Source organism: Plecotus auritus (assembly GCF_963455305.1).
Source record: "Plecotus auritus genome assembly, chromosome: 6".
Classification (NCBI taxonomy): Eukaryota; Metazoa; Chordata; class Mammalia; order Chiroptera; family Vespertilionidae; genus Plecotus; species Plecotus auritus.
The window spans coordinates 22,957,318-23,029,406 of record NC_137773.1 but is presented as its reverse complement, the minus strand read 5'-3'; the positions used below and the strand labels follow the sequence as shown (position 1 = coordinate 23,029,406).

Genomic DNA, 72,089 nt, shown 5'->3' with positions numbered 1-72,089 from the left:
ACCCTTAGCTGAGATGACAGAGCCCAACGCTCTGAAACAAGACATCTGGGGGGAACAGGTGGGCCTGGGGGTTGGCCCACCACCCTGCAGTGGGCAGCTCCAAGGCTTGCCTAGCTCCTGTCCTCTTGTCTGTACAGGGCCAGATAGTTGTAATTATTTCATCAACCTCCCAGGATAATTTGCTCCAGGTCTAAGTCCTTGTTTATCTCTAAGCTCCGTAAGAGAAGGAACCACATCGGTCAGCCTTATGTTGGCCCTGTTCCCAGAGCTAAGGGCAGAGAGACTGGCTCCAAAACATCTCCTCAGCAAGACTTGTTCGTCTGTTCACCACTATTGATCAGGTTCCTACAATGTGTGGGCCTTGCCCTATACACCGAGGACACAGGAGTGACACCGGCAGTGAAGGCCTGTACCCTCTCAAGGGTAGAAGTCACATTCTATTTGGGGGCAACACATTCTGAAGACTGCATTCTGCCAGTCTCACGGAGTGACCTTAGCAAGCCACTTCATCTTCCGGCTGCACAGAAAGTAGAGGGGGGACTGAATCACAGAGTCCTGAAAATGTTAGTTGGAAGCCACTTCCCTCATCCAGCCTTTCTCTGGCCATGGCCTGGGCCCGAGTGGAAGATGGTTGGGAGCAGCTGAGGGTGGTGGAAGGACAGTTAAGGAAGCGCAGTGGTGGATGCTCCCAGAAAAAGAGCAACCTGATAAAACGTCCAGCGCGATGAGGTGGAGACAGCGCTGCCCGGGCCTCCGGGACAGAGAACAGCACACCTAGTGGCTGACAATGACCAGAGCAGGTAACAGCACCAGGGCCTCGCAGAGAGAGAGGTGGGAGCTAAGTGAGGTCCCCATTTGGGAGACACTGGGACCTTAATACAAAAAGACAATACATTTTGGAACTGAAGTGCAAGGTGGGGATCTGTTGGCTTCTGAAGGGGAAACCATGGCTAAAGGCCAAGGTCAGAGTCAGAACAGCAGCAAGTTGACTCAATGCTGTGAATCAAGCTACCGGCCCAGAGCCGTTAGGTCTCCCACCAAGGCTAGTCCAAAGTCACGGACACAGGGGTCAGGAACAGGGAAACACAGCCCCCTTGGACCAGTCCTCTGAGCATCTGGTCCTCTGGGTACCACCTAACTGGGCTAGATCCCAAGTCCAAACAAGATTTTCTAGACTAACAGCAGACATTGAGCTGTTTATTGAGTTTGGTGAAAGGAGAAGATGATTTTTCCCTTAACTGAGTCCCAGCTTGTGTCCTTGGGAATTGGACTGACATTTGGATTTTGAGCACTGCCCCATAGAGGAACTCGAGTGGCTTTTTTGTCTCTAGTTCAAGCACCTCTGGGGCAGTTTTAATGGTGATATTAAAGTTCTGCTACATAATACCAAAGCAACAGGCCGACTCAGGCCAAAACTAATAAATAACAAATTGCTACTATTAATAGTGATTGAGTACTGTCTGCTCACAACATTCTTGTGGGGGGGAAGGGGAGCAGGCCGTTCTGTTCCCACCTGAGGCCCCTCTACCACGTCACCCTGTGTTACCCTTCAGGGCACTTACATTCTTTTCAATGATAGTTCACCCATTTCTAAATGTCTTCCCCATCAGAATACATAAGCCCCAGGAGACAGGGAATGTGTCCGTCTTATTTAGAGCTTTCTCTCCGGAGCCTAAAACCTGATAAATACTCAGGAAATACCTGCTGTATGAATGAATGAGGCAGAGCTCTGTGTTTTCAACGTCAATAGTGTATTTTGAGTGAAGAAAAGGTATGAGTATATCTAATGAGGTCTCTATCATCAGAGGGATGATGGAAATTAGCCTGGAAATGGGATTCAGGAGACATGAAGAAGGAGGAGCCCGTTATTACTGTTTATATTTCTATAGTTTGAACTGAGAAACACTGAGCCGCCATCCCATTAGTATCAAATACGCAAAGACATAACACTTGGAAGCAGGCTGAGTGGCGAGGACCTTAGGGAAGAGGCCTCCCAGGTACGGTGAGAGTCTCCTTGAAGTCAGCGGCATCTATTGAACCAACGAAGGTGCATTCCCTCGGGATTCTGCTGTTGCATTTTTGTGGAATTTATCTTACACATATAATCGCAAGCACGTGAAATGACGTATGTATAAAGGCAGTTGTTGCAGTGTTGTTTTTAAAAGCAAAGTATTGGAAACCATCGAAACTGCTGTAAAGAGAGTGAAGATGCTTATTAGATACTCATATGGGGAGCTTTCCAAGGTAAGGACTCCAGTGAAAACCACAAAATGCAAAACAGTGCATTGAATGCTTCAATTGTCTCAGTGGGGAGTGGGCATGCCACTGAGCTGGTTGTATATGCACAAAATATTCCTTGGAGAATGAACAAGAAACCAATAAAAGGCATGCCTAGAATAGGAGGAAGGGGGCAGGGAGAGAGGAAGGCTTGTTATGTCACTCCCTGTTTAATTTTTCATTTGGGAACTGTGAGAAGAGATTATCTGGTCATATACATTGCTAAAAAAATATTTTAAATAGAAATGAGCTGTTTTAACATGTAGGTCATGCAAGAGATCACTTTAGAAGGTTGGAGCCTCAAAAGCCTTGTGTCTATCTGAAAACAGGACTGGACGTCGGGCTGGACCAGCTGTGAAGTTCACACTAAGGGTGAGCTGAGGTTAATGTGGGGAAGTTGTTCCTGCCCCTCCGTGCCCCATCAATAGCATAATGAGGGCAAAGTAGGGGACTTTTTAAAGGTCCCTTACTCCTCTGACATTTGGAATCCAGGCTGCACTTAATTTGAATGAAACTACATGCTCTACACAGTATGCCTTGTTAGGGCATTGTGAGTTCTGTATTTTGCTTTAATTTTTTCATTAGTTTCCTTTTTTAAAAATTGCCACTTACCCTTTTGAGAAGCTCCCACCTTGTCTCTGCTAAAGGTCACCTGGGCCCTGAAGATGAACATGACCTGGGATACGGTGGTGAAGGGGCAGGCCAGGTCCTGAGTGGAGAGGCAGAGAGCAAGGAGCACCAGGAAACACACTCACTGGGATGGGAACAGCCTCTCAGATGCGGGGGCTAACTCCCTGGACTCAGTTTACCCAGCTAGATGTCACAAGAAACCAAATGTAGCTCCCTTCCCCCTGCTTACACACACCTGGGAGCTAAATTGCTCTGAGTAACCCGACTTTAGATGAGGTCAGGAACACCGGTTTCATCTCACCGATGTGAACACTCCCCTTCCAGTAACAGCACTACTTTCCTCGCTGGGAGTTCCCTGCAGCCCTGGGTCCAGTGATCCGGGCTGGCTCAGCCGTGGAGTCCACCCTGTGGCGACGTCATCAGGCCCAGCGCTTTTGGGCAAAGCACTGGGAAACGAGCTGTTCCCGGGGGCAGAGGACTATGAGAGCTGAGCTGCCAGTCACCACGCTGAAACTACGCGAAGCTCGGGGAGGAGGGAAGCAGAGGCAGGAGGTGGCGACAGCTTCGAGGGACAGGCAGCCTGCTCTTGGAACCGGCTGGGTTTCCAAGTCACATGAACCGACACATTCTTTTTTGTTGTTGTTAAATTTGAAACACAGATAAATCTTTTCCCCCCATTTTATTATTCAGACTGTTTATGTGCTTTATTTTATTTGACTGTTGGCAGATGTCTCCCAACTCTCCCCGCTTCACCCATTTCCTTCCAGCCCCTGCCCCACCCCAGGCCTTCACCACACTAGTGTCTGTGCCCACTGCTTATGCATATATGCGTATGAGGTCTTTGGTTAATCTCTATGATCTCACTTATAAGTGGAATCTAATGAACATAATAATCTGACAAACAAAATAGGTCCAGAGGCTTGGAGGCATGGAACAGACTGACAGATCTCAGAGTGGTGGGAGGGAGAGAGGGAAGAGGGGAAGAGGTTAACACATTCTTCTTTTTTTTTTTTAATAGTTATTATTAAGCCAGTTTAGATTTTGCCTTCTCATTTTCGCAGTCCCAAGGACCTGCACACACATGCCAATGCCAGTGGGCAGGTAGTGACTGCCTGAAGCACTTTAATGGGAAGAATCCTGGGCCCTTACCTGGGGTCATGACGCACGAGGAAGGTATGCGGGGAAGAGAAAAGATGCGTAATTGGTGCATCCCTTTGACTAAGAAGAAATGCCTGACTCAGTCCTCTGCCTCATCTGGACGGGGCAGTGCTTCGGATTTTGCTTGGTCTTTCAGGCTGGGGTTTGGGGAGGAATTTGTCAACCTGTGACCCCAAAAGGTAAATACTCACATTTACTTAGAGGTTTACTGGGTCTCCCTGCCCTCAAAGAACCAGGCTAGGTGCCGTCAGTAACCGTATTCCTGGTACCTGCCCTCAAACGACTTATACTTCTAGGGAAGTGTCTATTTCCTGTGGGATCCTGCACACTCCGCTCCGTGTTCCACTCACCTCTCTGACCTCAGTTTGCAGTCCTTATATGGTCAAGAGGAGTGCTGATGCTGAAAGCATGAGGGGTTATGGAGGCAGCATTTTAAAAGTTTACAAAACAGAGAAGAAGAAGTGAGTCCTAAGGACTAAGCCATGAAAGGTTACTCGTTGATTATTTCTGAACTATTTTTCATGGTTCCTAGACTTGGACAAGCTGATCTGGTTAATGACAATTCTTGATGGAACCATTAATTTTGACCTCATTTGCATCTTCAGAAAGTAGACGGTGCATAAGAAGGAGGAATGTGCTTTGCCCTGAGCAGGTGACTCAGTTGGTTGGAGCATCATCCCGTATCCAAAAGGTTTCAGGTTCAATTCCTGGTCAGGGCACATACCTAGGTTGCAGGTTTGATCCCAAGTTGGGGCGTATACTGGAGGCAACCGATCAATGTTTCTCTCTCACATCAATGTTTCTCTCTCTATCTCTCTTCCTCTCTCTCTAAAATCAATTAAAAAACAACAACATATCCTCAGGTGAGGATAGAGGGGGAAAAAAAGAATGGGGTGTTTTTCTGACAGAAAGTTATTCACTAAAAAATTTTAAAATCAAAAGACATAAATATTACTTTTTTGAGGCAGTCAGGTTATGAAGGTATGATTTACATACAGTAAAAAAAATAAGATTTATTCTCTTAGCAAATTTCAAGTATGCAATACAGTATTGTTAATCATAGTCACCATGCTGTGCACTGGGTTTCCAAAACTTATACATCCTTCATATCTGAAACCCTTTGATCAACATTTCCTCATTCCCCATTTCCCCAGCCCCTGGCAACCACTGTTCTCTCTGCTTTTAAAAGGTCAACGTTTCTTAGGTTCCACATATAAGTGACATCATGCAATATTTGTCTTTCTGTGTCTGGTTTATTTCATTTAGCATAATGTTCTCCCATGTTGCTGGAAATGGTAGAATATTCTTTGTGGCATTATTCACAATAGCCAAGATCTAGAAGCAACCTAAGTGTCTGCTGACAAATGAATGGACAACGATGTGAGGCTATATATGTATAAACGCACAATAGAATAGTATTCAGCCTTAAAAAGGAAGGAACTCTTGCCCTAGCCGGTTTTGCTCAGTGAGCATCAGCCTAGAGACTGAAGGGTCCCGGGTTCGATTCTGGTCAAGGACACGTACTTCAGTTGCAGGCTCCTCCCTGGTCAGGGCTCATGCAGGAGGCAACCAATTGATGTGTTTCTCTCACATTGATATTTCTCTCTGTCTTTCCCGCTCTATTTCACTCTCTCTAAATCAATAAAAAAATATCCTTGGGTGAGGATTAAAAAAAAGGAAGGAATTCTTTTTATTTGAGTAGCGGTGTTTTGATCCAACCCTCATCAATCAACCCATGTGACACTGGGTATGCTGCTTAGCTGCTTTAACCCTCCGTTTCTTCATCTCTACAAGGTTTTGTGAGGATGAGGAGAACAATGTATCAGAAAGAGCTCTGGGATCATAAAGCAATGAAACATTAGGTATTGATAAGAACACAGACATGACTATGAGATTAAACAGGCAACCTTATCAAGACCAGGTGTTCTTTAAACCTAACAGCATGGGCCATGGATTCTTAAATGTTAGAACTAAAAGAAACTCCGTGACCTTCCACCAAGTCCTAGCTCTTGATGATAGGAACGAGGCCCTGAATGGCCAAGGCCACACAAAGTTACTAGTTGCACAGGCAGTTCGAGAATTCAGAACTGCTGACCCTGTGCCCAGTGCACTCATTAGCCTATACAACCTCCTTCTAATGGTTGATTTGGACAGTGATCAGACACAACCAAACTTTAGGCCAGTCCCCACCATAATGGAATAATCAGACAACTGAAAGTAGCCCCCAATCACTCCCCACCACATGTCCATCCTACTTTCTTACTTTCCTCACTCTCACTTCACGCTTTGTGTGTGTGTGTGTGTGTGTGTGTGTGTGTGTGTGTGTGTGCACGCCCCACTGGAAGCTAAGCTCTGCCAGGGTATGAGCCTCTATTAGCCATATTACCAGATAATGCCTGGTACACAGAAGTCCTCAATAAATGATTACCGAATGATGGTTAGGAAAATGGGCTTTAGTCAAATGATTTATGCTGACAACAGGTTTGACTTAATGACAGGTATCTTCTTTGACAAATGTTTAAGCCATTTGTTTGGGTGACTTGGAGGTTTCATGGGCCAAATCGGAGGGCAAGAATGGCTCAGGCAACCAGACACGAGGGGCCTGAATCCCATTCCCATGCCGTAATCGCCTGGTCCTGCTCCGTCTTGCTCCTCTAAGGCACCCGTTGTCTAAACAGTACCAAGTGTTAACTTGCTAAATCAGTTACACCCAAAGGGTTGAGATTATTTAACAATGCACTAAGATGAGGTCATATCAAGAATTCTGAGGAGAGGCAGGGTTTTCAAAGACTCCAGTTCTATGCCAAGGAGCTATTGTTTATGAAATGATTTTTGGAAAATGAAGGATTAACTCAGTAACTAATCTCTTTCATGGGAATTCGTTATGCTTAATTCTCTAATTTGAAATTCTTGGTTTTACATCCATTCCATAATCATTTTATTAGTCTCACTTTTTAGAAGAAACATGTGAAGCAAATGCTTCTGAATTTAATTGAAATTAAATCTTAATTATTTTAACTCATCTGCATGGAGGAAAACAATTCATAATTGCCAACCATCTTTTTTCTCAACCAAGATTGGTTCCACCCGCCATCATTGGGAATGGCCAGGAATATTCTCCTGGATTGTGAATTCCTGGAGGTCAGGGACTTGGGAGTTTTGTTCATTGGTGTATTCCTAGAGCATGGGGCAGTGCTAGGCTCATAGAAGGAATCTCATCATGATTTGCGAGTGCATAAATAACGTGGGTTATTTGCCTAAGTTGAAACCCTCCTATGGCTTATTCAGGGAGAGATCAGACTGGGCCTCGAGCCCTCAGCCCTGTCCCAGTACAGACAGACCTGTGACATCCATGGTCTCCAGCTACTTTATGGCACTTTTCTCAGAGCCTCCCTCCAGGGGCACTGAAGTAATTGGATGCCAGGAACCACTGCAGAAACTAAGGGGGACCTTACAGGGAAGGAGGAGGAGTGATCTGGGGAGAATTGTGAGATAAAGAAAGACTTGGATGAATGAAGGTCTGGTCACTTCCACACTGTGTGTGAAGCTCGCCAAATCACGTCCTCACTCCAGACCTCATCCCCAAACTGAGTTCTTTAGATCATGGGTTTTCTCATCTACAATCTCCACTCTGTGGTCTAGACTCAGTTTTTACACTGGGTGCACCCAAAGGTGAGCCCGTCTCCACCTCTGCCATTCCCCAGTGCCCACAGAGTCCTGAGCCTCTTGCTGCACCTGCCTCTGGCCGGGGCCCAGTCATGCATGCCCACCAGGGGACAGAGCTGACTGGTCTAGTATCCTTCCTGCAGCTTAGAGATGAGGCTGATTTCTTCCAGCCCCACCAGGTAATAAACCTGGGCATGCTAGGAGTTACATGGTGGGAGGTTCAAGAAAACCAACTGGATTTTATAAAAAACAGGTAACAAAGTATCTTTCTCCTTTTTCCATGGAAATGAAAATAACGTTCAAAAATCCTACCCTCGATGGGAGTATCTGGTCTCCCAAAGCCCATTAGGCGTCTGGTCTTCAAAGATGACCCCCAATGAATCATATATCCCAGTATCCACACCACTGAGTGGTCCTCTCTCACACCTGCAGGCTACACCTGTGTAACTAACAGAATGCAGCGAGTGACACTGTGTGACTTCTAAGGCAAGGTCATAAGAGGGCTTGCAGCTTCCACTTTAATCTCCTGGAATGCTGGTTCTTGGAATGCTCACTCCTGGATCCCTGCCACCATGCTGTAAGAGGCTCCAGCCACATAGAGAAGAAGCCACATCTTGGCACTCCAGTTGACCACGGCCCCAGCTGAGCTCCCCGCGAGCAGCCAGCATCAGCCGCCAGGCCCACGAGGGCGCCATCGTGGAGGCCTGGCCCAGACCAGTCTCTGGATTGCTCCAGCCCCAGCTACCATCTGACTGAGCCCACATGACAGACCCCAAGAGAGAACTGCCCAGATGAGCCCAGTCAACCCACCAGACCGAGAGAGAGAATACGGTGTTGTTCCGAAGTTTGGAGTGACTTATTATGCACAGTTAAAAACTACAGCCCGGCCAGCGTGGCTCAGTGGTTGAGTGTCGACACATGAACCAGGCAGTCATGGTTTGATTCCCAGTCAGGGCACATGCCCGGGCTGCAGGCTCGATCCCCAGTGTGGGGCATGCAGGAGGCAGCCAGCCAATGATTCTCTCTTAGCATTGATGTTTCTATCTCTCTCTCCCTCTCCCTTCCTCTCTGAAAAAATTAAATTAAATTAAATTAAATTAAAAATAAAAAACTACAAACTGCCCCAGATACCTTGACAGGTTTCTATGACCCCAAGCTGCTCTCACAAGCCATTTACACTCACTTATACAAGACTTGCCCTTTCTTAGCAAAGGTTTTCGAAAAGCTGGTTTTATTTTAAATGCCTTAAAATTAAATTCTGAAGTTAGGATATTTTTTCCTATTGGATTTGCAAAGGTTTTCACGGGAAGTAAAACAATGAAGTTGAGTTTTTAAAAATATATTATAAAATAGTTTTATAAACTTGGATCCAAACACATGTCAGTGACTATGGGTTTATAGCTCTTGTAAATATGTTTTTCAAAATTATTCTGATTTCAAGTACAGTCAGAGAAAGACAAGTATCATATGATTTCACTCATCTGTGGAGTCTAATGAACAAAATGAACTAAAATGCAAAATAGGGACAGACTCATAGATAGAGAGCAGACTGACAGCTATCAGTGGCAGGGAGGAGAGGTTGGGTAGCTGGATGGGGGGTGGAGGGATTGAGTAAAACAGAAAAAAAATATAAATCAAGGCTTAATTTATGGCTTTGTAATTGTACAGACTTAAGAAAGTGATGCTAATAAGCCGATTCTACTTAAAACTGTGTCAAGTCTGTAGCTGTTACATTGTGGTGAGCACATCACACAGGAAATGTTCTGTTGGATACAGAAAAAAAAATCACTCATAGCATTGACAAATGAGTAATTTCCTAACTTCTTTGTTGTTTCACTTTCAGGTACTTGCTAATGAAAATACCAGCCAATATTCGTGTCAAAACTATGCTTGCTACTCTACACACAAGAGTTCCACATAAACCAATGAGTCCACTGTCTTAGAATCAATTGCCTATATGAAATTTACAATAAAAGCATTTCTATTTTATTGTTATTTGTGAATTGTGTGCTGCACACCCATTATAAAATGAAAATTTATAAACTTGAGCATGCATATATACAAGTTGTCCAACAGGGGGCATATACATGCACATGTTTTCTTTCCCAGAGAATCTAAAGACTTAGCACTTCCCTCCAACTCCCCTCAGAAGCCCCTCATCTCTTCCCACAAGACCACCAGGCCCTGCCGCAGCCACCAGGACCTTAGGCCAAGTGAGGTCATGGTGGGTCCAGGGAAGGGCCTGGAAGCTCCAGGGCGAGGAAAGGAAGGCCCGTGTTTACAGTGAGGGCCGGCTTCAGAATGGCCTTTGTGTGCTCAGGGCCTTTATTTATTTTCACACCAGCCTAAGGCCTTTGACCCCAGTTTGAAGTCAAACAACAGGAAGAAAGGTCCTTTTTTATTTTCCATAGGGATTGGCCACATGGTTTGGAGAGAGAACTTGGGGATGCTCTGAAGGCCTGGCCAGGCCATCCCAGAGCGCTAGAACAACAGCTCGTGTTAGAACTGGAAAGAATGACCCAGTGCCTCCTGGAGGCCGTGCATCCTGCGGAATCCCACCCGCATGGGGTGCCTCTCTATTTCCGGTCATGCTGTTGTCCTGCAGGGGGCATATTTATTTATTTCTTTATTTTATCCCCGTATAAGTTATACCCTAAATCAAGCACTGATTTCTAGGTCAGAGAGAACTATTTCTTATTATGTATGTGTTTTTAAATATATTTTTATTAATTTCACAGAGGAAGTGAGAAGGAGAGAGATAGAAACATCAATGATGAGGCAGATTCATTGATTGGCTGCCTCCTGCACACCTCACACTGGGGATCGAGCCCTGACCAGGAATCAAACAGTGACCTCCTGGTTCATAGGTTGATGCTCAACCACTGAGCCACACCGGCAGGGCAAGAGCTGGTTTTGAGTCTCTGCAAGTGTGTTAACCACTTGGAGCCCTGAGTCCTTCATCTGGGAAGTGGGAGAGTAACACCTCTGTGCAGGGTCGTTTGGAGGGTCTCGCCACTGCTGCAGGTGGATTATTAGCACAGCCCCTAGTGGCGGGCAGCACTTAGGGAAATACCACGTCCTAACTGCTCAGAACTGCTCCCTCTGTGGAAATTAGAAAGACGCCAGCGCATCTACAGCAACTCAATCTGAACAAATGAAAATGAAGCTTATTATTCTTAATAGACTTTTACTGAGCAGCTGCTATGAGTGGGAGTATCACCCAATTTTCTAGTCACTCATGAGCAAAAAGCAGGTAGAGTATGGTTTTAATACTTTCTCCCTCTCATGAGTGATAAAAGGGGTCACGAGCTGACTTCAAAGTTGCATCATTTTTGTATTAACCAAATCTTTGTTGAGATTCTGCTATGTGTCAGACACTGGGCTCGACTCTGGAAATGCAGTGGTGAGTGACCCAGACAAGGTCCCTGCTCTCATGAGGCCTCCGATCTCGGTGGGGTGCAGGGGTCATCTTTTAAAAATCCACACAGATAGTACAACTATGAACTGTGATAAGTGCCCTAGAAGAAACGTATAGGGATCTCTGTGCAAACAGAAGACCCTGATCTAAGAACACAAGGAGAAAGACAGACAGACAGATTTTTATATAACTGAAAAGGGAAGGGAAGGGAAGGGAAGGGAAGGGAAGGGAAGGGAAGGGAAGGGAAGGGAAGGGAAGAAGAGAATGTCACTGGACTTGGAAGAGGGTCAGAATATCTGTCTCGATAACCCCCTAGGACTTTTAAACAACCGAAGATAAAAATCCTCCAACTCATCCCTCTGCTTGGCTGTCCTTCCTCCACCCACTAGAGTCCCAAAGCTACGTGTTCTGGGACAGACAAAAGTCTGTTTTGTTTTGCTTCATGAATAAGTAGCTGTTTGGTCACCAGGATTACCAGGCAGCTGTTATTTCAGCCTGGCCCGCACCGCGCCCCCGGGGGAAAGCCGATGCGGCTGCTGTCACCGCTGTTCGGTACCGCGCACAGAGGAGCCAGGGCGTGCCTCTGAGCATCCCTACGAAGCAGGTGTCCAATCTATCCCCAGATGAACAAACATCAAACGTTCTCAATTTACAAGCAAGTTCAAGAACAAAAACATCACTGTCTCGCACAATATTTGGCCCATGCAAGAAAGGTGACATGGCTGAGTCATGTACATCATGTTTAAATATCATACTGGAGATCTAAAAGATTAGAATCAGAAATGGAAGAGAGTACCTATCACAAAAATCCTTTGCATCAGTCGTGGTAAAAAGTTGGAATCTCGAATAAAAATAAAATGGAAGAGTGAGAGAATAGATAAGCATTCCTGAATCCTATAAGGAACAGACTGTTTCTAACACTACTTATGCGTGAGAATTTTTAAGGCACCCTGACATGAACATGGGCTTCTACAGGCTGTTTGTTTTAGACACATTTGGAGGGTGATGGTGTCCCTGCCAGCTTTCCCACTATCAAAAGTAGGTGATTCTCTCACGCCTGCGACCTCCTTCCTGTCGCTGTCATTCAAGCCACATTACCATGACGAGTGAGACCCACGGGGCTCCAACTGCTGCCTCACTGTTCAGGTGTCCACTGCCTTCTGCTATTCGCTCTGGGTCTCTTGCAAATGCCCTTCACTCACCCTACTCCTCACCTGGAATCTTCAAAATCTAATTTATAATTTGTTTTTGACCCATCACCACTATGCCACTATATAAACTTTCTACTCCTCCTTTCATTTTCCATTTGAGAAAAATGGTTTATCATCTTTTCTAGACTAAGACACCTGATAAGCTCCATGTTCTTCTTAAGACCTAGAAAAATCAGGTCTCTTCAATCCCTTCTGGAGGTTTTTGTTTGTTTGTTTGTTTGTTTGTTTGTTTGTTTGTTTTTGACCCACCGGAACCAGTGTTGATTTCAGCCCAATATTCCAGGCTGAGGAAACAAAAGTTTTAATCTTGCTTCTATTGTGATCACACTGGTGATAGCATCTGTCTCCTGACACGTATAATGTAATGGGTTAGAGCTCTAGTTCCAGCATCAGGAAAATGTAAGTTCAGCTCTTACCTCGACCACTTACTAACTGTGGACTTAAGCCACTTCCATCCTCTAAACTTCAGAGGAGATCAAAACAATGGTATTCCTCAAAATGGATTACATGCGAGAATCCTCGGAAAGATTCTGCAACGGGGCCTGGTGCATAATATTCATTCAACAGCATGAATCGTTATTTTAGTGTTGATCTGTACATGTTCTCTGGTCTCAGCAAAGTTGTCTGTCAAATGACAAGAAGGAACAAAGGCCGCAGCCTTCCTATGCTTTCTGAGAGGCCCCCTCAGGGTCAGTGCTTTGCAAACTGCAGCTTAGAAGTCTAGAAATCAATTTAGAAGGTCAGTAGCTGGACATTTTTAAATTAGAGTAGAATGTAAAAAAAATTACAGGATAGAAGACAAGTCAGAGAAAGGCAGGATAGAAGAGAACAGAATAGAATATATCAAAGTCCATTTCATGTTGCAGGGACTACGTGGTGATATGCATAGGAGGATCCAATGTAAAAGCATTTCTTGCTGTGTCACAGTAAGGAAAGAGGAAAAAAAAAGGTCTGAAAGCTGCTGCTGTAGGCTGATGCAGAGCTATTAAATACTGTACTTTCTTTAGTAATGATCTACTGTTTAGGAGAGACATTACTGCCCCCTACTGGGGCTATTCTTGATTTTGCACAGAGATGGGACACCATAGGTTAGCAAAGGTCCTGATTGTCATTGCCCGTGTGACCTCAGCCATCCTCTCCTATCCCCTATGGAGGCTCATTGGAGGGGACTCACCCCTTGAGCTACCTCAATGCCCTCAGCACTGAGTCAAGGCAGCACTAGAAGTGGGAACTGGTGTTCCGACCTTGAAAATAATTTTATAGCACAGCGTCCTTCCCTCCTACCCAACGCCCCACAGTCTCTCCTGGGAAACTAAGCTGAGCAGCCCCATGACTGACTCTCACATGTTATCTTTGGTCCCACCTCTGCCCCATCCCACATCCCAGCTGAGCAGAGCCTTCCCAGCCCTACGCAGCCACCTGTCTGCTTCTCTGGGGAGACTACACCTCTTAGAGGAATGCGAACCAACTGCATGTTCTCAGAGCCAGGATGCCAGCAGCCTCCATCCTCCAGCCCCCTGCGGTCTGAAATAACTGACTGGGGTTGCCATAGCCAGATCCTCAGGAGTTTCCCACCTTCCCTCCTGCTGCTCTGTAGCCCATTCTCATGCTCATCTTTCCAAAGCGCAAATCTGACCATTCTCTCTCCTGCTTATAACCTTTCTGTGGCTCCCCCTCACCCTCAGGGTGAAGGCTAAACCCCTCAGGGCCTGTCTCCAGTGCCCCCTCCACCTCTCCTCTTATGTCCACTCCCTACCTCCTTGACTCGGCTCCAACTTTGCTGAACTTGCGGCTCTTCTCAGAAAATGCCAGGCCCTCTCCACCCGCTGGCCTGCAGTCAGAATGATAGATCTCTTTCTCAGGATTCGACTTAGATGTCACTTTTTCCAGGAAGCCCTCCATGATGTCCTCACTCCCGTGCCTGAGTTAAATTCCCTCCCTGAGTCCCACACACTCTGTAACTGGCTCCTAACAGAGTGCTCCTTCTCCTGAATCACATTCATCTTACCTAACCTGCCCCTTCCCTCTCCCTGAGGTGGGATGCACATGCCCAGGCTTGGCACTGAGCAGCACTGACTCTCCTGGCGGGGAGGGCAACCCTTGGCACTGCTTTCTCCGTTTCTCTGGCTGTTCCAGGAGGATAAGAGTGGTCTGTCTTCCACGCTCCCTGCCACTTGCCAATCTTCTTATTTTCACATAATGCCCGACCGAGCCTAGCTGGGCACTTGTCTTGGCAACAGCTTCTAGTTTGAGTTTAGTGGCTTGTTTTGTTTTCACTGCATTCGTTTTTATTTATAAATCCTAATATGGAAAGCAATGCAAGATTTTCTTTTATAGAATTAATTTATGTGAGTAAAGGAAGTAAATCAATTTAGAAAAAGGTTGGCAAATGGCTATCCAGGTGGCGTGCATAGTGCTAAACGCATGCATACTCACACACACACGTGCATGGAAGCGTGAAGGTCACTGTGCAGGAGAGAACCCTCCGTTAGTGCAGTAAGTCCTTGGGGCATGAGAGGCAGGGTGCTAACCACCCGTGTGACTGGGAGAAAATCACTTTTCTATTTCTCAGTTTAGTCACCTATAAAAAGAAGAGAACAAAATTGGGCCATAGGAGCAAATGATTTCGTCTCCCAGATACAAATCTCTCTTCCTGCTCATATGATTTGGAAATCACTTTGCTGAAAAGGAACCCACAGGTGATTATACTTTTTATATTAGAGATTAGAGATCTGAGGGGTACAGAGGTCAAGCAACTTACACAAGGTCACACTCAATTGAATGTCAAATTCAAGACCCGAATCCAGGTTTCCCCAACCCTACTGATCTGTTTTCCTCCTCATTCTGAAACCACCTCCCTTACAAAACACACACACACACCCACACACACACACACACACACACACACACACACACATACACACACAAACACACACACATGATATAAAAGCATCTTGAAATAATGGAAAAATAAATAAGAAAAAGATAAAGGCCATATTAGATTTCAGAGCATTAACAATGTTAAATAGGGAAGTAAGATATGTGGAAGCTGAGAAAATATGTTACAGGGCTTTCCACAATGTTGTAATTCTCTTGTTGTTTATGTGGGTTAGACACAAGGAGCCAGGAGCCAGGCAGGCCACACAAGCTTAAATGAATCACCTTTGGTTACTATATATTATGTATAATAAAACCTGCTTATGAAGACCAGATCCAGTCACCACTTCCCCCTCTGTGGGCCATGAAAAACAGCTTCCACGGGATTTCAAGGGGGATAGTCACCCACATTTCTTAAATGGAATTTTTAAACACTTTCAAAACTATCTCAGCAGAGCAATTTGCAGATAGGATGTAGTCCCTGCAACAACACAACACAGTGCAGTGTTTTCCTCTACCCTTGTCTTTGCAAGTGTGCTGAACATGTTTATAGCTGAGCTGGTTAGAAGCAGACTTACCAGATTTACAGATGAACCAAAGTGCACAGAATCAAAAAATTTTAACCAAAATCCCCAATTAAATGTAAAATGGGTAGATCTAATGGCCTTCACTTAAATATACAGATATCATATATATATATATATATATATATATATATATATATATATACACACACACACACACACACACACACACACACACACACACACTGAGTGGCCCAATTATTATGATCTCTGAACGCATAATAATCTGGCCACTCAGTGTATATCCTATATAATAAAAGGCTAATATGCCAATTGTCCCCTCAACCAGGAGTTCGACCAGCAGGCAGGCTGGCCAACCGCCCATGTCCCCTCCCCCTGGCCAGGCTGACTGGACCCCAACCATGCACGAATTCATGCACCGGGCCTCTAATATAAATATATATATATATATATATATATATATATATATATATATATACACACACACACACACACACACATATATATATATATATATATATATATATATACACATATATATACACACACACACACACACACACACACACACACACACATACACACTGAGTGGCCAGATTATTATGCGTTCAGAGATCATAATAATCTGGCCACTCAGTGTGTGTGTGTGTGTGTGTGTGTGTGTGTGTGTGTGTGTATATATATTAGAGGCCCGGTGCATGAAGAGATTCGTGCAATAGGCCTTCCTTCCCTTGGCTTCCAGCACCGGTTTTCCTCTGGCACCCAGGACCCAGGCCTTCGCTCCAGCCAGACTCTGCCGTCTTTGTCTTTGCTGCAGACTCCGGCTGGAGTCTGCCATCTTCCTCTTCACTGCAGACTCCGGAGTCTACAGTCTTGTCCTCGCTGTGGCACTCCACTCCTGTAGATCCCTTCGCCCCCACCCTTCCTCTCATAGCAGGCCTCCTGCCCCGCCTGGCCACTTCACACCTGGAGCAGCTGGGAGGCTGCCATCTTTGGCCTTCTAATTTGCATACTCACTCGGATTGGTTGTGGGCGTAGTGGAGGTATGGTAAATTTACATGTTTGTCTATTATTAGGTAAGATGTGTGTGTGTGTGTGTGTGTGTGTGTGTGTGTGTGTAAATTTCATATGTAGCAATTGAGAAAGATCTGGTCAAACAGATGGTCATGTGTGATGTTTCAATTGATCATAAGTCCACTATGAGCCAAAGGTAAAATGTGGTGGCTCAGGAAAAGTAAAATCCTCACACAACATTGAAATAACATTAAGTACCATCACATCCCTCTGTATGCCCACCAGCCAATCCCAGAGGCCTGCTGCAGTTACGGGAACCACACCGTCAGAGCGACAGAAACTGGCATCTGTCCAGGAGTGACGGACGGGTCAGTGGTAAGGGGAGAGGGTCTGTAACCTGAGTCAGATGGCGAATGGTCACAGCACCTGTTCGAGGGCCAAGCACCTTCTTTACCTGTAAGATGCACAGCGGCTCTGGGACGCACACGCCCCTGGTCAGCTCCCAGGAATATTGCTGAAAGGTCTCCGCGTGGAAGGCTAGCCTCCTCCACAGCTTCCCTCCCTGCTCGGGATTTTATGGTTTGTGATGGGAACAAAACCACATCTATTTTACATGGTATTGGATGAGGCCACTTCATTTCCTTCCTGGAGAAAAACAATCTGTGGAGAGTGTTTTGACAACCAAGCACGCTCCTAAGAGAAAATGAGAGGTATGGAGTGTATGCAAGCTTGGTAACTAAAGGATGCAACGTTGATTCAATTCACCACCCGCTTCCCATCCCAACACACCACCAACCATATGGTTGGCCCAGGAAGCTAGAAATTAAGGGCAGAGGGTCTGGCAGCAAAATCGAAGCTGCTGGGCATCAGGTGGGGAGCCCCACGGCTGGGTCTTCTTGTGTGTTCCCACAGTTGAGGGCGAGGGTGAACCACCTGCGTCAGGGTCACTGGAGTTGCACATTCCTGGGCATCTCCCAGACCTACTGGATCAGCACTATGGGGGCAGGCAGCTCCTGAATGGCCCCCAGTGATGCCCACCTCCTGGGATGCACACCCTCCCTTTTCGTGTGGGCTGGACCTGGTGACTCACTTATAAGAACAGAAAAGGCAAAAATAAGTGGATGTTCCTTCTGAGGTTAGGTCGTGCAAAGCCTGTGACTTTCCTCTCTCGCTCACTCACTGATGAAGCCAGGAGCCTGGGCAGCCCTGGGCCAACAGTGAGCAAGGCTCTGCCTCCAGCCAGCATGACGTGAGTGAGTTTGAAAGTGGATTCTTCCCTCGTTGAGCCTGAGGAGACTGCAGCCATGGCCGACACCTGGACTGGAGCCTTGGGAGCCACTCTGAGCCAGGTCACACTTGGATCCCTGCCCTCCAACAGAAACTGAGATAATGATGCTCCCAGCCACTGCGCGTGTCATGCGGTGACAGATACTAATAGAGATGCTTTGTCAGGGAGCTGCCCTGAAATCATGACACCCAGCCTTCAGGTCTCCCCTCCCCACTCTCCCTATGACAAAGGAGACAAATGTCTGTGCAAATGCAAATGGGCAATATTTAATAATATACACTATTTACATGTCATCTACGTCATAGCTTTCTTAGGGCTCGATTTTTACATCCTGGCCCTTGGGAAGCTTCCTCTGGTTCCTGGGGGTTGGGATGGGGGCGCAGAGCCTCGGGGCAGAATGGAGACAGTGAACCTGCCTTCGACCACACGCCTATGCCTTCCAGGGGCCATTCTGAGGCTGTGTCTTTTGGGCTAAGAGCAGTCCCACCTGCCGCTCCCCAGGCCCCTCCACGGGCAAGGGGAGGGGTCTTTCCCTGAGCAAAGTCAGTGAGGCAGCCAAGTCCAATCGCTTGCCTCCTCCTCCCAGCCAGTTCCTGATTTCCCAGGGAAGGAGCGAGGCTTCCCAGGGGCACGGTTCCTCATTTTCTCCAGGAGAATCGTGTGTCAAGAAAGTGCATTTCCGAGGCCAGCTGTGTGGAAGGGCCACTGTCAACTGGGAAGGCGCTGGACCCACAGCCCAGACTTCTCTCCCGGCTCCATCTCCCTCCGCTGTGTGGCCAGCCCAGAATGAGCCCCTCTTCTCCCTGTAAAATGAGGGGCTGGGCCAGGTGATGACTTAGACCCTCCAATTAGTATCCAGGAGCCTAAGGCAGGGAGGCACTTCTGGCATGGTCAGAGCTGGGCCAGCGCTCCTCAGAGGGCCAGGCCCCCGCCACTCAGCCACCGTGCCCTCTCTGCGGAGCGCCCGGAAGGGCTGCTGAGCCACAGGGGGCTCTGGCAGATGCTGTCCAGCCTGCTCCTGATGGTGTCCTGCAGCTCCTCGTCACCCAGCAGGGCCGCTGCCGCCAGGGCCAGCCACAAGTACTCAGTGGCATCGTGGGCATCCTAACCCCAGGGCACAGGGCAAAGAAGAGACAGCATTAGCAGCATTTCCAGGAGAGGCTGGGAGGCAGTGCTGGCAGCCCTAGCTGTGTCTCCCCACATACCTTCATCCCTCTCCTGGTTCCTGGGGGAGCTCCTCCCCTCCTCCCCAAGCACAGGGGTGGCACCTTAACCAGGGTCAGCCAATCACGAAGCAGCATCCCCTTGGCACAGTGCTTCAGGAAGGTATAAATGACTCAAGCTGACCTATCTCAGTCCCTCCCCAAGGCCTTCCAGTGTGACCTAGCAGAGAAAATGGTCCCTTACCCTTTTAGATATGGGCTTGGGCCTGCCAATCGAGGGCCGGGGCGGGGGGAGGGGGGGGACTAAGAAACCTGGTGAAGGAGAAGCATACAAAGCCAACAGATAGAGAGAGGCAGGGAATGCATGATGGGAAACTGAATTTATTCCTGAAATTCCCCGTTGTTTAAGCCAACAAATTGTCTCTTTCGCTTAACACATTAAGCACCCAGTCAGTCACCAGTAGGTGACACTATACTTTCTGTCCGGAAGACAAAACAGGCTGGGCGCTTAACGTGTTAAGCAAGTTGGAGTTGAGTTCTTCCCCTGGCAGCTGTAGAGCCTTTAGTTGACACAATCCCATCATGCACTTTGTCTCTGAGCCACTTGCTGGGAGCTGTGGGCAGAGGCACAATGGCTGGGGGCCTCCACTGCCCAGGCCTCCCTCCCTACAGGGTGGGGATGAGGCGCAGATCTGCTTCGGGTGAGACTCAACAAGGGATGTCTGGTTCCCATCAACCCTCATAACTGAATAATTAACTCAGGCCAGAAACCGTCTGGCAAAGAAGAAAAGGACAGCAGAGTTGCCCTGAGGATCCCCTGGGACCAAAAGCAGGCGACTCGGAAGCCACCTTATTAAGAGATTAAGACTTATGCTGGAGCAGACTGGACCTCTGGCAAAGGGAAGCCAATGACTGGGGACAAGATTTGAGCCAGAAGTGTAACAGCTTCAGATCACCAGCACAGTTCTAGAAGAGGCGGGGAAAGCAAGCCCTGGGTTCAACTGCAGCAGAGCAAACAGGAGAATCAGGACTAAGACCTTCCACAAGCCTAGGCATGCTGGCATTCGAAGACCCCACTCCTCATTGTCTCAAACATATTAACCTGTACCCAGATTTCTCCTAAAATGTAGTTTACATAACTTTATAAGTGAGTTGCAATGGACTAGTTAACCTATAACATCTTGTGGACATACAGGTAAGCATTAATTTTTCTTTTTCTTTTGGAGCGTTTGTTTTGGGTCTCTTATATTTTCACAGGATCTCGAACCAGGCAATGGGTCCATTGTGCCTGATAGATAAAGTGGTCACAGGACTCAGAGCAGAGCAAGGAGAAAGAGGAGCTATATCATCTGCCCTCAGAGATGGGAGGAACCTTTGAGCTCTCCATGGGGGCGAAGGGGCATTGGTCCCCAGTGGAGTCGGTCCCCACCCTTTGAGACAGGACTCCCCCTTGGGGCCATCTCAGCTCTACCCTGAAGGCTCAGGGTCTGGGAAGAACATGGCTGAATGGCAGCTCTCACCTGATCTTAGAAGTCTGACTCTTACCTTCAGCTGGTAGAACGTGAGTCGGCCCAGGCGACAATATACCTTTGCATAGTACAAGGCCTCCTTGGGGCTCTGCAGCCACGCTGGACAGAGGGACAGAGTCTTCAGGTAGCAGTCCTCGGCCATCTCATACATGTGCAGGGAGTAGTACACCGTGGCCAGACGGTGGAAGGCCACCAGCTCCTGCTTCTGATCTCCTGGGAATCAGAAGACTGAGCAAGACGCCGGCAGCCAGCGCTTCCCATCATTCATCCCCTCATTCACTCTGCACAATTCTGTGGAGGTCTGCTAGGGGTCAGGGACTGTGCTCGGGACATGAGGAACAAAGCAGAGCAGGCCCCTGCCCTCACGAGGGCTACTGTCTCATAGGACACAAACCTTCTGTAAATAATCCCACAAACAAAAGTAAAATTACACCCAGGATAAGTGCTACAAAAGAAGACACAGAGCTGTCTGAGAGTGCACTGGTCAAGATTTTCTGGAATGATTCCTGAAGGAAACATTCTCCTTATTACAGGTGTCACCTTCACCTGAGATTCTGCGAAATAATTATTTCCAAATTCCTGCGGGGGGCGTGGTGACAAGATGAGCTTGCTGAAACAGCTACGGATTCTTTACAATGAGATTAACACTTGTCAGCTCCGCACATGGGCTATCCTGAGGGCTCTGGGCTGTCAGCACTGTCCCTCACCAGCTCGGGAAGCCACAGAGACCTGCTCTCCAGTCACCCACACTATGGAGCCTCTGCTCTAGGGAGCCTAGATCATGTTGTTTTGGTTTTGGGTGGGTTTGTTGTTTCAATAACAAAGTGGCCTTTTAAAGAGAACAAAGGCTTCCAATGGGTGGTTTGGGGAGCAGGGGGAGGGGAGGGAGTGGCATATTTGCAAGGTGGCTGTTTGATGCAATCTAAAAACATCACTTTTAAGATTTAAAGAGCCAAAAGCCCAAATTATAATAGAAAATCCAAGGGAGAGATAATTCTGATAGGGACAAATGCAGTCACAGGGAAGCATAAAAGAGTGGCAAACAGTCTCCCTTCAGCTCTGCCCAGGGGAGGATAAAGAGTGCGCCCAGAGGCACTGCCTGGCGCCCCCAAGGCCTCTCCTGAGATCAGCAGACAGCCGCTCAGGGGTTTTTTGCATAAAGAAAAAGATAGGAGGAGGAGAGAGCGAGCTCTGAAGTGCAATTAGACACAATAATGTCCAGTAGTATCAACATCCCATGCCCTTGAGCATGCCCAGAAGTCTCCTCTGGCATCCTCAGGGAAGACTGCACTTGCTTCCACATCTAATTGCCTCTAACCAAACCTGCTTTCCCTCAGGCACCAGCATTCCAAATGTGGGGGTTTTTTTAAATCTTTTTTTTAATCTCCCTTCTTTCTGTTTTAGTGACTTAGACTGTTTCCCACTAACTTTTGTGGTAAATGCAAACTATTTGTGGGTACAGGGTGAGTTAAGTTAATGGGATTCTGACCTTCATTTACATGTCAATTCTTTGGGGGAAAATATGCATTTGACTCACAATCAACCAATTAAACATTTAGGGCACAGTTTCTTTGCTGCAAGGCAACGCCCAGACATAGAATTAAATACAATTTGCCCTGTGCTGGGAAATAACACCCATGATAATCTAAGAATTAGAGCCACACAGGTCACACTTAGTGGGTGAGTTAGGTACCAAGCACTGTGCTGCAGGTTTATGTGGACAATCATTGGTCTTCATAACAACTGCACGAGGTGGCTACTACTTTTAATCCTGAGACTCCAGCCGCTCACTTAGCTAAGGTCTTCCTGCAGTTGATCTAGAACATGAACCCATGCAGTCTGACTCCAGAGCCTGTGCTGTGGCCGCCTTGTTGCACCTCCTTGGCGGAGGGCGGGGGGGTTCCCGGGGGGGGGGGGGTGGTCTGCCCCTCCCATTCAGTGCAGGACCACCTACCTGTGACTGTGCTGAGCCTGGCTGCCAGGGTAGCAAACTCCAGAGCCTTGTCGTAGCCTTCCAGGCTGATCTGCAGCTCAGTCAGCTTGTTGAAAATCCGGAGCTCGGTTCTCACGGCCTTCATCCTCCTCGCTAAAGGGACGGCCCCCGCCTGCGAAGAGAGGCATAGGAATCTCAGTCTCCCAGGAATGACCCGTGTGCACCATACTCCAGGAGGCTCACGTTGCTAGGTTGGGGGATGGTAGCGACTAAAGCTAAGGGACTTGGTCGTCCACACATGGGTTTTCTCAGCTCACATTCTAGGTCCTGGCTCTTGGTTGCTCTGACCAGATCTGAGAGGTGGAAGGACTAGAGGTCATCGGGCCTCCTAAGTTTGGGAAAACGGAGAGCAGGAAAGTTACCTCCCAGCCATGTGCTCCCTCAGCACCCACAGCGCTAATCTACAAAGTACATATGCGTGTAGGATGAGAGTGCCCAACTAATGGTCCTTTCTATTATTTTTATTATGACAGAATGTTAGGCAGGTCACGTCATCTCTCTGAGCCTTAGTGTTCTCATCTATAAAAATGCGTATGACAATGAGCCCCTCAATAGTCAGGGTCATGTTCCTTGTTCAGTGCCGGGCACATAGTGGGTGACTCACAAATGTTTGATGAGTGATTAATCAACTGAATAAGCCAATGAATTAATATCTGCATAAGTGAGATTTTAGGATCAAAGAATATAATGCTTACAACTTCAGTTGGTGACAAAAATTATGATTTTTGACATATCTGCTTAACATCTAGACATTTATTTATTAGTATTATTTATTAAATCAACTCCCTTTTATTATCTTGTCTCATTCTTTGCAGCGATGTCTGTGAAATCGTGGGCTTGATGAGCTGGTGTTATTCTTGATAAAAACATAGTAAAACAGATGTGTTCCTCCATGGGCCAGCCATCTCCCACCTGCCTCCAGGGGTGCCTGGGAGCATTCTGGTAAACAGATAAGTGTGCTACACACTGTGAAGCACCAGGCACCTGAGAGGTGCAATTTTTATGGCCTGTTCTCCAAGCCTGAGAAGGACAGAGTTCATCAGCTCCTTCTTTGAGAGCCTGCCAGATTGAAGAGAGCGAAAGTATGTAGGCACAGGATGAGCAAGGTGTGGAGAAAAAGGGGCCACATATCCTACACACTCAGGGCAGGCCTGCATGGTGGGCCCTACAAACTCAGAGACGAAAAGTAACCACATGGGATGGTCTGAACACAAAAATTCCTCACTAAAAGTGGGTCACAGCGGTAGTCACATCCTAGGCCTGTAGCTTCCTTGGCAAAGGTCAATCTTAACCTTAAGTGAATCTGTCTATTGTCTTTTTGCATCTAGGATAACATACCTTCGAAATGTCAGGGTAATCTCCTTTTTCCAGACCCCTTAGGGCACATCCACAAACTAGAAGACCACAGAACTCCTCATTGTTATCTTGTTCCCCCAATACCATCTCATGTGCTGCAAATATTAACTATCCTGTACCCACCAATGTCAAAGAAATATGTGTCTCTCTGTTTTTTTATCCAATCCCAGAGATTTTCCTGTTTTGCCTTCTCCTGTCCCCTTAATCTCCCATCAACGGATTTCACGTATTCCCTTACGCCTCCTCCTTTGATTCTAATGTATAAAATAAGCTCAAAACTGCCATTTTTTTTTTTTTTGGAGCATTTTCTCAATCTGTTGAGATTTTGCTTCCCAGGAATTGTTAACAATTTGGCTCAATAAACTCATAAAAATTCTCTCCAGACTTGGATGTTTTTTACATCAACAAAGAGAAGGAAAAGAAATATCAGCAAAAGAGGGGAAGGCAGGTCCAGGCTAAAGTCCATATGGCCTCTCCCAGGTTTGTGCCAGGGCCTGGAGGGCACACTGTGCGGCCTGGGACTTACTCGGTAATATTCCACCGCTCGATGCCTGTGGCGGGTCCCATTGAAGAACACATCACCTGCTTCTTCATAGAGCTTGAGGGCCAGAGAGGGCTCTTCTGGCTTCAGCGCTTTCTGGATGGCTGCCTGGGTGGGACAGAGACAACTGTCAAAGACAGAGAGAAGGACTTCAAGCGTCCACAGGACTGGCAGGAGTGAAAGCCTGACCACCTAGCTTAACCCTCTGCGGCGTCCCCAGAACCCCACATTGTCCTCCACACTCATAGAGCTGCAGGAAGACCTTGAGATTCTCTAGCCCAGCATTTCCCTGTCATTGTAGGAGAGATTACATCGTATGGCCCTAGAATAATTTTCAGCAGTACACATAACATTTTATGTTTTAATCTGCAAGTATTTATTTTAATGTGTTTTAAGAAAAAAAAGACTAATAATACATTAAAACCTGTGACTTCAGATAGCATTGTTTAGTGTACAACACTAAGTCAACTGGAAGTGAAATCAGAAAAAAGTAAGTATATAGTGATATAAATAGTACATGGATACGGCAAAACCGTGAACTTTTTGTATGAATGACTGGACTTTGGGAAGCAGTGATTTCATCCAAAACCTGCACTTTCCAGATGGAGAAACTGAGGCTCAGAAATATTAAGAAACCTCTCCACATTCACGTCAGTGGTTAGTGGCAAACAAATGCTAGTGTCTCCTGGCCCAGTACCCTTCTCCTAGCCTCCATGGCCTCCTTCTCTCTAACAGGCTAGTCTATGTTGCATCGAAACAGAACATGACATGGAAGGTGACGAGTGAAGAACGCACGACAGCACAGCTGGGGGAGCTCAGCCCAGACAGAGAGGATTCACTTCCGTGGCAATGACCTGCAGAAGGCCAAGGTAGGTGGCAGGCTGGGGCTGGGTGGGCCTGGGACCAGTTCTCGCTGGGGAAACACCCCACAGTTACTGTTACCGCACATGCAGCGACACAGACAGGGGGCGGTGAGATGGAATCCTGGAGTCAGAGGCTCTGCTGCCACCCCGAACAGCTTCCTCTGGGCCTCCGTCTCCCCAACAGTGAGAGGCAAGATTGAATTATCTGCTCTGAAAATCCTTCCAGCTCTAAAATGCCAAAGCAGAATGGAGTCTGAGAGTGAAAGCTTTACTTCACACAGCCAGGGGGCCACTTCCACCACTTACTACATGTATCATCTTGAGCAAGTTACTCGGCCTCATTGAGCCTCATCTGTAAAATGGGAATTTCAATAGAAATTCCTGCTGCATTTGTAATGAGGATTAGTCTACATCATGCCTGTGATGTGTTTACCAAAGTCTCCTGTGCATTCAATCACTGTTATACAACCTTCAGTCTCAGTGCGAGTGAGTTTCTGTGAGTTTAACTAATGGAGTAAGGGGGAATAAAAAGGAAGAAAATAAGAAATGGGAAGTAAGCAAAGATAATGAGCATATTTTTGATGGAACAAATCTTACATACCATCATGATGTCAGTATTTGCGATAATAGTAATAATAATTAAATACCACTTACGAAGCCCTAAGACTTAGTACTGCTTACTATGCATATGCATTTACTATACAAGTGATATACCTAATCCTTACTAGAGATTGGGTTCACCCATGAAGAAACTGAAGCCTGGAGAGCTCATGTAGCCAGTCCAAGGCCACACGGTTTGAGAACAATAATGTTAACACTCCACACACATCAACCTCGCCCCATATTGCAGCACAACCTTGAAGGCAAGGTGTGTGTCAAGCTTTGGAAGGATGGACGTGCTTGGCATTCAGGTGAGGGAGTCTCCCACCCCACCACGTTCTTTGGGAGCTTCCATGTGTATATGGACTTGGGACTGGCCCTTTGCCACCTGTGTGCAGCCTGCCAGACTGCCCTGGTTCCCGCCTGTGTCCAGGGAGCAGCCCAGTGTTGACTTCCCCTCCAAGGAGAGGCCATCACCTCTCTATAGCTCCTGATGGTCCCTCTGGGGGTGCAGCTGCCTCCCCCGTTGGCCCAGGTCAGCAGATGAGCTCTGCAGGAGACCCACCTGCAAGTACAGCTCCACCAGCTCGTCCTCCTGCATGAGGTAGTAGAGACGCCCAGCCCCGAGCCAGGCCTCAGCAGCCTTGTCCTCCTCGCCCAGATCGATGAAGATCCGCAGGCTCTCCTTGATGCAGGTGAGGGACCTCCTTAGGGACCTGAGGGGCAACATGGACTCATAAGGTGGGAGGGTCCAAAGGGCCTCAGAGTCCCTTAGCACAGGGAGAAACTGAGGCTCTCAGGGGGGCGGAGGGGAACAACATTGTTTCAGGTCACACAGGAAGGTGTGGGTGTGATTTGAACCCCGGCTCTGCCTTAACTAGCTGTGAGAAAGTACAGGACTTCTCTGTGCCTTGTTTCCCCATCTGTAAAATGGGGATGTAATTGTACCTGCCTTGGAGGACTGTTGTAAGGTTTAAATATAATAATAAAACAAGAATGCTCAGAGTAAACACTTGATAAATATTTAAATTTTAGTTATCATTGTTATTACTGACCCATGGTCCATCCATTTTTCTACTGCACTGGAACATTCAAATGTGTCCCCACCTTCCCCACGTTTCCATTGCTACTGCTACTCCTTCCACCCCAAATTCCATTCTTTTGTCCTTCTTCACTTTCAAAACCTTACTTCTCCCTCAAGGGCATCCTCACATGCTATGAGCTTCATGAGGTCTTCCCTGACCCTTCGCTGTTGGTGCTCCTTCCTTCCTCTCCAAACCTAGCCTTGCAGATGCCTGCCGTCTCACCTGTGAGCACTGCTTGCCTTTGCCTGCGGTGGCTCTGAGCTTTGTGAAATGGAAATCCCTGAGGGAAGTTCAGTTGAAAAAAAAAAAAGTGTCCATTACATCAAAACCCACTTAATAAATTCCCCCTAGAAATCAGTGCCAAGAAAAAATGTGCTCCAACAGGTATTGCTTCTGTTCTTTTAGGAAGCACTGTGAACCACATGTGGCTTTCCCCTTTTACCTCAGCCACCAGGAAGCTTAGTGCTAACTTACAGTAATCACCCCTGGGTGCATGGAAACACTTGTTTTTCTATGTCTGTTAACTGGTCTTTGTTCTCTTTTTTTCTTGAGTGCTCTACAGAAGTGGGTGATTTATACATGCTAAATAAACACAGCCTCATAACGCGTTCTCCTTGATAACCTGAGCATTCTACTAGTATAAAGGGATAATGACCTTATGTTTGCAGAGGTTTCCCGTCACTTAAGGTACCTCATGGTCTTCCTCTTAGTATCACTCATTGAAGGTAAAGCAGAAGTGAATGTTTATTTCTCCCAATTATACAAATAAAAATCCATAATTTTAGAATTATAGAATGTTAGGATTTTAAAAAGCCTAATTTGGATCAGAACAATTGAGTAAAGACCTCCAAAAATCCACTCTCCTGGAAAAACCAAAGAGAACACAGGCAAAAATTGTCACAATCAATTTTTTCAGAACTCTGGAAGTTAACCGAAGGTTTATAACAATTTGAGGAGAGTTTATTCAAGAAAACAGCTGAATCGTGTTAAGAATAGTGAGTGTCATAGCTTTTTAACTTGCTCTAGAGCAGTGGTCGGCAAACTCATTAGTCAACAGAGCCAAATATCAACAGTACAACGATTGAAATTTCTTTTGATAGCCAAATTTTTTAAACTTAAACTTCGTCTAATGCCACTTCTTCAAAATAGACTCACCCAGGCGGTGGTATTTTGTGGAAGAGCCACACTCAAGGGGCCAAAGAGCCGCAGGTGGCTCGCGAGCCGCAGTTTGCCGACCACGGCTCTAGAGCAGTGGTTCTCAACCTTTCTAATGCCATGACCCTTTAACACAGTTCCTCATGTTGTGGTGACCCCCAACCACAAATTTATTTTCGTTGCTACTTCATAACTATAATTTTGATACTGTTATGAATCGTAATGTAAATATCTGTGTTTTCCGATGGTCTTAGGTGACCTTGCTAGCGGTTGAGAACCTGGACCCACAGGTTGAGAACCTTTGATTCATAACAGTATCAAAATTACAGTTATGAAGTAGCAACGAAAATAATTTTATGGTTGGGGGTCACCACAACATGAGGAACTGTGTTAAAGGGTCGCAGCATTAGAAAGGTTGAGAACCACTGCTCTAGAGGTATCTCCTCTCCACAGCTCTGTGGCAGCCCTAAAAACCAAACACTTGGCAATCACAGTAGCTGGAAAAACCAGCAACCTCCCGCAGCCACTGGAGGGGACACAGTGAGTTTGGAATTCCCCAGGGAACTGTCACTATTTGACAAGTCTGGAAGTTCCTTCCCTGTAAGCCTTCACTCACAGGGCTTGTTTTTATTTAACCTGACTCAGAGCTCACTCAGTGCAGATAACCCTTTCCCTGGGGTGTTTGCCCAAAAGGATCAGCAGCAATTGTTTAACACTGCTGCTGCCTGAGATGGTGAAAACATCTGGAGCAAAGAAGAAGCTGAAAAAAAGACAACAAATAAAAGGAAAAGTTGGGGAATGAGCTGTCCATAGAAGGCACTGAAAAGCTCCAGCATATTTCCAGGAATCTAGAAGACCATCTGAATGTGCAAAACTGTGTGCATGTCCAGGAAATGTATAAGATCGTTATAAATGAAGATGTTAATTATAATCCCCAAGGTAACAACCAGAAAAATAGCGATATTAGAAAATACTTTTAGATGAATGAAAACAAAAATTCCACATACCAAAACTGGAGTGAGTGGAATAAAATCAGTGCTCAGAGAGAAATTTATAGCTATAAATATTTATATTAAAAAAGAATAAAGATCTCAAATCAGTAACCTAACATTCCACCTTAAGACACTTGAAAAAGAAAAGCAAAGTAAACCCAAAGCAAGCAGGAGAAAGAAAATAATAAATATTAAATCAGATATAAATAATATAGACAATAAAAAAGAGAAAATCAACAAAATAAAATAATTGGTTCTTTTAAAAAAAAAACTTAAGAGTCAAATCTTTAGTTAGTCTAATCAAGAAAAGTAAGAGAAAAGCTAGGAATTAAAGTGGAGACATTACTGCTACCAGAAATAACTACAGAAATAAAAAGGATTATAAGGGAATACTATGAACAGTTGTACTCCAACATATTAAACAATCTAGGTAAATGGACATATTCCTAAAATAAAAACTATCAAACTGTTCAAGAAGAAATAGATCATCTAAATAGACCTATAACAACCACAAGATTAAATTATTAATTTTAAAAAGAATAAAACAACTCCTTACAATGAAAAGCCCAAGGCCAGATGGCTTCACTGGTGAATTCTACCAAACATTTAAAGAAGAATTAACACTAATCCTTCACAAACTCTTTCAAAAAATAGAAGTGGAGGAAACATTTCCCAGCACACATTGAGGCCAGTGTTACCCTAATAGCAAAACCAGACAATGACATTATCACAAGAAAAGAAAAATACAGATCAATATCTCTTATGAATATAGATGTAAAAATATTCCACCTATAGTAGGAAATTGAATCCAGCAGCATATAAAGAGGATTATACTCCATGACCAAGTGGGATTTATCCCAGGAAGGCAAGATCAGTTCCACATAGTAAAATTAATCAACTCAATACCCTTATTTACTAGAATAAAAGAAAAACTCACATGATAAGTTCAATAGGTGCATTAAAAGTATTTGAATAAAATTAACACTCTTTAATAATAAAAATTATTGTTCTATTCAAAGAACTAAGAATAGAATGGAAATTCCTCAACCTAAAAAGAGAATTTATGAAACATTCATAGTTAATTTTATACTTAATGGTGAAAATCTGAAAGCTTTCTTCTTACTATCAGGTGCATAAGAATTTCTACTCTCGCCACCTTTATTACACATTGTATTGAAGATTCTAAGGTGATAAGACAAAAAATGAAATAAAAGACACCTAGATAGGAAAGGAAGAAGTAAAGCTATATATGCATGTGACATGATCTTATATATAGAAAATTATAAGGAACACACACACACACTATTAGAACTAATAAACAGTTGTAGGATACAATATTAACATGCAAAAATCTACTGTATTTCTATAAATGTCAATGAACAATCTGAAAGTGAAATTAAGAAGACAACTGCATTTATAGCAGCATCAAAAACTACTTCAGAATAGAATTTAACAAAAGAAGTGAAAGATGTATAATCTAGAAACTACAACACTCTAGAGAGGGATTAAAGGAGATCTAAGTAAATGGAAAGACATCCATGTTCATAAAGTCGAAGACAGGATGTTGTTAAGATGGCAATACCACCCAAATTGTTCTACAGATGCAACATTCTCCCTATCAAAATCTCAGCTGGCTTCTTTGCAGAAACTGAAAATATGCTAAATTTCATATGGAAAGGCAAGGGACCCAAAACAATCTTGAAAAACATGTTTGGTGGACTCACTTCCCAATTTAAAAGTTACCACAAAGCTATAATAAACACAATGGTATAGTCTGGCATAGGCTAGACATATTGACCAATAGAATAGAACTGAGAGTCCAGAAATAAACACTTATGTTTATCGTCAATTGATTGTCAACAAGGGTCCCAAAACATTCAATGTGGAAAAATGAATTTTCAACAAGTGGTACTTGGACAACTGGATATTCATGCAAAAGAATGAAACTGGATCCTACCTCACACCATATAAAAAAAAAAAATGAACCCAAAATGACTGATGGACTTAAATGTAAGAGCTAGAACTAGTAGACTACTGCACTAAATAACTGAAGTAGTCCCCCCAGTTCCAAGACCCCCAATGAATACCTGAAACTATGGATAGTATTGATCCCTATTTATGCACTGTTCTGTGCTATATATATATTCACCTTTTCAATTACAAAAACACTTATGGCTTCTCTTTGGCATATCCAGATTGCCAGCATCACCACCTTTGCACTTTGGGGCCATTAGGAAGTAAAATAAGGATTACTAGAGTACAAGCACTGTGATACTTCTACAGTCGATCTGAGAACCAGGAGAACTACTAAGTGACAAATGGGCAGGTAGCATGTACAGCATGGAAACACTGGACAAGTATGATTCAAGTCCCAGAAAGGGTGGAGGAGCACAGAGAGAGATGTCATGCCACTCAGAACAGCATGCAGTTCATTTCTGGACTTTTCCACTAAACATATTAGGACTACAGTTGATTACGGTTCATTGAAACTGCGGAAAGCAAAACCGGGGTAATGGGAGACTACTGTAATTAACTACTCAGCTGACCCACACAAATATGTATTGTATGTTTCTCAATGCCAACTTCTCTGCTCGACATGTCTGCCCACATGGAGCTTATGGTCACCACACCATGACCTTCTGAACCTACCACAGAGTTTTCAAAACCCCCAAAGTTTAGGTCTCTGATCTAAAAGGTCCTCTAAGAAAGCCCACGACCTTAAGAATCTGTCCCCAGAACTCAAGATGCTTTGGAGGCAGCAGGCATTCTGGTACCTGAAGGGCTATTGCCAGGGTCAGAATAGCACAGCTGGCTGGTCCTCGACTTTACATTCTGGAAGTGGAAGGCACCTCATCAATCTAACCTCATCAATGGGGCAGCCAAGAGCAGAAATTACTTGGTTAAGGACATGTTATCAGCTCCTAGAAGGATTGCTTCCTGACTCCCAGCCCTGGCTTCCGTCTTCCTCCAGTCGCTTCTTGGATCAACTACAGCCCCACTTCTCACCTCCTCTCTGTCACCCCACCGCCTAAGAAGTACAGTGACCCTTCACACTGGCTTAAATAAGGCCTCTTCCATCTGTGCTGACAGCATCCAGGGCTTTCTCTCTGGCTTCCCCCTAAGATCACAGAGGTTTCTGACAACTGGCAGTGGGAGGGAGGCTGGTAGGCAAAGGATGGCAGTGGGGTAGGTGATGGCTGGGAACAGTGACTAATCTTACACTGAAATTGTACACAGCGAGAGGTGGCAATAAACCTGACATATATATTGCCACCCTTGCTCCAGTCCCATAAAATCCAACTTTCCTGAAGCCCATTCCTATGAGGCCGCACCATGAACATGACTGTTTTGCCTCGAAGGTTAATTCAAGCCTAACTTCTTGATCTGTTCCAGAATCATCCAAGCTCCTAGGGTCTCCTGGAATGGAAGCAAGGACAGCACTGGGGCCAGGTCTCCTGTCCCCTCACATGCTACAAAGATTAAAAAAAAAAAAAAAAACTCCCTTCCTGGCACTGAAGGCATAGATAAAGGGAGATTGCAGGACTCCTGATTCTTATAAGAGAGAGAAAGGGTGAGGGAGAGGAAGACAGAGTGATGGCAGGGAGAGAGGGTAGGGAGAGAGAGAGAGAGAGAGAGAGAGAGAGAGAGAGAGAGAGAGAGAGAGAGAGAGATCCTTATTATTTATGATCTGATTATCCAAATGCCTAAGGTTACCAGATTACCTACCATGTAGCCTAGAAAAGCAAAATTATAATTTAATTAGCTTCTCCTCTGCCACCTCTCTCTGTGCAACACTAGCAATTATCTCTGCTCTATTTTAGAAGTCATTCATAATTATGAATTCAATGCTACAAGGCTAATCTGTTGCAAAATGCAATTGAGTATCTTGCAAACCATGTAGAATTTAATAGAGTGAATTAAAGGCTTGTTAGAGAGCAGAGCTGCAGGCCACAGGCCCTGACAAATGAGGATGAAGCCGATTAGACCAGCGAGGAGACAGGCAAGAGAAAACCAGCAGGAGGGGCGGACGCCTGGAGAGTACTTTAAATGCCAAAGGGTTAAAAGAAGCCTTTGGGTAAAATAGGTTTTGGTATATTTTTTGCAAAAATAAAGCTTTTTAAAAGAGTGCTGGAAAAAAAAAAACACCCCACAAAACAAAGGATGTTTCATCATACTATTACACAATTTTGTCAACACAATTAAGCTATAGTCAACATTCCTTTTGTTGTTTATTCCAAGACTTAGTGCATAGTTGCAGTTATAGCCCAAGTACTTTGAGCTAAAAAGTGAAAATAAACTTAGTTTTATAATTTTCAGTTTAATTTTAAAGGGAAGGGCCCAAACAACTTTCTTTACCTTGAAAAATTACACCCACTTTCAGTGGATGTATTTACTTTGTGTCCTTTCTCTAGTACCAGCTGTCTTCAGGTGAGGGAGACCTGAGGGTTCCTAACAGCCACCTCTCTGCATTAGGCATCCTCAGCCATGGGCAGGTGATGGGTTGTTATGGAAACACAGGTAACTGTAACCAAGGCAACATTCCTGAGCCCTTTCTATGTGTCAAGCACTGTTCCAAGTGGTCCATGTGCATTCCTCACAAAAATACTATAGCATGGATGCCATCATCATCCTTCTTTGACTGAGGAGGAAGCTGAAGCTTGGAGAAATGAAATAACTGGTCCAAAGCCACATAGCTAGTAAGTGATGGTGATACTGGGCTTGCACTGAAGCTGCAAAGCCCAGGCTCTTCTCCTTGATGCTATAAACATACCATGGGCATTGGACTTGACACCTGCGGGAAAGAATAGTGTTTCTCCTTAAGGAAAAAAGGATATTTCTAGGACTTTTCCCTAAGCCCAGACTCACCTGGCAGTGTTCAGGTTCCGATACAGCTGCCCGAGGGACTCCAGCAGCTGCCCCTCCATCTCCCGGTCCCTGAGTTGCTGAGCCAGGGCCAGCCAGTGCTCGTGGTAGGTGATGCATGCCTCGGGGTTGGGGGACACAGAGCTGTAGAAATGGCAGAGGGATTTGGTGACCTGAAGCTGACCTGAACATAAAGCAGGGACATGAATGAGATGACATGAGACAGGAAAAGGGCAAAACGTGCTCTAACATTTTTCTCTCAAGCTGCCCAGCAGCAGGGGACATACTCACTCTTTAGGTGCCGATGCCTTAAGCCAAACAGCAAGGCCATTTCATAACAAAGGCGCCCACTGGCCAGCTGGCATCCCCACACCAGGACTTGGGCCAGCCAGAGAAGCACCTGTACTAATTCCATGTCTGTCTCCACACTGGCCTGGAGTTGACAGTAGAGTCGGACGGCCTGCAGGAAATAGTCTCTGGCTGGCTGCGGGGCCCAGGACTTAAGGGACAGGTGGCCAAGATTGGCCAAAGTCACTGCCTGGTTACGCACATCCCCCACCTCCTGGGCCCCGTTCAAGGCCCGGAGATAGCTCTTGGCTGCCCTGTTCACCCAGCCTTCACCTTGAAGTGCAAGTCCCAGAAGGTTCTGGACTACCCCCTTTTGGATAACATTCTCTGTCTCCTTCAGGGAGTGCAGGAGTGGGTAGAGGATGTCCAAAGCCTTCTTCGCCTGGCTGGCTAAGAGATAGGCCCAGGCCAGGCAGAGGGAAGACTCGAAGGCTTCTTGCTCACCCAGCAGCTGCCCTAGCACCAAGGCTTGGCTCAGGTAGTAGATGGCACCATCAGGAGACCTGTGTTGGAGGTACACTCTGGACAGGATGAGACACAGGGCCCTCTGGGTGCGCCGATCTGCCTGCTCCTCACAGGCGGCCAGCGCCTGCCTGAGCGCCGGACAGGCCAGGGAGGAAACTTCATTCCAGCTTGTGGAGGGAACGCGGAGGAGCTTGGTGGCATTCTGGAGGGCCAGGTGGACCTGCCAAATCGGAAGGGACATCCCTTGCGCACTCTGGGGACCACGCTGCCGGACAGAGGCCACTGCAAGGTGTGGAAGGTATTTCTTATCATACAGAAAACTCAGGATGGTAGCCACAGCATCCGAGGAGGGAGGGTGTCCAGAGAGAAGCTGCAGCCGTTCCGCGAAGGGCAGGACCTCCTCATGCCGGCCGAGGCTTAGGAGCAATCGGATGGCCAGGAAGCAGGCCCTGGCCTCCAGGGGGCAGCTGCCCGACGCAATGCCCTGGCGCAGCACGTAGGCTACCACATCAAGCTCGTTCTTGGCACTGGACTCCCGGTCAGGCAGGCAGGCCAGCAGGGCCCCTGCCTTCTCCAGCAGGGCCGAGCCTTTATGCCTTAGCCTCTGCCGCAGGTAGATGGCAGCCAAGTTGATGTACAGGGCAGCCACCAAGGATAGGTCCTCAAACGCCCCATTGAGAATGTGGATGGCCTCCTCGAAGTACACCCTGGCCTGGGAGAGCTTGACCTTCCTGACACTCAGCCGGCCCAGGAGGAAGCAGAGCCGGGCATGGGCCCAGGTCATGCGGCTCTGCTTGGCCCACTTCCTGGAGGCCTCCAGGTAGAACACCAGCTCGTCCTCCTCGGAGAAGCTATAAAAGGAAGACGTGAGGAAAGAGAAGGAGAAATCATAGAGGCTCTTCAAGTGGTCGGCGTAACCCTGGTGATCCAGGAAAGCCAAGATGGGGGCGAAGGTCTCGGCCTCCTCCTCCTCCTGACCGGAGTTCAGGTCCATGAGCAGCTCCGGGTCATCCAGGTCGTCTGGCTCTGGCAGGTGATAGCTGTCTGAGGCGGCGGAGAGGAGCTCCTCCAGGCTGCAGTCCTCGGAGCTGCTGGACCATCCGGAGCCGGAGGCCTGATGCTCCTCCCCGGGCCCCCCAGGCCGGGCCTCCTGGAAGCTGTCGGGCTGGGATGCTGTAAGGGACAGCAGAGTTGGGCAACCCTAAGCCCCTGCAACTACAGTGGCCGGTGCTTGGCAAGAGGACAGGGTGCTGTCCCGAGGGACTGGCGGTCAGGATCAGCATGATGTCTACTCACCGCTCAGATCGTTTGGAAGATTCTGGATGGATTCGAACCCACCTGGATAGAGATGAAGGACAGACCGGGGTTAGGTCCTTGTGGGCCACCATGCCTGTGCCTGCAAGTGTACCCCAGACCAGTCCCCCTTAGGGGACTTTGTATTTGAGCTTCAGACCATCAGCATCTTTAAGGATTGAGCAGAATTTTCTCCTTCATCGTCAGTTTAGAGTTGCTAAAACCTAAATATTATCTTACTTAACCCACTGGCTTTACAGCTGGGAACTGAGTTGGAAATGAGACCCAGAGTCATAGAAGAAAAGCTGAAAACATCAGCTCTATGCCCAGAGGTGTGGGTGTGGGGGATGATGAACTCTGAAGCCTTAAATCTCTCAGCAGTTTTACGACAGAGCCGTGAACAGACCCCAAGTGCAGCTCACTTTGCGGCACGTGGCATTGCCTCCTGTTCCCGTGTGTCCCAGGTCCCTCCTTTTTCCTTCCTCTTTCATTCATCATCCGGCCACTCAACAGACACTGATTTAGTGTGTTCAGTGTGTTTTGACTGGACGAGGCGACCGAATGTGACTAATGAAGAAAAGAAAGCAACGGTGCATCGGAGGGTGGTGGTTTTGTTCTCTGAAGTAACTCGGGTTGAGGGGGAGGGGGTTAGATGAAAGCACAGTCTTCGGCCCTGTTTTAGACACTGAGTTTGCAGTACGTGGAGGAGCTCTAGACAGAAAATGGAATAGATCTGGCAGGAGAAAAGTTGGCAGAAGGAGATTGAGAAGGCACAGTCAGAGAGGAAAGCAGAGACACTGAGACCAGGGTGCCTTATGGTGCCGCCACTTAATGTCACAAAAGTGAAACAAGACTAGGTGAGAAGCAAGAAGACCTTGTGAGTGTGCAGCAAAGAAGTGAACCCTCTTGGCTAGAGCAGCCATTAGGGGGCTGCGGAGGCAAAGGCCAGACGCGCTCCGCAGACAGGGACTGCTTGAGAAAGATTCTGCCTCTTCCTGGCAGAGAAGCAGCAGCCCGCTCTGGGCTCTCCAGTGAACTTGAGGACATCAGGCCCCTCACCAAGTCAAGCCTCAGACTCCTATTCTCTGGGGAAGGTTTTCTCTGTGAGTGTCAGTGCACATACTTGAGATCTGCAACCCCGAGGGGGAGGAGGCCCCATAAGCAAACACAGGAAAGCTAGGTGTTCATGTGCCCGGCCCTCACTGACGTGGAGGACACAGCCATTTCTCTCCAGGCCAGGACCACGGAGAGCACAAACAGGGTAGGAGCCTCAAAAAGGTGCTCCTCTAGAGGAAGAATTGCAGGAGGCACTTCTTCCCTGGGCACAGGCCTTGGGGGAGCTGGAATTTACCAAGAGGATGCTTCCTCTGCTGGCTGCCTTGGTGCCAGGGGCAGCCGGCACAACCACAAGGCACAGCTCTGCATCCCGCTGAGCTGCACTCCTGGTCTTTAGGTAAGAGGCCATGGGCTGCCTGGAACCTGCTCCTGGGTCTCTCCCAACCACAGGGTCAATAGTTGGCAGATACCTTAGCTCCAAGTCTGTGGCCGACCTGGCCCATGGCACACCCCAAGTAGTCCTTAATTTTCAGATCTCAGCCCCCACCTACCAGGCTGCACCCACAGTTTCAGATTCCTGACAGCCTGGTGGACAATGTGACGGTGGGGCTGGAGCTGATGTAGAGCCAGATGCTCCTCCCTGTGCTAGAGAAAGACTCCAGCTCCCACCTCTGCTCCGGGGGCTGATCTGAGGGTCCCTCCTGCAGATCTCTGGCTGTACCCATGAAACATGCCCCAAATAATCTTGCCACATGGGAGTGGACACAACATCACCATCGCTGAAGAGATGGGAGAAACAAGAATCCTTCCTCAAACCACTGTCAATGGGAGAATGTACTTCCTGACACAGAGCAACAGACCCTCTCCAAAGGAAGGGAAGGGCATGTCATTCATTCACCCTGTCAATCACTCTGACACTGCTGAAAACTGTGCTGGTCACAGAGACCCCTCACCTACCCAAGTCTAACATACCCAACAGTCCAATGTCATTTGTTTCGGGGTCCGTGTGAAAGTAGGGATTGTGTTGACTAGAAAATGGGTGAAGGCAGTTCTTTTCCTGGCTCAGGCACTAATTCACTTGGGCCTCAGTTTCCCAATTTGTGAAATTGGAGGAGAAGTCATGGTTTTTAGGGTCCTTCCAGTTGTAACATTCTATGCCCCTACCTTTATCATTGGGGACCTAGACTTGCTTCAGCCCTAAAAGGAGGGACCACAGCCAAACTTGGGAAGTTTTTCTTCTCCAGGATTAGAATGGAAGGCTCAATATGGCTGACCTCCCAAGTGATAGTTGAGTTGATGTCAATACGTCTCACAGTTTCTAGGCAACAAGTCCCACCAAATCCAGAACTGCCTGAAATCTCAAGTGAAAGTGCTGCTAATCAACTAGTATCCAGGTCATCAACTGAATAGTAACCACAGCCCCAAATTCTGGGTGGGATTAGAATTTAAAGATACTCTATTCCCAGTTGGAAACACTCTCTTAATCTTGAGGACCCTGGGCTTTCCCAGGGGTTGGAGGAACAGACACTCACTAAGCCGGTAGACAGACGTTATGTCAGTTTGAGCAAGCGCGTGGAGGAAGCTGGTGCTCTCAGCTTTCCCGTCACTTCCCAGGACTCCCAGAGAGCATCTCTCTTCATCACTGAAAAAGGCGGAGTTCTTGCTCCTGTATTGAGACAAAAGACATGGACACAGATCAGTGAGAGGTTCCAGGCATGACTCCTTCTCCCTCTCTGTGAGGATGTAATGAAGAACATCGAGAAGCCATCACCCATGTGCCACAGCTAACATCAGACTCTGCCTCACTGTTGTACAGTGTATTAATTTATGGCTGAGAAGAAAGCTGTTAAAACTCCATCCCCCAAGAAAAACAAAGCCTTTCTCTCAACTCCTTCCCTTTCTTCAAGACCATGTGATGCCTATTTTTAATGGGAGGAACAGGAATTGGTTTCCCTAATTGTAAGGGTTGAAAAGGAACCATTAAAAGAAGTTTCTTTGTTAGGTTACTGCAAGAAAATGCTAGGGACAGGTGACACAATCTAGAGGGACAATGAAGAAAGCATGGTTATGGTCAGAAGGGACCTTGCCCAACTGCCAACATCAGATTCCATGGCACAGAACAACAGCGTCACGTAGCATCGAGAGAGAAATAAAAAGCTAAGGAGTAGAAGTGAGTAGAAAAAGGACCGGGGGCTGGAAGAAATAACTATAAATTGTAAGGATTTTTATATCCACCCTGTTTTATAAACTGTTAAAACAACTTGCTTACTAGAGATTTGCCTTAGACTCAAAGAATTTGAAAACTAGAAGTGCCTTAGAAAGTGTTCAATTCAGTATCTATCTGAACAATTGCTAAGATGTCTTACTTATAAAGTTGTTTTTTTAACCTCAGAATCCAATTTTAAACAGAAATAACTTGGAATCCTAAGAGTTAATAACAGCTAATAATTTTGGGTTGCTTATTATCAATCGGACACTGTTATGTCATTTAATATATACATCTGCCCTAGGCTCAGATAAGTGCAGTCTGAAAGCCAGTGATGAGGAAACTAGCAGCTAACATGAACTGCTCAAGGCCACACCACTAATTAGGGCAGAACTGGTACTCAAGCTGTGTCCTGACATCTGGCCCAGGGTTCTTCCCACAACACTTGCTGATGCCCATCTCTCTGGCCTGGCCTTTGATTCTCTGTGAGAGTGCCCATTCTCAAAAGAGCATCTGATAGAAATCTATGACTAAACCTATCCTATCTAATAAAGAGGGAATACACTAATGGACCACCATGCCCTCACAAAGATGGTGGCACCCATAGCCAATAAGGAGGGAATATACTAATTGACTGCCACGCCCTCAAAGATGGCGGTGCCCACAGCCACAAGATGGCGGCGCCCAGTCCCCTCAGACCCCCGGCCGCCAAGGGCCAGCCCGAGGCACAGGCAAACCTCGGATGGCAGCTGCCTAGCAGCTCAGGGCCGCCCGAGGCTCAAGTAACCAGGACCTGCGGAGGCTTGTGCTGCTGGCAGTGGCAGCAGCAGAGGTGTGATGGGGGCGTCGCCTTCCCCTGATAGCTGGGTCACCTCCTGCCCCTGAGGGCTCCCAGACTGTGAGGGGGGGCAGGCCGGGCTGAGGGGACCGTGCCCGCGGCCCCCCCCCCCCCACCACCCGGTCCAGTGCATGAATTTTCATGCACCAGGCCTCTAGTTTGAGATAGAAAGAATTATACAATCCCAAATTCAGTAGAACTCTTAAATTTTACAAAGCATTCATGAATTTACTATTTCATTTACCCATCGTAATGGCCCTGTGATGTAGATACTTTTATCCATATTTGGAGATGAAGATTCAGAAAGGTTCAGAAGGACACAGCTAGAAAGTGGGAAAGCTGAGACCGAAGTTGAGGGCTCCTGTCTTAGCATCCACTGCCTCATGGATGATCTGCTTACATCCTGAGGCCCAGGTATTTGGAGAGTCCAAGAAGATAGGCAAACCCTAAGAGTGCTTTCCAGCATGGAGGGGGGTTAGAAGAGTTTTTATTGATTTTTTTAGAGTGAGAGATAGAGAGGTGGAAACATCGATGAGAAACATCAATCATCTGCCTCCTACATATCCCCTACTGGTGACAGAGCCCACAACCGGGCATGTGCCCTGACTAGGATTTGAACCAGTGACCTCTTGGTTCATGGGTTGATGCTCAACCACTGAGCCACTCTGGCCGGACAATCTTTATTTAAATGTATTTATTTATTTATTTATTTATTTATTTATTTATTTTTAAAATATTTTTTATTGATTTTTTTACAGAGAGGAAGGGAGAGGGATAGAGAGTTAGAAACATCGATGAGAGAGAAACATCCATCAGCTGCCTCCTGCACACCTCCTACTGGGGATGTGCCTGCAACCAAGGTACATGCCCTTGACTGGAATCGAACCTGGGACCTTTCAGTCTGCAGGCCAACACTCGATCCACTGAGCCAAACCGATTAGGCCTATTTTTAAATTTAGGCATTTAAGTATATAAATTTCCTTTAAGTAGCACTATTAAAATGAACTATATCTGTTACAATGGGAATAAATCCTAAATTTATAAAGTCATTTGAGAAAAAGGCCAGTTACAGGGGGAAAAAATTATATAAACTTTTAATTACACAGAACCATAGAATGCTTGCTTATGAACAAATACCTATTTTTAAAATGTCTCAGACTAAGGACTGACTGGAAACATACCTATCACCTTCAAATAGAGTTTGCCTCTGGGGTGGGGATCTGATCAGAGGATGAGAGTGGGAAGGGAAAAGGAGTCTTCAGTTAGATCTAAAGACATGGTTTCTTTAAAACACACACACATACACAAACACACAGGGGTTGATTTAAAAACAAAATCGCACTCTTTTTTAAAGGAAGGATGTGGAGTTCTGTCATTCTCAAAAGCTCTGAGATCCCCGAAGCCACTCTGGCCAAATGCAAAGATGGAATAGAATGCCTGCCAGTCATAAGAGCTTGTCTTCCAGCTGCTTTTGCCGTGAAACTGGGGAGCTGGAATTGAAATCTGTGCTCTAAAAAAGGAAACCCACAAATGTGCTCCTGTGGACAAGCACAATCCCTTTCCCACATGTCAGAGACAGCAAATCTGACTCAGAAAAACAGCTTTGCTTGATAAGTTAACTAATTAACACATACATATATACATACATACATACACTTTAAGGAGTAGTATACCAGACAAGGAGGGAACCAGTGGGAAGAGGATGGGGACTTCAGCACATGCTGGACCATCTTCAGAAACCTGATACCAAACAATCATGGGCTAAGAGTGACACCCAGTGGCCAACCACCAGCACAACCCACAGGAATGATTCCCAGGACTTGCAGCCCCTGGCTGCTGCTATGTCCAGGACATTTGTGGGGTCTCCCTGACTGCTGCTTCAGGGAGGTCTGCAATCTAGAGAGTGCCTTGTGGGGATGCAATGAGCCAGTACCCCTCTCCTCCCCTCCTTGCACCCCTCCCTGTCTCCTGGCTCACTTCCCATTCCCTACCACGTGTGCAGTCTCTGCAGCATTGGGTCTCACAGGTGCCCAGGTGCAGGACAACAGAGGACACTGTGGAAATAAGGAGAAGGTCTCATGCCACCACTGCGGTACAGGGGCTGATGTTCTCCAGGGTGAGAGTGTATCCCCGACAACTGAGCAGCTAAAATGGGAAACATTAATTTCGTGGCACTGTGTCATTGTCATTTGGGACAAGGTATGAGGTGAAGTCCAAATATAATTTATCAAATCTGACATCTGCCCACGATCTCCTATTAAAATTGTCTCTCAAAGGTTACCACCCACAACAGTCACAGCAATAATAAGCACTAACACATTCACCACACACACACACACACACACACACAGTGTCAGGCACCACCCTAAGTACCTGACATGTATGATCTCATTTCAACTCATGCCAATCCTATGAAAAAATATGATCACTGCAAGCAGTTTACAGATGACAGAACTGAGGCGTAGAGAGACAAATCCACATCCCCACAGTCACAGCGGGTCAGCGCATGGCGACAGGCCGGGCTCGCATGGCCCAGAATGCCTTTCGAGCGGATTGGCTCTGAAAGTCTTGATTGCTGTCTCCCATGACCAGTGACCTCGCAATGACCAGTGACCTGCTAGTGACCAATCCCAAAGGCCTGTGATCGTGTTAAGCATCACAAACACACCCTCCCTGTGGCTGGTCCTTCCCTCTCAGCAGGCTCCCCCGCCTCCTTTGCTACTTTCCTCTGCTCTGTAAAGGACCTCGGTGCAAACGCTCATTGGATTTAATGCCAGGATTCTGGGGTTCCAGACCCAAGGCCCTGAGTCCAGCCCTGTCCCTCTTGGGCCTTCACTTCCCCCACCATAAAATGAGGGTGGTTTGCCCAGTGGAATCACCTTGGCCGCACACTGGCCCCACCTGGAGCACCTGCATAACCAAAGCTGCCCAGGCTCCACCCAGACCAATGAGATAGAACCTTGAAGGGTCAGATGCAGTTGGTCCTCAGCAGTGCCCTCTCCTCTCTACACCCCCGCCTCTTCCCAAGTGCCACCAGCCTCTGCCTCCTCCCTGGTCACCTGCTACAGGTCCTCCCTCACCCACGCACACCTCACCCAAAGCCAAGATCAGCTTCCTAGAGAGAAGTGCCAGTCGCATCACGTCACCTTGCTCGGACATTCTCAGTGGCTCCCCACTCCTTGCCAGGTGAAAGACAGCCTGGCCCAGCATTTCTAGCCTTCCCCATCGCGGCCCGTTAAACCGTGGCTGCACCAGTGCCCTCCTGGTAACCTGCCTCCCCCAGGACAGGAGTCGTTCCATAACATCCCCTCACTGTCCTACCTGTCACCTCCTCTCCCCATTTACAGCTGCTGAAATGTCTTACATCGTGCAGAACTGAACTCAAATGTCACCTCGTCCATGAAAGTTCGCTTGCTACCCTTTCCTCCTTGCAGATGCCCACAGCACTCCACCCCCTCCAGCAGCTCAGGGAGTCATCTGTCTGGTTTAGAGTTCCTTGCGATTCCACATTTCTGCGCAGGGAAAAGGACCTTCTGTCTCCTCTCCCCACAAAAGGCAGGGCTTTGAGAGAACTCTGCCCTGGACGCACTCTCCCCGGGGCTCTTTCCCACAAGAGAAGGGGACCCAGTCTGAGCGTTCAGAGCTGCGACATGGGCCACGTTCTCCTGTTGTGGAGTCTCTGAGAGCAGCCAACTCTGAGTTCCCTCTCACTTCCTGGGCTCAGGCTTCCTACCGTTTCCTGTCCCTGTGCAGGAAGCTGCCCCAGAGAGCCTGGGCAGACAGTGGGGGAGCAGGGGGGCCAGCTGCACCCAGCCCAGCCCCGAGGACTGAAGGCAGGAAGGAGTAAAAGATGAACGCCACAGTCCGAGCCAACACCAGCGTCACACATGAAGCTGTCAGCAGGCAGACCTACGTGGGAGGGACGCTCCACTGACTAAGCTGTAATCCATAGGCCCCTGGGAGTGCACGTCTCTTGATGGGGCCCCTCGATTAGATTGGATGCGTGGCCGAATACAAGGACCAATGCTGCACCCTGGGGCGCAGCAGCAGGCCTTCCTCCTTGCACAGAGGGAAGCCGGGGGACCAGCTGTTGAAAGGACCTGAACTGACTCTCTCCCTGATCAGTCACCCCCTCCTTGCTGTCACTCCTGTCGCCCTGCCTGTCTGGGTGCTCCTCTGGCTGCGTGTTTCCAGGGAACTGATGCTCATCTGCAACCCTGCTCAGGATGGGGGCTCCTGAAGAAAGTGGCCCAGCTCCAGGGCGAAGCGGGGGTCTCTCCGTCACACTCACATTGGGGAGTAAGAGTCGGGATCTATGTTCCTGGTGGGGACAAAGCCCACTTCTCCGGAGCACGCCGACTTCCCAATGAACCACCGAAGCCCAGGTATGACAAAGCCCACGATCTCGATGCTTTCTCCCTGGCGGAGATTCAGTTCATCCTTTTCTTCCCTCTCGTAGTCCTTCCAGGCCTTGCATTTTCCTCTGCCTGCGGGGAAGGAGCAGACAGGTCAGCTAAGTGAGGCAGACACAGCTGAGCCTTCCACTAGCTTTCAATACAATAGGAAGGGAGGGAGTCCCATACTTTAGAATTTCAAGGACCAGTAGAGTCCCCTCCCCCAAAAAAAGAAATTCACAGGAACGACAATAGGGCAGTTGGCTTTTCATTTTGCCAAACTAGGACATTCAATAAAAGGAACAGCCAAGCACTTTCGCCATCCCTTTATAAAGAAAAGCTGTTTGAACACCTGGAGGCAAGATAATCTCAGAATCTGGATATACCTTTAACTCTGAGTAAAGTTCGCTTGTGGAAAACCGCAAAGCTCACTATACTGTCCACAGCCTGTTTGCCAGCATCATGTGAACACTTCATTGTGGTCGGCACGCCTCCACAGACCAGGGTGGGAACCACTGTAGGATCTCCTCCTTTCCTCCCAGCTCTTTGGCCCCTGTGACCCTCAGCCTCCCCAACTGTAGAATGGGAACAGCAAGAATGCCTGTCTCTTACGAACATTGGGAAGAGTCACGATGACTGGTACCCAGTCAACCCTCAACAACCATTAGCCCCTATCAACTGGTGAACAGAAAACTGCTGATGGCCCAGAGGGATCTTGAAGTCTCCCCTTCAGACTGTGGCCATTGCCCAGCTTGATGAATTGCCCAGCGAGGACCTAGTAATGACGTATTTATGAGCATGTAATGTCCATTTACAAAGCCCTTTTGTGTCCGTTTTCTCAGATCTCCGCAGGAGCCCCAGAGCGACGATCAGAACCCTCTTTTTATGGATTAGAAAGTGGGGGCACAGAGAAGCAGGAGAACGATGTGTGACGAAGCTGGGTCCTTCCACTGCGGCTGACCCTGCTTTCTACTGGTTCTCCTCTGACTGACAGCATGGTTTTCTATGTGCCTTGGTTTCCATATTTGCTTTAGCTGCTCTGCTAAAGCTACTGGCTTTTTCCCCGACATTTTTGGCCAAGTTTCCATTGATAGTGTCTTCAAGATCAGAAATTTCCACCCATTTGTGGGTTTTATGGTAAAACTTACTAATGAGACAGTTCGGCATAATGAGGGCCTGTGAATTGGCCGAGGTCACACTGGCTTTAAGTTGTGGAGTCAGAATTTGAACCCAGAATAGAACTCACAGCCCCATGCTCATAACTAACTACAAGGCTAGATGGCCTCACATAGTCAAAAATCTTTTTTATGGCCATTGCTGATTAGATTTGATATCTGGGTTCTATAATTCCCACTATTTCTTTTTTCGTAGGTATTATTCAGGCTTAGAACTTACAAAATTTTGTGCTGGGGTGGAGTTCTGGGGGGGTACTGTAAGGATGGAGATGAAAGGAATTTATATTCTAGGTATCTAGCAAACATTAAAGTTTATTATCCACTAGACACATACATATATACACAAACAGACATATGCATACATACATACAGAGATTGCCTGAAATGTATGTGTACGTATGTGTGTGTGTGTATTTCATTTATCTATTCAAAAAATATTTACTAGTTACCCACTAAGTGCCAGGCAAAACTCTAAGGGAAATTAAAAACTTTTTGACCAGAGATTGAAAACAGGCAGCCTTCTGCAAAAGGTAAGATTTCCTTCTTTTTCATGGCTGAGAAGTATTCCATTATGTAACTGTACCACAGCATTTGCTAGGCACTTGGGCTGCTGCCAAATCTTGGTCATTGTAAATAACACTGCAATGAACACAGATGGATCTGAAGATTATTATGCTTAGTGAAACAAGCCAGTCAGAGAAAGACAAGTGCCATATGATCTTAATTATACGTGGGATCTAATGAACAAAATAAACTATGGGTACAGACTGACAGCTGTCAGAGGGGAGGGGGTTGAGGCTGGGTGAGAAGGGTGAAGGGATTAAGCAAAGATAAAAAAGGAAGACTCATGGACACAGACAATAGTATCATGACTGCCAAAGGGAAAGGGGATGGGGAAGTAGAAGAAGGTAAAGGGGGGATAAATGGTGATGGAAGAAGACTTGACTTGGAGTGGTCAATACACTATACCTAGAACCTATATGATTTTATTAACCAATGTCACCCCAATAAATTCAATTTTAAAAAAAGGAAACAAGCAGCCTGTTTTTCCCCATGTCTTTAAATCCCTAAGGTCCCTAGCATTCCCCACCATCTTTCATCCAGGCCCTCATGCATGTGCGTTCTGCCCGCTCCTACAGGCACCTGCATCTACAGCCCTGGACCGAGACCGCTCGTTTGACAGGTGAGAAGAGACATGTACAGATAGTAACTGGCTTCTCCAAATCCAGTCAGTAGCTGGGGCGAGACAGGAATTCAGATCTACTGACTCCAGACCTGCAGATGAAATTAGGAGTCAGGGCAACATTATCTCCCTGACAACACCCTCTTTAACTCAGCTGTACCAATCTGATAGGAGCCCGTCCAATCCCTTTTCCTGGGAAGGCCACAGCTTCCTGGATAATTCTTCAGGAACCATCTGCCAATGGAAACACAGGGTTTGCAAATATGGATTTCAAAAAATCAGAGCAGAGAGCGAAACAGTCCATTAAAACAACAGTGATGGTCGTGATGATGTGTGATTGTTATGACTTGGCCCGGGGCTGGCAGGCATTACTGAGCACTTAGTTTGTGTGCGGCACTGTGTGAAGGAGAGGGGTTCAGCCTGCCTGGCATGTTTGCCGGCTCTGCAATTAGCATGTCAGTTAAATAACTAACAATTGATCCCTTTCCATTCTCACCATCAGGTTCTCTGCCAGAGCCGCACACAGGTCCCCGGCCTGGGTAATGTTCGTTGCCACAATGTGTGTTTGAGTTCACAGTATCCTCCAGCAAGGATTCTCACATTTTAGTGTGAAAAACATCCCCCTGTGCTTAAGGGGAGCTTATAACAAATGCAGGTTCCTGGATCCAACCCCCAGAGAGTTTGAGGAGGGCTAGGGGGGTCTAAATTTGCAGTAAAATCCCCAGAAGGTTATGATACAAATGGTCTCCAGACCCCACATTAAGAAATACCACATTGGAGACCAGGTAGAATATTACCCTTTAGGTACAATGCCCATCTGGCATTGAGAGTTGTCTCCAATGCCATCAAATTGTGCAAACCTTGACTGTTACAAAAAATAAAAGAGAAAAAGCCACCTAGATTGTGTTCCCTCCCTGGCAGCACGGAAGCCCAGCATGCCTGCTCCATTCCGCGCAGACCTGGGTGTGCTCTGGGACCCTCTCCCAGGAGGCGAGAGGCTACTCACTGGTGGAAAGGGAGTGGCAGAGGTTCCAGGGCTGACACCGGCACCAGGCCCCGCTGACCGGTCACCAAGGACACGCCTTCCCACTCGGACCCGCCGTCAGCTGTTTTCACTGAGATTAGCTCGCTCTCGCTGAGTGTCAGACACTCGCCTTCCTTCTCAGCCGGCTGAGCCACGGCACACATGGCTCTGCAGAAGAAGTGGCCTGCAGATAATGAGAAAAGCCCTTCCGAGGAGTAGCAGGAAGCGAAAAGGGGTTATCACACTACGTCACCTTTCTCTCCATGGCCCAGACACTTTTCTTTCTGGGAGAAAGCACACAGTTGGTCAAGGTGGGGAGAGGGCGCTGCAGGAGATCCTTGAGATCCCAGAAAACTGGTATCAGAAAACAAGCCACTAAGAGGAATTCACTTAAAACAGACACTGGAATCCCTGGCTGGTGTGGCTTGGTTGGTTGGTATCATCCTATGTGCTGAGAGGTTGCCGGTATAATTCCCATTCAGGGCATATGCCCAGGTTTCTGGCTTGATCCCCAATAGGGGATGTGCAGGAGACTGCCAGTCCATGCTTCCCTCTAACATCAATTGTTTTTCTCTCTCTCTTCCTCTCCCTTCCTCTATATCTAGAAATCTATAAAAATATTTAAATAAAAAAATAGAAACTGAAAGTTCTGAGTAATTCATGAGACTAAGGTTTAATTGGGACTTCACCTTGAAAAAGAATGAAACAAAAACCTATGAAAATATATTTAACAGAACTTCAGTTATAACTACAACCTCACATTTAATCTTAGGACCAGCATAGAATAAATTATGTTGATTTGAATGAATATAATTTCTCCAAGTAGGTTTTATAGTAGCACAGTATGATATTCTTTCCTTCTCATATGATTTGTGTAATATAATAATAAAGGGAATCATTTTGCAAACGATTCTATGCAAATCTGGCTCTCAATGTGTCTATTACATCATCACTTATCAACTGGTCAGGTGGAGCCTTGATCCGACCCTTCCTTGCAAATAGATTGGTGGGAGCTTCAAGCAGTTCCTCAACATCCCTTTCTTTGATCTCACGAAACCTTTTAGGTTTTGCAAGATTTCCAATTTTATTTTACAATCAAATTCTAGCACACGTTTAGAAAAGTGATTCTCAATCTTGGATGGACATTGGAATTACCTGGGCAACTTTCAAGCTATACCAAAGCCTGGGCCCCCGCCTCAGGAGATGTCACTGGCCTGTGGCTCAGTTGGTTGGGCATCATCCTGTGCACCAGTTAGATTCCTTGTTAGGGCACAAACCTGAGTTCAGGCTCAATCCCCAGTGGGGGATGTGCAGGAGGCAGCCCATTGATGTTTGCTCTTACATCAATGTTTCTCTTTCTCTCCCTCTCCCTTCTTCTCTCTCTCTAAAAATAAATAAGAATATCTATATATACTAGAGGCCCGGTGCACGAAATTCGTGCACGGGGGGGGGGGGGGGGGGAGGAATGTCCCTCAGCCCAGCCTGCAACCTCTCCAATCTGGGACCCCTCGAGGGATGTCCAACTGCCCGTTTAGGCCAGGATCGGGCCTAAACGGGCAGTTGGACATCCCTCTCACAATCCAGGACTGCTGGCTCTCAACTGCTCGCCTGCCTGCCTTCCTGATTGCCCCTAACTGCTTCTGCCTGCCAGCCTGATCACCCCCTAACCCAGCCGTGGGCAAACTACGGTCCGCGGGCCGGATCCGGCCCATTCGGCTGTTCTATCTGGCCCGCGGAACTGAAAGAGCGGAGGGTTCTCTTGCTCTCCCCTCCGCTCCTTTACTTTGAATTTATATTAGTTCACACAAATACTCCATCCATGCTTTTGTTCTGGCCCTCTGGTCCAGTTTAAGAATCCATTGTGGCCCTCAAGTCAAAAAGTTTGCCCACCCCTGCCCTAACCACACCCCTGCCAGCCTGATTGATGCCTAACTGCTCCCCTGCCAGCCTGTTTGCCCCTAACTGCCCTCCCCTGCAGGCCTGGTTCCCCCCAACTGCTCTCCCCTGCAGGCCTGGGTCCCTCCCAACTGCCTTTCCCTTCAGGCCTGGTTGCCCCCAACTTCCCTCCTCTGCCAGCTTGGTCACCCCTAACTGCCCTCCCCTGTAGGCTTGATCGCCCCCAACTGCCCTCCCTTGCAGGCCTGGTCCCTCCCAACTGCTCTCCCCTGCTGGCCATCTTGTGGTGGCCATCTTGTGTCCACATGGGGGCAGGATCTTTGACCACATGGGGGCAGCCATCTTGTGTGTTGGAGTGATGGTCAATCTGCATATTACTCTTTTATTAGATAGGATAGAGGCCTGGTGCATGGGTGAGGGCGGGGGCCAGCTGGTTTGCCCTGAAGGGTGTCCCGGATCAGGGTGGGGGTTCCCTTGGGGCGTGGGGCGGCCTGGGCGAGGGGCCTGTGGTGGTATGTAGGCCAGCCATGCCCCCTGGAGACCCAAGCAGAGGCCCTGGTATCTGGGGTTTATTTATCTTCTACAATTGAAACTTTGTAGCCTGGAGCAGAACCAAGCCTTCTGCTTGCTCATGGCAGCAGCCATTTCTGTTGGGATTTATGTATCTTCTATAATTGAAACTTTGTAGCCTTAAGCGAGGCCTGGGCCGGCCAGGGTGTGCGGAAAGCTTGGCTTCCTCCATCACCGGGGGCAACCCTAGCCTCCTGCTCTTTCCAGCTCTGTGGCTGCCGCCATTTCTGTTTGGATTTATGTATCTTCTATCATTGAAACTTTGTAGCCTTGAGTGGAGGCCTAGGCCAGCAAGGTCAGGCGGAAAGCTTGGCTTCCTCCATTGCCGGGTAAACCCAAGCCTACCTCCTGCTCTATAGCCATCTTGGTTGGGTTTATTTGCATATTCGCTCCTGATTGGATGGTGGGCGTGGTTGGTGGGCGTGGCTTGTGGGTGTAGCGGCGTGATGGTTAATTTGAATATTACTCTTTTATTAGATAGGATAAAAGGCTAAGTGATCATCTGACCATCTGGTACATATGACGTGCACTGACCACCAGGGGGCAGACGCTCAATGCAGGAGCTGCCGAGCTGCAGTGACTTGGCAGTGGTGGTTCTCAGGTGATGCACCCCGGAACAAGAGAGGAGGGAGCCTGGTTCCTCATGGGGGCCATAGGACTCCACCTTCGGCCGTGGGTTACATTGTTGCTGGGGCACTGTAGGCCCCGAATCTGGTTTACTATACTGCCAAGCTGTGGTGACTTGGCAGCAAGCGGTTTTTAAACTTCATAATATTGCACCTAAAGCTAAAATAGATGTTGCTAAAATCCAAAATGAAACAATAGGAAATTACCTTTCAATGTGCACAAATCTGTGCGCTGGGCCACTAGTTTAAAAATAATAAAATAAAATAAAAAAATCCCCAAGTGGTTCCAACATGAGAGAATCGGTGAGACTGGCCAGCAAAGCTGCTCATGTGATGTCAACATTAAACTGAGAGAGAGATTTGGGGTAATATTATAATAGATGGGTTCATTTGTAAATATTACCACATTTTAATGGTTGTTGCCTCCTTTGTAACCTGGTCATTTTAGGGTCTTTGAAAATAAATATCCAGATAAGACCCCCACCCATACTCCCTGCTTACCTTCCTGTGTCAGGAGGGCCAGGAATATTGTCTCCAGGTGTTTATCATCTACGGACACTTGGACCTCTGTGTCCTCCACCAATCCGCAGTTGAGCCAGTACTTGTGGTCGAAGAGAAGATGCTCCAGACACGCAGACACATAGCCTAGGAAGGCAAGGCCATAAGGGTCCTGAGCAACATGACTGCGGCCACCAGCTGAGCACAGAGGAGTGTGAGCGAGCCCCTCCTCAAGGTCCCTCCCAGGCTCTGGTCCCCAACTCGTCCCCGTTTCACTGGAATTGGAAGAGCATAAGATGGTAGCTTAACAATTTCTAGAATGAATTTATTCTTGTCAGCATCTGTTGGGAAATACAAGTCATTTTAAATGATATTTATCATTTTCAACATAGTTATGGGTCTCCATAAATGCATAGTGAGATGACCAAACCCCATTTTTCTAATGTAGCTACGGAGGAATCTCCAAGATGACAATGCTGAGTCTGGGGGTTCCTGGCTCCCCATTCAAGTTCCCCCGAGCTGAGGCTCACAGGGTGGGGGTTCTCCATGGCCCACAAAAGAGCCAGGACTTTTTCAATGTCTCTACTCTGACCCTCCGCCTCACTCAGGCCCAATAAGCTCTTCTTTGTTAAAATCCAACTAGAAACCATGCAAATTGCAGAATCCTAATTATGGATAGCACTTTAAGGAGCTACTCTGATCTTACTCAAGACCGGCTCCTTTTTGTAAACCACCAAGTTCACATCTATGTCAGCACTTTGAACTTAGTCTCAACCAATAACTATTGCCAGTTGACTGACTGTCTAATAAAGAAGTCTCTCCCTGAATACAAAGCAGTGCTGTGTTCGGCATTTTAGAGTAATAGTTAACATTGGCTTTAGGTTTAGTTCAGGCATTCTGAGATATTTCAAAATTAACATCCGTGTTAGGGCTCTACCTCTTTTAATGATCTGAGCCAAACCAATTCCTGCACGTCAAGCCCTGCAGCTGGGCGGCTCTGTGGCGTGGGCACTCGTCCCCCTGCCTGCTCCCTGCCGTACCTAAGCTCAGGTAGGTGGAGAACTTCCAGATTTCCTCCATGGTCTTGAAGGTGATGAGGAACTGGGCCTGCTGGGACTGGATGCCCACCAACCTGGCTGAGAGGTCCTGAGCAAAGAGAACGGTGAGTCAGCCGGGTGACAGAGTCCTGTTAACAAGCCCACATGAGTACAAAATGCTTTGTATCAATTTCTTGATTACGGCACTGAATTTTACATCAAACACACACAAAAAGGAAACAACCTGAATGTCCATCATAGGAGACTGGTGAAAATGAATCATGGTTCATCCAGACAATGGGATATTATGATGTCACACAGCCAAGAAAGAATAAAGACACTCTCTGTGCACTGATACAACCTCCAAATATACACTGCTAAATGGGACAACGGCAGTGACCAAGAGAAACAGCACCAGGGTGCAGAACCAAGTGCAGCGAGTGCTACCTGATGTGTAAATAAAATTTTTTAAAGTTGGGGGGAGGGAGGGGAGATAAATCAAAGATGGCACCTTTTATTATGAATCTATGTCTACTGATTATTTTTATAAAGTTGGCAAACAGAAAAAGCAAACAAAAATAAAAATCACCCACAATTCCTTCTCTTAGAGACCCCCACTTTGGTGCATCAACTGAGTCTTTTTTTCCTATCCATGAGTTTCTATGTAACTACTTCTATATAAATAGCATCACATTAAATTGTTTTGTAATCTTTTGTTGCTCAACAATATTTTGTGAACCATCTTCCATGTCATTAAATAGTCTACATCACGCATGTCAAACTCAAAGGCTAACATGGGCCAAATAAATGAGACATGCGACCCGTGGGCCGCGAGTTTGACGTGCTTGGTCTGCATTAAGCATGTCAAACTCGTGGCCCACTGGTCACATGTGGACCACTATGAATATTTTTGCAGCCCAACCAATATAATGGTAGGAGCAGTTACTTACAGTTATGAAGGGAAATAAGTCTCCTGTCAGATCCACAATTACTGACACTCACCTTGGGTCAGTTTTTAAAGTAATCACTGCGAACAAGATTTCCCCCGAAGTAGGAAAGATAGTAGCAGAGAAGAGAAGCAAGTGTCAGGAAGAAAACATTAATTTTATCATTGCTCTTGTTCTTTTTTTTTATATACTATACTTTTCTAAATAAACCTATGTTTCTATGAAAATTGAAGCTTTTGTTTTTTTGCGGCCCACATAAACTTAAACCCTGTTTATTTGGCCCATGTTACTCTTTGAGTTTGACATGCTTGGTCTATATTATGTTTAATGGTTACATATGCCATTGTTGCATTAATATAATTAACTAGAGGCCCGGTGCATGAAATTCGTGCATGGGGGTGTGTGTTCCTCATCCCAGCCTGCACCCTCTCCAATCTGGGACTCCTCGAGGGATGTCCGGCTGCCTGTTTAGCCGGACATCCCTTTCACAATCCAGGACTGCTGGCTCCCAACTGCTCGCTTGCCTGCCTTCCTGATTGCCCCTAACCGCTTCTGCCTGCCAGCCTGATCACTCCCTAACCACTCCCCTGACAGCCTGATTGATGCCTAACTGCTCCCCTGCCAACCTGTTTGCCCCTAACTGCCCTCCCCTGCAGGCCCGGTCGCCCCCAACTTCCCTCCTCTGCCAGCCTGGTCACCCCTAACTGCCCTCCCCTGCAGGCTTGATCGCCCACAACTGCCCTCCCCTGCTGGCCATCTTGTGGTGGCCATCTTGTGTCCACATGGGGGCAGCCATCTTTGACCACATGGGGGCAGCCATCTTGTGTGTTGGAGTGACAGTGAATTTGCAGATTATTCTTTTATTATATAGGATTCTTAACATTTCCTTAGTGTTGGACATTTGAGCTGTTTTAATTGCTTTTCAACATCTTAAACAGTACTGTGATAAACATCCTATACCTAATCCTTTGTGTACATCCTGGACTGTTTAGACACAAGTAATTTTGAGAAGCATCCTTGAGAATGCAAAGATATGTACATTTTCAGTCCTAAAATGCAGGAGCCAACTGCCCTCCAAAAGGCTGTGCCAGTTACGTGTTCACAAGCAGTGGGAGAGAAGACCGGCAAGCACCCCCTACCCCCTTTTAATACCTGAAAACACAGGCTTGAGTCACTGACCAAACTTGGTTTTCCCCTGGAATCTGACTCTGTTGCATACCCAAGCCTCTGGAGTTGACTGTAATGAGTGATGATCAGAAAGTCCCTGTCTCCCCAGGCCAGGTCCCGCATCACTGATCAACCCCTGGAGCCCTGACCTGGGAGAAGCTTGGGGGAAGAAGAAGAGGATGGAAGGACCCGAAGGAAGAGCCCCTCACTCAGCAAAGCCAGAATCCTGGTGTTCTGCTGTAGCAGGCCCCGGAGGCCCAGGTCCTCAGGATGAAGAGCCCAGTACTCAGGGCAGGGGTCTAAGCAAACAGTGATCTACAGAGAACTTACTATTGGTCAAGTACTTCACCAAGAGCTTTATGAGCTATGCCTCCTTTAATTCCCACAGTAACCCTAGGGAAAAGTACAATTACAGTATGTAATCCATTCTAAAATGCATCATTAACACATTTAACCATTTCTGAAACAAAAGATAAGGAAGCATGGCATCATGCTTAATGGGCAGCATTCATTTTCATCATTAGAGATAAACAAAATAATGGTGCGTTTTATAATCAAACGCCATTTCAGGTTAAATGGAAAATGGGATTATCTGTTTTACAGTCAAGAAGGCTGGGGCAGAGACAGGTTAAGCAAGTCGCCCAAGGTCACCTGTGAGTACACTGTGGCACCCTGCCTAGATCCAGATGACGCCAGGCCTCAGCTTTCCCCAAAAGCTGGCCCTGCTGAAGCCTCAGCCCACAGACCCACTCACTCAGCCAAACCCAGCTCCTGCCCCTGCCCAAAGTGACTCAGGTTAAAAGAAACTGCTCGCTTGGGCAGCACATATACTAAAATTGGAACAATATGGAAAAGATTAGCAGGGCCCCTGCACAAGGATGACATGCAAATTTGTAAAGTGTTCCATATTTTTTTAAAATGAATGAAACTCTATGGCTCCTGAATTCTGAAAATTTAAAACCAAACCACCCTATTGTTTGTGATCTACTAGGCATGGAGCACTTAGCACCCCCTGAGCACAATGCCCAGCTCTCTGTAGACACTGTCTCATTCACTCCTCCCAAAATACAGGTGTGATCATTGGTTACATGACAGAGTAATAAAGCATGCTTCTCTTTTAAATATGTATCACATGAATGCGGAGCCTGTAAAAATAACTAGAACATAATGGTTTATTGTGTAAAGTATTGCTTTCCTTCCCCCACCTCTACTGCAACAACTTTTAACCAATTTTGACTTTAGCTCTCCTAGTAAATGCCTCCTAAACTGTAAGCAATTGGGTCAGACTCTTCTCCCTTGGCTTAACAATCAAAGATAATATCTTCCCACCATGAAAGGTCAGAATTTGGTTTACTTACCTTATTGCCTTTTTCTTCTCACATTCTAATATTCATACTTACTAATTTTTGATTGGCAATTTTGGTACTTTGAAAAAAATGGATACTTAGTGGTTAGCAGTGGCTGAGAAAAGGTGATGAAGGGCAGTTTAGCGGGTACAGTTTCAGTTTGCAATGATGAAAACGTTCTGGAATAACAGTGGAGATGGTTGCACAGCAATGTGAATGTGCTCAATGTCACTGAACTGTACACTTCAAATGATTACGTTTAATGAAATGTATGTTTTATATATATTATCACAATAAAAATAATAAAATTCAAATTCACCAATGTTTTAAAGTATACTTAATAAGGGAGGTATAATGATCCCCATCCTACAGAGGTTACACAACGTGGGAACATGACACAGCGAAGGATGGCAGATTTGAAAGGAAGTTTTCTCTGACTCTGCCACTCCAGGGGCTCCCCCAATCCGAGTTCCTGCCCTCCTGTTGAGCAGAGAATGTGTCCCTCATTTGTTCAGTCAGGTGTTTTCTTGAGAGCCCACTTAGTCCCAGTGCTGTCTTAGGTGCTGGGAGCCTGGAGCAGAGGATACACGCCCAAGCTCACCTTAAACAGAGCACGCACCTCCTGGTCCTCATTCTCCAGCGCCCAGAGCCGCCTCCTGGCTGCTTCCTGCAAGGGGCCATTTACACACCTCCTGGAGCGGCTCTTCACACTGAAGGAGAGTGTCAGGTCTGAAAGACAACAGGCAGACGGGTGAGGTTGGGAACGCAAAGGGAAGAAAGAACTAGATAAGCACCAGTGTTTGCCACATCTAAACCCTAAGGACTGCCCTCCTTACTTAGAGATTACAGGTGATCTTAACGATCCTCGGAGCACCTCCTTTAAACTGTCCCCCAGAAAGAAATGCTGAAGTCCGGGAAGCCTGGGAATCCCAGGACTTGGTGCACTTGGATTGATTATTTCTGCTGTGAGCCAGGTTATTCCTACGCTGCCTGGCACTGTGGTGACAGTGCTGGACACTGTCACTGAACTTTCACCAAGCACATTAAGCATTCGCTGGAAAACCAGCAAGGACATATACTTCCTCCTGTAGATAACTTGCGAAAGTTTCTAACTATTTGTGTATTTAGGAAAATGTATTCATATGTCAAATTTATGGATTATAATAGATATGATATACTTTACGCATTTTACATACACACACACATTGTCTCTAACCTGTCTCTTTCTGATAAGCACTTATTAATGTTTTTGGGTAATTGGTTAATAATTAAAATCTATCCTCAATTTCTTCAAATGGCACATTGAATACTGTGAGCAGACACTGTTTTAAGTGCTGGGACACAGAGGGAAACCTAGTGACATGGGCCCTGTTTTCCTAGAGCTTGTACTCTTGGCAGACCAGGTCCGCAAACTCAAGAACTTTCTATGGAGACAAGTGCTATGAAAACATGTCCCAGGGTAAAGGGGCAGAGTGACGGGGCACTTGGAGGTGGGGTGTGCCTTTGGGCAGCATTGTCAGGAAAGGCCACACTCAGGAGGTTCATCTTAGAACTGCACTTCGCCATGTGTCTTCTTTAGACAATCAGTAGCCATGCCAATAATAATTATCAAACACAATAAACCAAGAAGGTGCTGGGCTGGATAATCACAGAAGTCTCCCTTCCAGCCCAAACTTGCCAGGACCTTGGCAATTCCCGAGCACATCAGAGATGGCCTCTATCACACAGGCCTGGGTCCACAGGGCAGCCCTGGGCCCCGGCCGTGGAGAGGCCTGTCTTTAACCCAGAAGTCCTGATTGTGCTGTGGCTGTAGACCAGCTCCAACATGACATGCGCAACTGACCTGGCATTGGTGTGAACTTCAGTTGAATGTTTGTTGCCTTCGGTTCCTCCCTGGCCTGTGTTCTAATCTCACCCAAGCCCTGCATCGTCGGCAGTCCAGGTCCACCCTCTGTTGGGCAGCCCCTCTGCACACTGATCTTTAGAAGGAGGGGATGTCCGGGGGGAGGAGTCACACAGACCTGGGCTCACGGCTTGGCTCTGCCCTTGCTAACTGCACCACCTGAGCAGTTAATTACTTCCCTATGCTTGACTTTTCTCATTAGCAAAATGGCTTTTAGAGTACCTATTCCACAGGGGTTTCCAGAGGCTTACTAAACAAGATTATGCACATAGAGATTTTTGTTTGGTGCCTGGTACATTCTAAATGTTCACTAAACACATTAAGCATTAGCTGTTGCCCCTTGCAAATCCCCATGCCTACCCCAGTACTCCAGCAATTACTGCTCTCACTGCCCTCATCTGTCACACCTATATTTAACCTTGACTCTGAGACTCTGATTGCTTTTCACCAGACTTGTCTGTTCTGTTCTTGCAAAACCTAATCCAAACTCCCCTCTGGTAATGGTCCCTGGTGACTGACAGCCCCCTTCTACATAGATCCCCTCGCCACACATGCCCATGCACCCTTGGATATGAAACGCGAAAGACCAGGATGTAAATAAGCAAACTGCTTTTGAGATCTCAGCCAGTGAGAGCTAATACTTGGAGCGGAGCCTCTGGGCCCACTGCGGGATCCTGCAGTGCCCTCTGCTTCACCAGACAGGGGCGAAGTCAAGTTCACTCTAGTTCACGGCAAAGTGAATGAATATTTTGTCATATTTCTGTTTGGTCTTTTAATCATAATAATGTATCTGATTGATTATGTCTGCAACTCTTCCTTACAAAGGAGAGGTTGGCAGCGGGAGGCGAGTCCCCCCTTCTCCCCCCGTGACCTTCCTGGAAGCGGCGCCCTGGCAGAAAACACTGAAAAAGGAACAAGTTCAGCCTTGGTTGATTAAGTTTCACCTACACATACCCCTTGTTCATTGGCCTTGGCCTTTGGGCACAGATAAGGCAAAATGCTGACTCCATTGTGTTCATGAAACAGCAGATGGTGATGCAGCTTTTGGCAGAGATGGCCCCAGCTGACAGGCAGACAAGCAGATTGACACAAAAGAAGGAAGTGAAGGGTAAGGTTTTGCTTATTGCCAACCAAGCAGTTTGACAGAATTTGGAATTAGGAAAAGAACAAACCTGGTAAGACACTTATACAATATCCATTTACATGATTTATGTCCTTTAGAACATGCATAATGTAAACCTTTTCCACAAACCTGTTGTCTGCTGGAGAGAAATACATGATTGGAGGGGCCGTGGAGCGTGTGATTATAAAAAAGGACCGGGGCTTGAATGCCTTTCTCATCACCTATTAGCTGTGGCAGTGGGGAAGTCACCTCCCTCTCTGAGACTCGGTTTGCCACCTCAGAATGAGGAGTGTGGCGCCACCTCCCTGAGGTGAGCAAGGCAGGATGGGCACAACATACAAGGGTCAGTTAGCACACACTTAGCACAAGGTTTGCCCTCAAAAAAGGCCCCTTTTACTACACAGCAAAAACTGAGTCTTCTACAGGTTTATCCTCAGAGTCTCGCGTACAAGGGTCAGCCCAGGAGTAGCTCTCTGATGACAACTCTCCCTTTGCCTGCTTCCCTGAGGTCTCTTAAGGGGACCCTTGTGAGAGGCATGCACCAAGAATAAGATTTTTTAACATTAATTTCAAAATCTTTTTCTGCTTCTGAACAATTTGTACAGATGCCCTTCTGATCAGTCAATCACCTCACACATTCAACCCTTTATTCACTTATTCATTACGTTAACAAATGTTTATTGAGACCGACAATGTACAAGGTGGTGTCAGGTAGTATATAGAATACAAATGTGACCACTACATGTTTATTCAACTCCTAGCTGTACCCGGCCACGTGTTGCTGTGGCTCAGTCTGGTTAAATGGAAAAGAAAGAAAAGAGAAAGTGCACGTTTCTAATATGTTTAATTTCACAATGCTTGTGGGTATACAATATTTTTTGTTGTCCATTGTCTGTACAGATATAGAGATTGTCTGGTTTGCTAACTCTAGAACACGCAACATATAATTGTCCATGTGAGAAGCAATCCGTGTCTAGATCTAAACCGCACAATTCTAAAGATTGGCCCTGAGCTTTGTTGGTGGTGATTGCAAACGCCAATCGAATTGGGAATTGCAATCTCTTAAATTGAAATGGCATATCCGTTGGAATCAGAGGAATGAGGACATCTTCACCTTTGAAAGGTCCTTTCAAGATTGTTGCTTCTACGACGTTGCTCATTAATTTTTTTACTGCAAGCCGCGTGCCATTGCAAAGCTTTGGCTGGTTGATATTTCGCAACATGATAATTGGCATGCTGATTTTCAGTTGCAGTACGTGCAGTGGCATCCCTGGCAGATCGAGTGAATTCAAAAATTCTGTTGGATAATTAACCACTTCATCTGCTTCCACAACAGTGTCGAGTTCATAGACGTCTTTATTCTTGGCCGCAAGAATAGCTCGTTCACTCAGCCAATCGTGATTCTTATAATTGGTTTGAATATTGGGAAATACTTTTTCAACCAATTCTTCTTTTGACATCACTAAATTGCAGAAGTTACGAGGCAATGAAATTCGTCCTGAGGTCAGATCAACCGGCACCTTTCCATTCCCAATTTCCAGCAATTGATGTGTATTTCCTGATGTGAGATAGGAAATGCTTTGATTCAGCAGTATATCCGGCAAGCAAAGTTTTTAATGGCTCTGGCGGTTCTCCAAGTTGAGGCAGTTTAATTTTTCCGGCGGCGCAACACATTCCTTTCGTTTCTCCATTAAATTTCAGAGCCTTGCAATAAGGACACACTTCAGTCATAGTGCCAATGAGAACATGCCGGCTCAAACTATAATCATCAGCTGGGTTGTACCGGAATGCAAGGTGATTGTAATCACGTGATTGCTGAGCACGGAGTCATGTTTGACGCTGATCTGCTATTTCTTGTTGATGTCTTTCAGCCACTCTCAGCCTGTCACGTTCATTCTGTTGAGAACGAAGCAGATCTGAAGCTGTAGAATGCGATCGCTGTGCTCGCAACCGTGCATCCTCAAGTCTGGCTGCACATCGCTCTGCTGCTTCCTCAGCACGTATTTGAGCCATTCTTTGTCTGTTTCGCTCATTCACTGATGCCCGTTCTTCCTCAGTTTGATTTGCAATTTCTCATCGCACTGCTTCTGCTCCGCGAGTACGATGACCTAGGTTTGATCTTCTGCGAGGCATTATTTGGATAAACTAAAGCAGATTGAACTATACTCATGAAATGAATGCTATGGTAAATGACACAGCTCAATTCCAACGCAATGTCACATGAAATAATTAAATCTAAATGAAAATAAATCTAAATCTATGAAAATTCAATTTAACAATGCAATTGGAAACATTGAAATGGAATCGTAAAATATTTAGTATAGCGTGTGTTGCTTTTACGTCCAACAGATGGTGCTGTTTTACAAAAAAAGCATGTTTTTACCTGTCACAGGTGTGACATCTATATAATAGTACGTATAAGGTACATAAAAACACGCGTGTATTCGAATGCAACGTTGTGTCAAAATTTCAAAGCAATCAGTAAAGAACTTTCGGAGATTTAAGATTTTGAACAAACGAACATTTACATTTTTATTTATATATAAAAATAAAGATAAAGATAAAGATTGCTGTATTTATTTACCAGACATTTTCTGAGCACCAGCTATGTACAGGTAATTCTTTTAGATACCATGTAGAATACATAATTATTTAGAAAAAAAATTACCCCTGATTTTAAAATTTAACCAAATTAACTTTTGTTAGTACAAGAAGTATGAATGGAGCTCCTAATATGTGCCAGATTGTGAAGAGCTTTGAGTAGCAGCATGAGGAGGTTTAACTTAATCTTGTAGACAATGGAGAGCATTGGAAGACTGGTGAGCAAGGCAATGTCATAGTCAAGATCATGCCTACAGGATGAATTTTGTGGGGTCCTAACACGGATAAGAGGAAGGAAGCCTGCCTCTTAAGATGGGAGTGGCAAGGAGGTTACTGCAGTATTCTACATGGAAAATGTTTTGTTTGTTTTTAAAATAGGGTTTGTCTTTGGGGTTTAGATACCTGGAATCATGTTCTGTAACAGGAAACATTTTTCCTTATCTTCAGGTGAGGATATAAACTCACTCGATATGGCTGGATCCTTGGAAAGAGTTTCTTTACCTGGAAGAGATGAAATGCAAGATCTTTGTGAAAGTGAAAGCAAGTTATAAACAAGAACTGAGAGCTTTTTCTCCAGGGCTGGTGGCATGGAAGACTCTTATCATCATTGCCTTATAATTATTTAGTACTCAACTATGATCCAAAAAAAAACAAACAAACTGTCATACATGCCATCTCAATCATGCAACAGTCACAGTTTCCCCATTTTATTAAAATAGAAACAGATTTTCATCCACAGGCCAGACTGAGTCCCTTGGCATAGTGCACTGGAAGTGCAGAATATATGTTGAGTCAACAAGGTCATCATAGATCTGACTACAGCGTTGTTTAAGGACAACAGAAGTGCTGGAGCAGAACAAGTGAGAGTGGCAATGTTGGGGAGATGGCTGGGGCATGGCTGTAATAATCCTGAAACATATGAATGTCCCCAGACTGTCCTCTGTCTGCCCACTAAATAGAGTCTTATATGGGATGTCTCTCCTCCTCAGCTCTCCAAATGTTTCTGTCTTTGCAGATATAGAATTGGAGTGAAAAGGATAAAAAAAAAAAAGATTGTGGCACAGGCCAGAGATAGGGAGAAGGCTATTTTGACGGCAGAGAGTTGAAAAGAGAAGAGAGTGTGGCTAAAAAGCATGAGGCAATAGGTACATACAGGGTGTGCCAAAAAAAAAAAGTATACATATTTTGAATAATTATTAATTCCAATGGGTTAAATTTGAAAAGAAAGAAAGATCAATTGAATTATCAGCTGTTAAAGTGTGTGTACATTTTTGGGGATATCCTGTATATGTAAAAAAAAAAAAAAAGAATAGAGGGGAATTTCACAAGTATGGCTATGGAAAGTGGGTCTCCTTTATGGCATCCCCCAAATACGAGAGAATTCAAGTCCTTAACACATTACTTTTGGTTACTATATTCTTTTGACCATGACATTGCTCAAGGACTATAGCATGGGGTCTGAATCATATATTACCTGGCCCTGAAAAGAGGGTTTAGCAATCTTGGCAATCACTGTTCAAGTCACTGATTTAATCCCCCCCATTTCTTCTCTTGCACAATGGTGGTGGGTCAAAGTCAAGCAGGCTACCAGGTTTTCACTCTAGACCTTTGCTGCTGATGCAGCCCAAGCATGATAAATGATAGGGCAACCGTGCTCCATCCAGTCACAGCCAGTTCACACTGAACCCAAATCCTCATCTTGCTGCATGGAGTCTGTGCCTCCTTCTGTGCCTGTGCAGTGAGGTTTTGAGATCCAAGTGGAGGACTTCCATTTCTTCATATAGAAAACAGTCAGTCCTCTTTTGGTGGTAACAGGGAGAATGAAATGGATTTTGGCTTAAACTGGCAGAAGGAGGGGCCCATCAGCTCACAGCCCTTCATCCGGTAAATCTTGGTAGGGTTCAGAGCCAAAAGCTAAGCAGCTTAGCTGGAAAGCTGGCGATAATGAGCTCTAGTTGAACTGGATCATTTCATAGTTCTGCCCCTAGGAGCCAAAAGTAACTGCAGCAAAAGGACACTGGCTTGGGAATCATGAGACATGAGGTGGGCACCATCAGATTCTCCCATACATCAGTTAGGTGACCTTGGGCAAGACATTTCATGTGTCCATTTTTTGAGATTTTACTTTTCCCACCCATATATGAGGGATTGACCTAAATTAGTGCTTCTTGACACTGGCTGCCTATGTGAAGCACCCAGTTTGATTTTTTAAAATACCAGTGCCTACCCTCATCTCCATAAATGCTGATTTCTGTGGTTTGCAGTTAGCCCAGCCACAGGTATTTTTTTAAGTTCCCCAAATGCTTCTGATTTGAGTCAGTGTTAAGAACCACATGTCTACATCGGTGGTCCTCAAACTTTCATGTGCATGTGAATCACCTGGGGATATTGATAAAATGCAGATGCTGCTTCCAGAGTTGAAAGCCTGAGGGTCTGCATTTCTACCATGGTCCCAGGTGATGCTCCTCCTGGTCCCAGGGTCACACTCCAAGTGGCAGCCTGCTTCACTACTCTAGGACAAAGTTTGGAAACTGGTAGACCAGAAGCCACAGGCCACAGAAAACCCACAAATATTTCTTCTTTTTCTTGTGTGTGTGTGTGTGTGTGTGTGTGTTTTCCCTACACAGTGAATTTTAAAGTTTGAATTGCTTGGCATCATTTAGAAATTGGGATATTTTGCATAACTCGGATGCTTGGCTTTGCTTTGAGAACTGGAAGGTCTACAGCCCGAGGCCCTCACTCTCAGTGGCAACAGTCAGCCGAGGCTGTGGTTGCTGCCGCTTTACAGGGCATTTGTTCTCCGGCCACACATCCCCCACACTGACAGCTCACTCATTTACCCTCCGCCTCAGCAAGCCCTGAGAGTGTATCCCTGTTACAGGACTACTAGAGGCCCGATGCACAAAATTCGTGCACTCAGGGAGGACCCTCAACCCAGCCTGCACCCTCTCGCAGTCTGGGACCCGTCGGGGGATGTCCGCCTGCTGGCTTAGGCCTGATCTCCCCCAGCAATCAGACATCCCTCTCACAGTCTGGGGCTCTTGCAGTCCGGGACCCCTCACTCCTTACTGCCCATCTGCAGCGGAGGCGGGGGAGGCTCTCGCCACTGCCGCTGAGCTCGCCAGCCGTGAGCCCAGCTTCTGGCTAAGTGGGGCTTCCCCTGTGGGAGCGCACTGACCACCAAGGGGCAGCTCCTGCATTGAGCGTCTGCCCCCTGGTGGTCACTGTGTGTCATAGCAACCAGTTGTTCCACTGTTCAGTTGATTTGCATATTAGGGTTTTATTACATAGGATGAGGACCCATGGATGAGTCCACCTTGAAGAAGGAAGGTGGCCCTGGTTTGGGGGGTGGGGGTGGAGGGTGGGTGCACAGCTCTTAAAGATGTGTGAGGTTTAGAGAAGAAAATTGCAGAATTTCACACAACATGCTTGTTTTGTAAACGATACCTGTTCAGAAAACTTGTAGAAAAAATATAGAACAATATCTGCATGACTTGGAGTAGCCATTGATTTTCTAAATAGGATGGAAAAGCACTACTCACAAAAAATAATAATGGATAGCCTGGCCAGCATGGCTCAGTGGTTGAACATCGACCTATAAACTAGGAGGTCACAGTTTGATTCCCAGTCAGGGTATATGCCCAGTTTGTGGGCTCCATCCCCAGTGTGGGGCATGCAGAAGGCAGTCAATCAATGATCCTCTCTTACCATTTGTGTTTCCATCTCTCTCTCCCGCTCCTTTCCTCTCTGAAATCTATAAAAACATATTTTTAAAAAAAGAAATAATGAATAAATTAGAATACATTTAAATTAGAAATTTCTGTTAATCAAGAGATGCAATTAAGAGAATAATAGATAAGTGACAGAGTAGAAGAAGATATAGACAATATGTATATTCATCCAAGAGCTAGAATCCAGAATATACAAAGAATGCTAATACATCTTTAATAGGTAGGCAATCTTCTAGAAAAAGGGCAACAAGTTTGGATAGACATTTTATCAAAAACAATATCCAAATGGCCAATACATTTATAAAAACCTTTTCAAGCTCATCAGGGAAATGAAAATTAAAATCACAGTGAAACACCTTTACATAGGCCAGCTAAAATGAAAAAGACAGATAAAGCCAAGTGTTTGTAAGGATACTCATAAACTAGAACCCCATTTATGGCAAGTGTGTAAGAATAAGTTTTCAAAATTTTCACTTTGGAAAACAGAGTTTCAATTCAAGCTGAGCATATCCATTTATACACGTGCATATGATTCAGCAATTCCAATTTTGAGAAGATATATACTCAAAATAGTACACACATATGTTCACCAAAATACATCTACTGAAATATTCATAGCAGCCATATCCATAAGAACCAAGCCCTGGCAACAATACAGATGTCCATTTACACTAGAATGGGTAAGTGAATGGTAGCATGTACAATTAAATACAATGCAGCAAAGGGAATAAATGAGTTACTGCCACAGAAAGCAGCACAGCTGGATATATTCCCCTTGTGGAAATTCAACAAGCTGTACACAACTAACTTTATGCACAATTCTGTATAAATGGTAAATTTTAATAAAAGGATAAATTTTAAAATATTCCTGGCACCCTTCTCTACCTACTCTACCTCAGAATATATAGGGGTAGACTGGGATGTGTGTTTTTAATTAGACTTTGGAGATTTCCGATGTCCTCTAGAGCAGCAGTTGCCAACCTTTCGGACCTCACGGACCACCAGTGGTCCACGGACCACCGGTTGACAACCGCTGCTCTAGAGTGCATAGAGGCAGCCAACTCACAGGATGCCTTGGGACACTTGAGCCAGAGGCCAACTCCCTGAAAAACAATAAGGAATCTGGGACATGAGAGTGAGTTTTATAATAGGAAGAGCAGTCAATAGTTGCATAGGATTTATAGTCACAAAGCTTTTTCATATACAGAATTACATAAAATTCGACATGAAGGAATTTCAAGATCTGAGCTGGGCCTTGTGAAAGAACCGGACACTATTGAAGGCAATGAAAAACTACTATGTAGAATAAAGTACTTTAGGGAAAATATATGGTATTCTAATGACTGAAAGGAAATAACCCAAAGGGTCCATGGTGGCTATTGCTGAGTTATTTTAAATTATCTTTCTTATACTTCTGCCTACTTTCCAAATATTCTGTATTGTCTTCTAACACTAGAGGCAGGTGAAGCAGTGTCTGGGAACAAAGACTCTGCAATCAAAAAGTCCTGGACTCAAAGCCCGGTTTCTTCATTAGCTTAGCCATGTGACCTAGGAGAACCCAGTCTCTGTGGCTCAGATGAGGCTGCCTCCCTCCATCCCTAACTCCAAATGTGGTCACAGGACTCAGCATAAGTGAATCAAGTATGCTCTGCCATAGCCATGCAGCCAAAGTTAAGCCAATGAAAACTGGCCAATGACCCTCATCAGCACTCTTAGGGAAGAGAAGATTTCTTTCCACTAAACTTGAAGCTGTGAATATGACAGTGTGGAGCTGTAGGTCCCACACAGAGAGAAAGCCTGCCTGAGGATGAGACCAATCTAGTACAAATAGAGCTGAGGAAAGATAACTTCCTGACAACATTTTCTGGACATCTGATGAAGCCGTACCTGAAACAAATAACCTCCAGACTTTTCATTTATGACTCAATAAATTACTTTCTGGAAGCTAGTTTCTTTATTATTAATACTGGTTAGATAAAGTTACTAACACTTAATTCAGAAAACACTGAGATTTATTTAAACACTATCAAACTACTCTCCAAAGTGGCTGTAGCATTTTGCTTCCCATTAGCAATGTGTGAGAGCTCCAGTTGATCCACATTCTCACCAATACTTGACTGTATTGCTCATTTTCATTTTAGCCATTCTATAGATGCACAATTTTATCTCATTATTTCAGTTTGCATTTTCCTAATAACTAATGATGCTGAGCATTTTTTTTCATGTGCTCATTTGCCATCCATATATTTTCTGAATGACAGAGAACTGTGACAGAGTCGGGCGCCACACAGATCACTGGGTGCAGACCTTGCTGTTTCCACTGCATGAACCTGACCTCGGAAATCTGAGGTCTAAAGGCTCTAATCCTGGAAACATCTAACTCACAGAAACTTGCTGGAAAGAGAATCTACTCCCATTTCTCCTATCTCACCCTGGCATTCTCCTTCAATCTCCTGTTATTACACTGATGATTAGTATTTACCAAAAAGGCTGAAAGGAAAGTTACAAACAGGATCAATGTAGGCAAATATATCTCTCCCACAGCAACTGTTTAAGGGTGTAAGTCTGCCAATTTTCTTCAAGAATGTGTTGAAAATAAGGAGAAAGCTTTTAAACAGACAAACTTCGATGTGGCTTGCTCTGTACTCCTACATGAGCAACTGTAGTTTATTAAACGATGGCAAGAACATTTAAGGGTCCCAGAAGTCAGCAATGATGGCAATTGACCAGTAACTCACCCTCTCAGCGCCTGCAGTCAGGAGATTTACGTGAGCAAATGAGAAACATCACAGGGAACTAATGCTGCAGGCAGCATGCACGTGTGAGAACACAGCATGCCTGGGGTTGTCAGAGCCAACATTAGTCATTGTGTCACACAGCAGCAAGCCAGCTGGGCAGCCAGCCAGGGCTCAGTTCTATCAAGAACCTTCTCCTTTGCTGCCTCCCTTACCCCTGAGGACTGTTGATCCTCACTGTTTACTCCCACTTAAACAGACACAATGGCAGAAGCAGCCAAAGAATTATAAGCACAGCCTCCTAGTCCTGTGGAGTCAGGAATTAGGAAGAAGGAACGCTGGAGTGGTCCCTACTAGCTAACAATATAACAGCCCATGATTACTGAGGGGTTTTCAGAAGCCAGACCCTGTGCTAAATCCATGAGATGAATGCTCTGTTTTAACCCTCACAAATGCTCCATTAGATCCAGTTTACAGACAGGAAAACTGAGGTTTGACGAATAGAATGCAGAAATAAAACCAAGTCACTAGAGTCAAGATGCAAAATAACTAAAAGCAAGTAGGATGAGGTATGAGGAAACAGTTCTATTCTTGTTTTAATGAGCCTGGGAACCTACACCTTTGAACTTTCCAGTCTTGTGTCAATACATGATATCTATCAAACCTCCAGATAACCCTCTGATTACCCCTTAAAGGGCTAAGGAAAGAGTGTTCACAACACCTGACATCCATTATCCAGACCACCAGTCCTCTAGAGCAGTGGTCGGCAAACAGCGGCTCGCGAGCCACATGCGGCTCTTTGGCCCCTTGAGTGTTCTAATGCCACTTCTTCAAAATAGACTCGCCCAGGCCGAAAACTGACTTCTGCGCATGGGCCACGAAGTTTCAATTGCACTGTACGTGCGCGCCCGCACATAGTATTTTGTGGAAGAGCCACACTCAAGGGGCCAAAGAGCCGCATGTGGCTCGCGAGCCGCAGTTTGCTGACCACTGCTCTAAGAGGATCAGCATCTTGGGCCCATACAGAGTCTAAGAATGCAGGACCAATTTTTCTCAAGAATGTACTCCTCACTGTAAGAATCCTCGGCTTTACTTGCTTCTTCACACCACTTTGCTTAGTTGTGTTTTCAGTTTGCACACCTCAAGACCCTTGAATAAATGTTTATCTTTTCTTTCTAGCCAAAGACTCCTGTTGTATTTATGCTCATTCGACAGGTTCAAAGAATATAAGAGACTTGCCCAATGTCACACAATTATTAAGTCGCTCCAGGATGTGTCTCATATTTTGTTCCATTTTTCTAGGATAAATAGGAGCACCTAGAAGGGGATGTTTATGTCAACTGGCCTCAGATGTACAACACTTCTATCAACACCCTAAGAAAAGGCCCTGACAAGTATGGAGAACAATATGGGAGGGCATCATGAAAAGCCTCAATAGAAATAAATAGCAAGCTGACTCTTGGTGAAAAAGTGAATCTAGGATGCCAACCAATTATTAATAGCAAAGTCAAGTAAACCAATAAAATAACTGAATGATAGTGTTGGAGAAGTTTGAGGTTGTTTTTCTCAATAGTGGTTGGTTGGTGGGTTTGAACTGTAGAATTCTATTATATGAAATCTTGGGCTGAAGGACATGTCATCAAACAGAAGCAGAGTTGCTGCATCAGAAGCTGAGGTCAGGGAGCAGGAGCAGAGGTCCCAAGACTCTGCCCAGGGCGAGTTCACAACCCCTTCATTTTATAGATGAGCAAACGGAGGCCTAGAGAAAGAGCGTGATGTGCCGGGGCCATAGACATGTAATTGATGTGGCTGATATTTATTGTGCTTAATCAACTGTGTACCAGGTTGTTTCACATGTAGTCTTAATCCTCACCACAACCCTATGAGGAAGACAGTCATACCATAAAATCTACACGAGGAAATTGACACACAGAGAGGTTAAGTAAATTGCTCAACACAAGTCAAGGAACGAAGATGAAACCTAGCCTTTCTGGCCTCAAAGGCCAAGTGATTAACTGTGCCTGCCTCAGTGGCATTGTTTAGGGGTTTGTTTACTTATAATTAATAGATCTGGAGTGGCCTTAGTCTGGGAGCCTCTCCCTGCTGGAGGTGCCAAGGTGCTCAGGCTCCAGAACACCGCTACTTCCCATTCACTTTGGCATTGGCCAGCCCAAGTAATAGGACACCCGGGGGAGTCATCTGTCAGAGAGTAGAAAGCTTTGTCTCGGGGTTCTCCTGGGCTCCCGCTCCAAGAAACCATGGTGGTGCTCCAGGAAGAGGTGATATGTCAGCTAGGGATAGGAATGGTTCCTTGTGTGGTGCTCTTCTATCTCCTCCTTAGCTCTCCCCCAATCCAATCACCCCCACCCCAAAGCTGCCATTCATCCCGATAAATGCCATTCACGAGACCACAGAGCCTCACCTTGGGCCTGCTCCGAAGAGAAGCAAGGAACTTGCATTAGGGTGACCGACCATCCCGGTGTGCCTGGGACTGTCCCAATTTTACCCTTGACTAGAGCCTGGGGGAGCCCTCCGTCCAAGGCAGACCTGGGATGCTGGTCAGCCAATGACAAGTCTCAATGACTTGACAACCTTTTAGAGCAATAATTCTCCGTGGATTCAAGTTGACGTACCAAAAAAGCATATCACACTGCAACAGGTAGGAGGCAGGAAACGCCTGTTTTTCTTCAGTAACAGCAACCCTGACGGAAATAGGGTTTGACGGATGGAGGCCAAGTTTATGACTACCCATGAGCCCCAGAGGAACTCACAGCCTGAGCTTTCTTCCTGACCTAGGGAATCTTGGGAAGAAAGGAAGGAAGGGCTTAGTCACACCCTGGGAGTGACAGCCAAGAGCAACACTGCTCCTCTCAGAGCCAGCTCCCAGCCTCTCTCTTCAGGAAAAGTAGATGCTTCCCGAGCTTTATGCCCCTTTACAAAGCCAGAGTGACAAACACTGACGGAGGGAGGAGGGAGCCAGAAAGCACAATCATCTCCCCAACTTTGGAAGAGCAACTTCCCCACCCCAGCAGACCCTTGAGCTTTCACTGAACCAACACCTTAGCCAAGACACAAGCCAGGGCCCCCCAGGAAACTCACCTGGGCCCCAGGACAGGCTCCGCTCCCTGGGGATGCAGAAGCAGCCACCCATGTGTTCACCATCCTCCACGGGCCGAGGACCCTGAGAACACCAGCCAGAAGAGCACTGCCAGGGCACAGCCTCCCCACGGTGTTCCTCCTCCCGCCTACTCCCTGGCACACGAGGGACCAAGGCCCCGGCTCAATGCACAATGCAGCCTTTGAAATCCCGGCTGCAGCAGGAGGCCCAGGGAGGATGGGAGGGGCTGCCCAGCCCTCAGGCCCCACAGTCCTTGCACTGCCAGGCCTCTGCCTGGGAGCAGAGCTCCTCCCTGCCTCTCTGCAGACTGCTTCATGCCTATCAGGCTGTGGCACATTCCTGGCATTCTAAGACTCAGATACACAGTTGGTCCTTGTGGGGGCAGCCAGGGCGGAGGAGGAGGGCAGAGAGCACCGGGAACCAGGCTGCTGTTCTTGCTCCCTCTCTGACTGACTTGGCCTCACTGACTGGCCTGCCACGGGGAAAGGGATTCCCCACCCAGCCTCTCTCTGCAATCACCTCCCGTGGTATCTGCATGAAGCTGAAGCAGGGGCTGCAGGTGCAACATCTCACCTCAACCCCAGC

General features: G+C 46.3%; 1 protein-coding gene across 5 annotated transcripts; it reads right to left on the bottom strand.

Moving 5' to 3' along the window:
- Positions 1–18,328: 18,328 nt before the first annotated feature.
- On the bottom strand, positions 18,329–71,640 carry SH3TC2 (SH3 domain and tetratricopeptide repeats 2). Of its 5 annotated transcripts, none has more exons than XR_013960879.1 (17): positions 71,486–71,632; positions 62,323–62,421; positions 56,895–57,022; positions 52,837–52,942; positions 51,800–51,943; positions 48,189–48,390; positions 47,343–47,416; positions 44,722–44,917; positions 38,919–39,052; positions 36,334–36,375; positions 34,516–36,210; positions 34,228–34,408; positions 26,695–26,845; positions 24,652–24,770; positions 22,731–22,881; positions 20,793–20,989; positions 18,329–19,188 (listed from the first exon to the last, which is right to left on the bottom strand). XR_013960879.1 is itself a non-coding variant. In XM_080673822.1 (17 exons), the coding sequence occupies exons 1-17, from the start codon at positions 71,535–71,537 to the stop codon at positions 18,997–18,999; spliced, it is 3,867 nt and encodes a 1,288-aa protein (XP_080529948.1). In that variant the 5' UTR covers positions 71,538–71,640; the 3' UTR covers positions 18,329–18,996. The 5 variants fall into 5 exon arrangements, 3 of the variants coding, with proteins under 3 accessions (XP_080529948.1, XP_080529949.1, XP_080529950.1); XR_013960880.1 differs by having other exon boundaries at positions 18,329–18,887; XM_080673822.1 differs by having other exon boundaries at positions 24,652–24,774; positions 71,486–71,640.
- Between the last annotated feature and the right edge of the window lie 449 nt (positions 71,641–72,089).

Coding starts and splice junctions, on each gene's coding strand:
- SH3TC2 (XM_080673822.1), bottom strand. CDS start 71,537: ATGGGTGGCTGCTTCTGCATCCCCAGGGAGCGGAGCCTGTCCTGGGGC. Junction 34,409..34,515: donor AAGGCATCGGCACCTAAAGA/GTGAGTATGTCC, acceptor CTTTATGTTCAG/GTCAGCTTCAGGTCACCAAA. Junction 19,189..20,792: donor TCACGTTCTACCAGCTGAAG/GTAAGAGTCAGA, acceptor CCCTGGGGTTAG/GATGCCCACGATGCCACTGA.